Raw genomic sequence first — 72,089 nt, forward strand, 5'->3', positions numbered from 1 at the left:
AGTATTGTGCAAACTAATTCTTATTCCGCAGAAGACAGTAAATCAATTTAATCCTGAAAAAAAAAACAATGTGCAGTTATTGTTTATTACATCCCTCTTATGAATATTCATGTGTATTCTAGATAAACTAATGAATATTCATAATATAATTTCAGTGGGAAAGCACATCGCTGCAAGTAGCTCCGTATAGTTTTCTTCCAGCTCCGTATATTTTTCGATATACTTTCATGGGGAGGACTGCGCATGCTCATGCTCGATATGTTCCCTCAACGTTGAACTGCGCATGCTCCCTGATCCGATATCCACATAAATAAAGAAATAAAATAAAATACGAGCTTTTGCTCAAATTACTTACCGACAATCTGAAAAAAAAAACAGTGAGGAATCGGGTCTAGATCATCATGCAGAAAATTTAACTCCTTGACGGCCTTTCAAACAGGATTATTCAAATGATACCTAACAAGGTGAGTCAGGATTCGATAATTAGCCTGCGCGTTTACAATTTGAGTGCAACTCCAGCGGCGCAGCGTAGCGGACCTCTCATTAACTGCATGCAGTCTAGTCGGGCAGAAGCCGCGCGCAGCCTACCTAGGAACTGGTTAGCATTACTAGCTCGTCAGGCCTACATTGTAGGACTAGGTCCGGCAACGATGGAATTGGTCTATATTGCTTACACATCAGCAAGGACGAGGTCTACAAGTAAAAAAGGGATATTTTTGTACAACAAATATATCAGGCGTTTCTTTCGAAAGCTTAGTGTGAATTATTAATCCTCGTTTGGACTGTCAATAAACTATTTTTCCTCGGGGCTTCACCCCTCGGAGAAAATAGTGGTTGCCAGTCCAACCTCGGATAAATAATTCCCTCTATACTTTCTCAAAGCCTGATATATTTGTATAGTATATATATACATGTATATATATATATATATATGTGTATAATATATATATATATATATATATATATATATATATGTATGTTTATATATATATATTTGTTGGATAAAGATATCATGCGTTTTTTCTTAAAACTTCTTGTTCTAATTAAGTAAGGGCCGCAAAACTGTGGGCAAAAATCAAGAAAAAAAGAATAAAATAAGATTGAATAAAGATGTAATTGAACTACGTACTTTATTCGACGTAATGACGAAACAGGTATTAGGATGTGTTTTGATGAGTGCTGAAAGAAGGCTCATATCTCTGTGTTTAATGGGTCATATCTCTTAAACTTTAAGTCTGTTTTTTTAATGAAATGAATACTAGTTAAGGATTGTAAAATTATATACAAGATAATTTGGTAATTTTCATATTATACTCATTTGAGAGTGCCAATACCTCATTCTTCTTTGTAGGACAATATAGTCACTCTATAAAAGAGACATTGCGATGGTATTTCTTATTACAACAGGATATAAGATCCGAAATTTCAACCACTTTCATTTTCAACTCTCTAAGTGTTTCCTCTGCCATTTTTACCTCTGCCAATTTTATCATTGCAATCTTTAAATCTGTCATTTTTACATACCCTAATTTTGCTTCTGCCATTTTTACCTCTCACATGATTTCTAACTATATCGCCTAGTGGCTTAGCATATAATACAAAAACTACGGGTGCGAGAACTGGCAACTGAGAGACATGACATTCTATCTGGTACTTATCCGAATTCTTATTGCCAAAACCAGCATTGAATGTAGAGTGTAGCTGAAATTATTGCAGTGCTGTACAATATACTTAAATACAAATTGGGCACAACCTTCCCTAGAGTTGACATCAGATATGTCAAAAGTTGACTTTACACCCAAGAGGATAATAACAGCAAATTACTTGGGAATGACTTTGGAAGTCATACTTGATGGCAGTAAATCAATTACAGTTCCATGGTTACACCTACATGCAGATTAAACGTACCGCATATCAAAATATGAGATTAGTCGGTTGGACTCAACAATTATCCCAGTAAGTAGGGATACACAAGGTTACTAACTTATTTCGTAACTAGTTCGATTTCTCTTAAAGAGGTGCAATGATAATGTGCAATGTGCAATGAAACAGACAAGACATCAACGAGTTGGTAATAAATAGTCTAAATGACAGGACGCAGACGAACATCGAGATAACGCTTTGCAAGTTTGGCATCGTTGACGTAACTTATTAGCTGAATTGGAAACCATCTATGACACATGCATCACTCACCAAAATGTTTAACTAAAGAACTGTAAATCTGCTAGTTGGCTGTTGTAAGTAGAAATGGACGGTTCCCTGTAAATTATTAATCATGATTCGATATTTAAAAAAACCTCACCTGCTTTGTGGCATCCGACAAAAGCTTGGTATTTATCTGAGAATGTAAGGAACGTGCACCATTTTTTTGTGGTTGAAAATGCGTATACGCAATCTTCCACCCACGTTATACTCCTCGAGCTGTCGAGTTCAATGTTATCCCATGATTTTATATTTGAAGGTGATTTCTAGGTGAACATAAAATGCCGAGGGAAACGAGCGTATTGGTATGAGCGGATTAGATATATACCGGTACCGTTAACACTTAATCGGTAAAATTGTTCTTATGTGGTTATGAATGAAAATAAGCACTTTTGTAGGAAGCATCGTGCCGGTGGTAACAGGGTAATATATACGCTTTGTGTCTACCAAGAGCTGATAAATTGTAGTCAGAAAATAGAATGGGATGACTGAATTATCAGAGTCGAAACAAGTACGGGGAATTGTTGATAAAATTCTACATTGTACGTTTGCCGTAAGCATGGTAAGATATTCAGGAATTTTATGAACCCGTTAAATACTGAATACAGTATTTCCCATATACTTTTTTAAGGGACCGCCTGGTTCCAGTTTGCAACGGAAAAAAGGTTGAATTGATAATAGTCCCAAACTTATATAGCACAAAATTAATTAAAACAGTACATAGACTACTCTCAGATGTCACAATAAAACAACAACAATACTAAAAAACAGGGATATCTTTTTTTTTCTCATCACTTAACTGCGATTTTTATCGCCATACACTCGTTTGTTTCTTCGTTAACTTTTTTTTTCAATTCATATAAGCACTCTATAAGTCCATAAATGTGATGAAGGGGCTTGATACAACCGATATTCCCGACCTTTCGTTTGAGGACGCGCACGCTTATTTACGACGGTAGTTGATTTTGGAAGAGACTTTTTGGGCCCGTCATCATGGTCGTAAAACTCTGTCCTGCAATGCAAATTGTGTGACATGAGATTATTTTTTTTCGTTTCGCATCTGCGACGGAAACATTCAATATGCGTTTCGTGTGCAAAATTATGGTTGCTACTATTGTAACAGCGATATATCCGATTGAGGACGACTTTCCAAAGCCACATTTGACTCCTCCTAGAGCTCGAGAAGCCGCCCGGGGGGCCCACTTCCATTGATTAGTGATACCAGGAGCGAACACGCGTTAAAGGGGACAGAGTGGGCAGGTACGTTACTTATAGGCCTATGTAAGGGTGTCAAAACGATGTTTAAAATGCTGAAAAAGGGGGATATATATCCAATACTTGTAGGGCTTCACAAGCCAAATACTTGTTAAGAGATGCATTTTCATAATCTGGAAAAGAATTGCTTCCCTTGTTTAGGGTACTTTTCGAAACCTCATGGTCGTGCCTGGTATCCACTCATCAATGGAAGTGGTCCCCCCGGAATTCGAATCTAATCCCCCATTTCTGGGGAAAGTAAAACATAATGCCCATTACATCGTGTGCGAGAGGCATATCGTTTGTGTAGAAGGAGTAAACAAATGAAACAAAAGAAACAAAGAAACAAAAGAAACGAGTTCAAACGTATTGCATATGCTGTGCACATATCAACGCGTGCGAAATTTTCGGCTGGAGAGGTTGATCTGACCCATGGAATCAATTGCCAGTGATCCACCAATAATCCACATTAAATGTAATATCGATTCGATGGACTGTAATGATCTATATCTAAGCATTCATTCAGTAAGTTTTTCCTCACTCAATATGTACTCAATTTGTTTGAAAACCACTTTCTTATCCATGTCATAATCTATTTTAGGTCCTGCATTTCGAATATCTCCAGCCATCAGTCGTAATATACATGCATGTATGGTGGGTGTCGCGGAAAAGGATTCTGCACACGAAAAGCAGATCTGTAGGGCCTGTAACCCCCCCCCCCCTGTAACACAAAGCTTAGCATTGATTGTAGAGCAGTTTTCTACGTTTGATTCTATTGACTATAATGCACAATCAATCTTAAAAATCAAGTGTATGATTAAGCGTTAACTTTTGTGTTAGGGGACCCTAATATTAGCGTCCGTGAGGACTGCGAAAGGTCCCAATTGTCGCACCAACGCATAACGCAAATGATTGTTAGATTGTTTGTCGAAATGGGTTTCGACAAAGTGATAGCGAACCAACTGAAGTTAGACCAAATGGAACATGGACGAAATGAGAGTAGACCAAGTGGTTATTAGACCAATTGGCTAATGGGCAAAAAGGTAATAGACGTAATGATATTGGACAAAGTGGATATTAGACTAATAAAAAAAAAATACAATTAGACTAAATGATAATAAACAAAACGGCTATTAGACCAACTGGCTATTAGACGAGATTGTAATTAGACGAAATGGTTATTGGACTATGTTGATAGTTGACTAACTAATGGTAGACGAAATGATATCAGACCATGCGATAGTGGGGGTAAAGGCAGTAGACGAAATGGCAATAAACCGATAAATATCCATACAAAGAGTAATCCTGATTTCCAAATCACTTAATTCTCTTTCTCGTGTCTCAAAATACTTAGTGAAAGGATATTTTATATCTTATCTGTAGCTCGAGTCCTGAAGAAAATACAGCTGTGACATTATGCGTTGCGACATGTGACATTATGCGTTGACAATTTGCTGCGACATTATGCGTTGCGACATGTGACGTTATGCGTTAGAAAAACTACGACATTATGCGTTGACTGCGACATTATGCGTCGGACGCTCTTGGCATAATGTCACAATCTGCGACATTATGCGTTGGTGCGACATTATCGGTTGTAACAGGGCTTTGCTATGATATTTCGAATGAATTTGAGCATAAGATCCGACATTTGAGCCACTGACCTTTTCGTAACCTGAATTATCCCTCTGCCATAATTCCCTCTGCTAATATGTATGTTTATATTGTTTCCTCTATCTTCGCCATTCATATCCATCCCATTTTTTTCTTCTGCCATTTTACCTCTGCCACTTCTCCTGGCACCGTGAATCCTGATGATATCAACCCGTGAATTGGCATCATGGTATTTCTAAAAGCATCGGTCTGAAAACTAAGTCCTGAAAACGTCACATTCTATTTGGTATACTTATCCGAGTTTTTATGCCAACACCAACACTGAGCGTAAAGTACGATTGAATCCATCGCAGTGCTGAATCAGATACTTAAAACTAATAAAAAAAAATATATTTCCACAAGTTGAGATCAAATGTATCAAAATATAACTTCAGACCCAGCAAGACAAGTATAAAACCCGTTGACTTTGGAATGCCTCTTGAAGATATAATTTATGCCCAGGAAAAAAATACAAATTCCATGGTACCGTGGCTACGCCTACACGGAGATTGGAAACCGCGCACATAAGACTAGATGTTTTGGATAGACTTAATGCACTCTATGTAATTATGAACAGAATGTGACTCTAGTCGAACTAACCCTATGATTCTAGCAAATGCTCAGAGATGACCACTTTTATTCAATGCAGATGGTGCCATAGCTAGTTACTTCGGATAAACATTATTGCAATAAAAATCACTAAAGAACTGTGCAAAACGATTTGCTAGATGCATATAAAAAGCAGAAATATTCCATATAATCTATTGAATAACCTCTTATATACCTTACACCTCACCTGGTTTGTGGCATCCGACCAATGCTTGGTATCTATTTGACCATGATGAATCGAACGTGCAATATCTTTGGTGCTTGAAAATGCCTACACGCAATCTTCCACCAACGTCATACTTCTCGAGCTGTCGTATTCAATGTAATCCCATAAGTTTTAATTTTCAAATGTGATTTTAGGGGTTGAGTGAGGGTGATGAGCATTTTCCCCAAATAAAACCTTAGTGAAAAGTGCACATATCGATTTTGAGATTTTGTTCATTAAATGAAAGTACAAGTCTTACTCTATTTATAACTAAATTTCTAGGCAACAATTTATTTCATTTTCCGAGATATGAGAGGATTTTCACGGCAATGCCATACACATTTTCAATAAAATGTGCAAATCCCGTTGGAAACGTGTACTGTAACAGAGCGATACGACGCTTTGACTGACCGCGATTTCAATGCGCGCAGTCAGCCAAACCGTCGTATCGGCACTGGGAACTGCTTTGACTTTGCACGTGAAAAGCAAAACGACGTTTTGACTGACCGCACGTATTGAAAACGCGGTCAGGGTTGTTGTATTCCCTATGGCGTTTTTGTACAGGGAAATTCTAAACTGCTCAAACCGGAATAAGAAGCATGTAGCTCTTTTGCGATATTTTCTCGGATTCTTAGTTTTGTGTAAAAATAAAGATACCAATGTCAAGCAATTGTCTTGGTCTTTCCACCATGTATTTTTCTAGCAATGAATATGTTGTAAGGCTGAGGAACTAAGTGTGAAAATTATAATAAACTTTGAGAGTTGGGAGGTACCAGTCTTCTCTAAGTTGAACCTTTCTCACGCATATGCACAACGCAACTTAGATCAGCACAATCAGCAGTGTATTACTATCAGTACAAATACTAGAATGTATTTGTACACGAAAGTACCTTATCGAATTATGTCTTCGCCGAAGATCTTTCAAGCGGCAATGGATAAGATTATTCTAGGTTCAAGGTTCTGTAGTCAGTATGATGTAACGATAGCTATATCCACAGAGGATTATAATCTCGATATGCTGACACAAGTGCTAAATCGTTTATATGATCACAACGTGAAGGTAAAAACGGGGCATGGGTGCCTTTGTAGAAAGTGGTGTTCCAAGGGTTGAACTTAAGCTCACAGGGGCTTCAAGCTGTCAAATAGAAAATTGAGCCAATCATCGATGCTCATAAGCCAAATAATATGACCGAGCTTAGATCATTTTTTAGGGAAAGTATTAGTTGCTATTTCTACCTGATCGCGCATCAGTGTTAGCCCCGCTTCACATAAAGAACATGAGTAAAAATGGTGGAAATGGCAACAAGAAACATATTTGAAATGCAAACGAATGCTAACGAATGTACTTCTTCTCAGGCGTGGGCTGATGATCACGTGGTGCATTTGGCTACGGTGTAGGAGCTCATCACTGATCACAAGCCGCTATTTCATTTCGGTGTCCTAAGTCATCATTTGCGACAATGAAAGCATCAATAATGCAGCGATAAACAATGCTTATTTCGCAGTACAACTGCGCGTTTGCCTCACGAAGATTCTAGTGACGGTACACAAGGTAGCATCTAAGTAGCCAATGTTGTAGACAGTACTTTTCCTGTCACCGCAACAGTGATTGCTGCAGAGCTTCAGCAATACTCTGTTTTGAAACAAGTGTAGTATCATACAGTACCAACGAATAATATCACAAGAGAAGGTTTGAATTGCCATGTGATCCAAGTAGTTAAGGATGAGACCTCATACCAACTTGACCTTTGAGTGACCTTTGACCTTTGACCTTTGACCCAACTTCCGGTCACTGTGGACCCCGTGACCCCACCTTCCGGTCAATCATGACCTTTGACCTTTGGGTACGCGGTAAACAGGAAATTGGATAATGACTCCGCGTGGGGACGCCATCTTAATTGGATAATGACTCCGCGTGGGGACGCCATCTTAATTGGATAATGACTCCGCGTGGGGACGCGATTTTAATTGGATAATGACTCCGCGTGGGGACGCCATCTTAATTGGATAATGACTCCGCGTGGGGACGCGATTTTAATTGGATAATGACTCCGCGTGGGGACGCCGTCTTAATTGGATAATGACTCCGCGTGGGGACGCCATCTTAATTGGATATGAGTCCACGTAGGGACTCGATCTACAGGAAATTTAATTAACCTCCGCGTGGGGTGATCTCCCGCGCCCTCGCCTATAAATGATGGGAGTAAACCGAGAACGAGTCGCATTTCTGATGGGAACGTCACTGTTCACACCTGCTAGTAAAAATCTGACGATGGACGCCTACAGCAACTTGTACGAAGCTGAGAAGGATCGACCTTCATCATCAGCTGCTTCCAGAGATCCTGCTACGTCTTACCAAGATGTGTTTCAGACACACGCCGCACCGAGAATGTACGGGACTCAGATTTTCAAACCCCGTTATGGAGGGGAGGAGGAGGAGGCCGCTCAGGACGAAGCAGCATCAACGGAGAGTCGTGAGGAATGTGAGAGTTACCTTATGGTGGATGAGAATTCAGACTTCCCGGAGCCTATTTTCCCGAAAGGAGAACATGGGTATTCTCTAGGAAAAAGGGGCCGCTTTGCCTCGGTGCAAACTCTTGGATGTGGGGTCTTTGTGTCGGTGAGGGAGTACTTTTACCGGAGCAACACCGACGGTATACTCCAGTGGTACCCCACCAAGAAGGGGATCCACCTGAGGGTGGAAGAGTGGAGAGATCTGGTGCATAACATTTCAGACATCGACGCACGCGTGCGGGACGCGGAAGCCAAAACAAGAGAAAAATTCAGGAAGTTGGAGGACAGATTCGTAAAGAAGAAAACCACCGTCCTGTACCCACCATCAGATCGCCCCGTCAAGAAAATCAAACCGACGCCGGTACACACCGAATAGTAGACTTTGATGGAAAATGTTGCAGAGTGATTTTATTCGTTTAGACTTATAATCTGCCACGTCAATCTTAATTACAGATGCCGAAAGAGACGCCGAGGAGGCTGAACTGCTCCATGCAAAACATGTCAGAGCCATCGGACTTTTTGTCTATTTCATCGCATCCGAACTTGTTAACACGACACCATCGTGCACAGGATGTCTGGAGGATCTGCCATCGCGAATCGATCATTTTTGTCTCAACTACGGAGACGGTTTCGAAAATGAGAAGCACAAACAAGAGGAAAATATTCGTCAAGCCATTTGTGAACTAGAACCCTGCTTTGCACGGGACAGTCTTGTAAAGAGGTGGAAAGATGCGGCAACTGTAAGAGACATATGTCCTACCACAACGCCCGCCTACTTTGACGCCGACCTCATCGACATTCTTCTTCGAAACATTTTGGACATCTTTGCGCAAGATCCGCATCTCTGCGTCGAACTCTACGAAAGCGGCAATCTTACATTCTTACCGGAACTTCGGGACCATGTTCGACAAGTTATATCGGGAACCATTTTTGACTGCATGAAACTGTGAACTCATGGCACTAATCACTAATCAGCATCCGTTTATAGCAAGAAGCATGGACGATATGAACCATTAAATTATATTCCAAAATACTATTCTGTTTAAGCAAAATAATGAAAAAAAAAAAAAAAAAAAAAAAAGACAAAATAGCAGATTTTTAAACGATGAAAAACATTAAATTTTAATATTGTTGTTGCTGTTTTTTTTAAATGTCACCCACAATCCACATAAATTCGTTCGTTGTATATAAATGTCATTTACAATCCATTTGAATGTGATCGCTGTATATAAATTGTGATACAAATCAGTATCTTTGATTCGGTATTGTTTGTTTTTATTCCTGATAAATTGTGATACAAAATCAGTATCTTTGATTCGGTATTGTTTGTTTTTATTCCTGCTCGGGCTCAAGTGATTGTGAAGCGAATAGTTGAACAAAAAAAAAAAAAAAAAAAAAAAAAAAAAAGGTGAGATGAGATGAGATAGATGATGCGAAGAAAGAGTCAAAGGTGGATAGAGGAGAGAGAGAGAGAGAGAGAGATAATGAGAGTACGCGTAATAAAGGGGTGTAAAAACAAAGGCGCGAGCTCAATCGTATTACAACCGTGTTTAAAAGGAGATTAGAGAGAGAGAGAGAGATAATGAGAGTACGCGTAATAAAGGGGTGTAAAAACAAAGGCGCGAGCTCAATCGTATTACAACCGTGTTTAAAAGGAGATTAGAGAGAGAGAGAGACAGACAGAATAAGACATTGCATGTAGAGTGATGAAAGAGATGTACAAATAAAAAAGAGTTAAATCACTAGATTCTTTCTTGAATATATGGTGGCTCTGAATAGAGCCGTTTGTGTTTGTTTTGCTATCAGTCACCTAAATGGGGATTGATAGCGTACTGTCTCCCGACAGGGTCATGATACTGCCATTTGGTAAAGTGATCAGGAGAATCCCGTTGTGAAGGGTTAACGTGATCGCCCGGAGCGACAGCTGGTCATTCGCCAAGTCGATATCTTGAGGGTCAGGCAAAAGATCATACAGCGACGGCTGGGTTGACGTGGAACTTGAGTCGGGAACCTCCATGCTTGCTTGCTTGCTCGAGTAGTACAGTTCTCCCCTTCCCTCAAAATGCCAGCCTATTTATACATTTTCGAGCTTTGCGAGAATGTTCCATGGATCGTGAAATGTTCATAAATTTGGCGGGATATGCAAATGATATGAAAATAAGGGGTTCTCTGCCAACTAACCCTCCGTAGGCCATTAATGCTTTTGTTTTTACCTCTCGACAACCCATTATTATGGCTTCCTCTCATTCTCTTTACATAGCTCACCCCTGTCTAAATCCATATCCGTCAAATATATATGTCTTCCGCTCCTGCCTCTTTCAGTGCACCATACATCTACACTCCCTCTTATTCTTTTTCATTTTGTTATTTTATTTATCTTTTGTACACATACACAAAGAAATGCGAAAATGATGCAAAGTCATAGGAGAGGAAATAACTAGAAATCTTTATTGGAAATTCGTTTTACATTTCTTTAAAACCATTTGCAGTGCAATCATTTGATTTTTCTTTTAATTTACTCACGTTTTCATTTTTGTTCAACTCATCATGCCACAACATACGAGGCTTAACTACATTTCTTTATTTTTACAAAATATGTAATACCGAACTTCTCTCTTTTTAAAAAATACAATCCGATTTTAAACTCTACTTTTTATTCGCTTATGATAACACGTAAGGAAATTTCTTTTTTATATATATATACAACATGCGATTCTAAACTAATTTTTTTTAAATAAAAAATGCAATACCGAGCTTCTTTCCTTAAAAACACAATCCGATTTTAAACTCTACTTTTATTCGCTTATGATAACACGTAAGGATTTTTTTTTTTCATACAACATACGAGGCTTAACTACATTTCTTTATTTTTACAAAATATGTAATACCGAACTTCTCTCTTTTTAAAAAATACAATCCGATTTTAAACTCTACTTTTTATTCGCTTATGATAACACGTAAGGAAATTTCTTTTTTATATATATATACAACATGCGATTCTAAACTAATTTTTTTTAAATAAAAAATGCAATACCGAGCTTCTTTCCTTAAAAACACAATCCGATTTTAAACTCTACTTTTATTCGCTTATGATAACACGTAAGGATTTTTTTTTTCATACAACATACGAGGCTTAACTACATTTCTTTATTTTTACAAAATATGTAATACCGAACTTCTCTCTTTTAAAAAAAAAAAAAATACAATCCGACTTTAAACCTTTCTTTTTATTCGCTTATGAGAACACATAAGGATTTTTTTTTTTTTCAACATGCTATGCTAAACTACATTTTTTTTTTTTTTTTTTTTTCATCGACAATATTTTAAACATACGACGTGCATACGCATAAGATGTTTTTAAAATATGACGAGAAGCTTAAGCTATATCACGTTAATAATACAAAGTGAAACTTCTTTCTACAACCCATTTAATAGTGTCTATTGTAAAGGGCACGGGCAAACTGGTCGCGCACAAACTTGGCGTCTAACATCGGGTGCTGTCGATTGGTACGCTTGCTCACAAACTGTTGAACGTGACGGTCGTTGTACCCCTTGTCCTTGACATCGAACATGTTGATGATCGTCTCCATGGGAATTCCCCGGGCTCGGTGCAAGATGTAAAAGATGGCGTACCCGCCACACACGGTCGAAAAATAGCTCTGGAGCTGTCGAGGGTTGTGTCTCGGCCTTCCCCGGAGCGTATGGCGGCGAAGAAACTGGCCAATGTCGGGGGGTAGAGGGTGTTTTCCGTAACTGTCGAATACTTCGCTCCTGCCTGTCCGGTCAAAGAAAATAGAAATCCAGTGCGATCCCTCCTGGTGGCTTCTATCTAGGTTAACGACGAATGCCGATGGGTAGTTGATTTTATCCATCGGCAATTTATCCGAAGGATACACTCCGGCAAATATCAGGGATGCTCTTTTGTCGTTACCGAGGATGTTGGCGATCTCCTTGGTGTTCATCTTTACACGCTGAAGTCGTAGAGGATGTTTCTAGCTCTGTCGATTTCGACCACGTTCTCAAAAGTTCCAATGACGATGATGTTGATGGTCCTGGGGAGCGGTTCCTTGAAATGAATATCCAGACGGAGATTCCCGTTCTTTCGGAGGTTGAAACTTCCTTCCGAATTTCCGGTGGGCGTCAGATCGAAAGCAAACATGGTGAACCCTCTACCGTAGTCATCTCTCGAAATGTAGAGTTCGGGCTGCATTTCGAGCTTATTAAGCTCCGAAAAGAGGGTGTAATATTCTCGCAGGTATTCTTTTCCCGTGCCACCTTCGAAGTCTGGCTGGAAAGGTTTGCTAGGGACGAGCTTCCCATCCACATCAAGGGCCAGGTAATTGGTCTTGAAATGCTGAAAGTTGAACGGGTTCTTTTCGTAATTCCCGTTGAACGCCCTGTTGTCGACCATGGCCACGACCACCTTCTTCGGCAGCTGGCCTAAGAACACGTGATCTTGCTGGAGGGACATCTGACCGGTCGAGACCGAGATCACTTTCGTGACCACGCGGTCGATGGGATACTTGGCCGTGGTCTTCTCCAACGCTCTCTCTAGAGTCAAGGCCGTTGAAGGCGATACTTTGATCTTCCTTACGTAGAGGGTGCAACTTTCGATCTTGACACGGTAGCCAGAAGCCGGAGTGTTGGTCATGAGGCTGAACGCATCCTTGTGACGTATGAGTTTCACGCGAAGATCTACCCCATTGATGAGATAGCGGGGTTGAAAGAAGAGGTCGGCGTGAATGGGTGAGATCATCTCGATCAAGGCCGAATTTTTCGCGTACCTGTACCTAGCACTCAATCCTTCGTTTTCATCGGCATCACCATCTTCTGGGGATGGCTCTGCAACATCCATCTTGCCCGGAGTGTCCCTTTGAAAGAGGCTCATGGTGTAGAGAGACTTCAGCGCAGCAGGACCATAGTTGAGCATGACATCGGCGTAGGCCCGGTAGGGGTAGGTCGGCATAGAAGGTGTGACGATTTTCTCATTCAGGCTGACATCCACCTGACTAAAGAGGGACTGCATGAAGAGATTTACGGGTCCAACCTTATCCGTCGGCTCCAAGTTGGCGCCATTGGCTTTCACCACTCTAGCTTTCACTTGAAGGTAGGTTTTTGCCAGGTCGACGTATTCCGTTCCGCTGCCCGACACAAAAAATTCGATTGGACCGCTGTCAATGTTAGCGATGGGGTGATAATCAACGGCATACCCGTCTTCGACCGCCAGCTGGGTCGGCGGCACCGTGAACAGGTCCAGCGCGCTGGTTGTGCAAGGACAGCTTTTTTCGTGTACGAGTGCCATGTTGTTCTAATCGAAGATGTCGTCAAACTTTTTCTTGGAGCGTGATGCACGACGTTTGCTGGCTACTTTACGACTGTGACTCGGTGCAGACTGGGGGGCTCCTTTTATGGGCTCTCTTCTTCTTTTCTTGGATCCGCCCGCCTTTCCGCTTTCTCGACGCTTCCTTTTACGGGACGGCTGCTTCTTGTCAGTTATATTGTCCAGGGCGGATGTGATACCCGATTCCAATCCTGCCTTCATGGCTTGTTTGACAAGTTTGGGAGCATTTTTCTTGATGACGGGAATGGCGGTCTTCAGCGCATTCCTGGCGAGAGCGGTCGCACCAACTTTGGCGATTTTTGGAACCGCTTTTATCCCGGTGGTGATAGCTGCTCTCCCTACCGGTATGGCCAACCGGAACAAACTGGATAGAATGCCACCAAAACCGTGACCCCTCTGATAAGGCGAGCCTTTAAAGACGGGAAGCCCACGCCCTCTCTGGTGACGTCCATAATAGTCTGCGTATGCTGCCGGAGAAACGAGCTCCATCATCTGTGGCGTTGATTCGGATCGTAAGCGGTAGAATGATACCTCCTCCTAGACACACCTTCATTTATATTCTGCGTCTGCGCCGATGGGTTCTGCCCATCTTTTCCAGGCGTTTTATGACCTGTCTCACTCGGTGCAGGGTCACCTTCGATTTTTTCTTTCTCCTCGCTAGACGGTGTCGTTGTTGTTTTTTCCGTTGTACCTTCCTGCGTCTTGCCATCGGGTCTACAGGTAACTGGGAGCCTTTCTTCTAAGATGAATCGTTAGGATGACGGTTCCACGCGTGAATGGCACCGACTCGCCCGTTCCATCTCTTATATCGATCTCGATCGTGTCAAATACTTTTGTTTGAACTCGTTTGTAATGGGGGGTGTGGTAATGGACCGAGAGTTGCATGCCTTTTCGATTTTCCACGTTGACAGCCCGGAGCAGGGGTGCCAGGCTGTTCCCCACGGTTTCGTGCTCCACGATGTCCGTATAGATGAAAAGGTTGTCGATGGGGTTCAGATTGTAGGTTCGTGGGGGGATCACTCGACCCAGTATCACCTCGATATCGGATTCGAATCCCAACATGCGGGCGATTTTCCCCTTCAGAATCAGCTGACATCCATCGCTCAAGTCGAAAAGGATTTTTTCCGCATGCTCCATGATGGTAATCTGACAGTCTTCGGCAGTGGCTCCTTCCGGTACATTCGGTCTGATTTCTTCCACGAGTGCTTCGATGTTTGAATAGTAACCTTCTCTGAGTTGCTTTTGGAAATACCGACTTTTTCGAATGTATTGTACCGTTGATTTGGACGGATGATTCTCCTCTGTAATTAGATTATACCATGAAGTCGGGAAAGAGGCGTCAACGAGGGCGCACTCGTATTCTCCGGCAAGATGCACGGGTTGGGGGAGTTTTACTTTGAAGTTTGTCAGCGTGTTGTCCGGAAATTCTTCTATGCTGCTGTTCGACGGTAGGGTGATGAAAAAAGAATCTTGCGTCGTTATCGTTCCGGCCATCTTGATGAAATGACGTTCCTCGCTGCTTGACAGCTCTTTATGGGGATGTTGGTCGTTGCTGTAGCCGTTTTACATCCGTGGTCCAGCCCGAAAATTTCTCGGGCCAATTCAGGTACTTGACGTAATATTCTTTGACCCCGTTACGCTTCCGAGTCTTTAATATTTTTTCGATGGGGAAATAGTCTTCATCCTTCAGGCGAACTTTTTGGAGTTCTTCGTGGTAGAAAGTCCCTTGCAACGTTTCACCCGCCAGGTCTGAAATGCGATACACGGGAGGATGACGAGGCACACGCTGTATCACACGGAAGACTTCCTCGGTCCAGCCTGGCAAATACCCTTTCTTGAAAGGTCGGGCAAGCATGGAGATGCGAACGTGGTCTCCAACGTTTAGCCGGAACCTGGTCTTTGGCAGAGGGCGATTACCATACATCTCATTCCACACCTGCAATTCTATCTCGTCCGTCACTTCTCGCGGGGCCACACCGATGCTCCTGTGTGTCCTCGCGTTATAAGAACTCAAAAACTCTGGCAACACATCCATGTATTTCCTGGTATTCCTGTCCGTGAAGTAGCGAAACAGGCGGGTTTTGAGACTCCGGTTAAAACGTTCCACCACCGATGCGTGGGTCTCGTTATTGGTGTTGTAAAAGCTGATGTGATTCTCTTTGAGCAAGGCTTGAAAATTCTTGTTGGTGAACTCCGTCCCCTGATCAGCCTGCACCTTGTAAGGGAAACGTCCTCCTTTCAAAATATGCTTAAAGGCCTTCACCAGGGAAACCCCCGTTTTATTCTTTAACGGCACTGCCCAGCCATACTTGCTAAACACGTCGATCACGGTCAGAATGAATTTGTGACCCCTGTTAACTCTGGAAAATCGAGAAACATCCACGAGGTCGATCTGCCAGAGGAAATCGATTCCATGAGAGTAGACCCTATTGCGGGGATATCTCCTCCGAAGTGGCTTGTGTTTGGTGTAGGTCGGAAGACTCTGAAGGAATTCCTTGACCTTTCTTCTGCTGACCTTCAGTCCCTCCTTTTTCGCAGCTTGATACAGGTTTTCGGCTCCACCAAAACTTCCAGGATGATCGGCGTTGCGATAAATGTTTTCCAGCTCCTTTTCCGTCGACATCATCCGCACCCCTGATATAGATGCTACCTCTACAGCATGCCAAGACGCACCTTAACTTTCGAAACTGAAGATGAAATGTGGGAAGTTTTAGCCAGTCCATTCTTTTTAACGGCTCCACCCCGTTCACTAATCTGGATAATGACTGACCCAGTCCCAGGATGCCTTGACTCTTTTATGCTTTCTTTTGGATGATCTGACGGGTGTTGAGGTGGCTAGCGTGCTCTCATCCACGCTTTCAGGATGCATCGTCTCCCAACTGACCCCGTCGGCGACCAAATCCCTGGGAGGGTTTAGCCGAGAGAGGGCGAGAGCAAATTCACCCCACCCTCGAGGACGAATCTTCCCGGGTCTCGATCTGGAAAGGATGTCCTTGATGAGGTCCAAGGCGTGAGTGCCAGACACCGTCGTTCCGTTATTCATCATTTCCCCTCTCCGACTAAAAGCCAGCGTGGATCCTCCTTCGTTCTGAATGAGTTGTACGAGGCGTTTTCCTTTTCCTTTGAGGGACTTGGTCAGTCCGTCTATCACTGCCTCCCCCCACGAGATCTGAGGGTCGGGATCGGGCGTCTCCGCTTCTTGCACGGTGACGGCCACCGGCTGGTTCAGTTTTTGGTGCAGGGTTATGTATCCGAGAAGAGCCTGCTGATAAAGTTTGACCTTTTGATCGAGGGGGATGTCATTGCGTCTCAAAATAGTTTGCATCTGCGTATCCAAGTTGTCCAAACCTTGGTAAGCGGGTTGCTGGGTGGAATGTGGAGAGTGAGAAAATTGCTGGGCCATTTCCTGAGGCACGAGAACCATTTTCTTGGCGTTATCCATGACTCTATCGGCGATGCCTCACGACCCGACTGATCTTCTTCGTGTTGGTCACGGCTTTCTTATTCCGTGCAGCTGCACGCCGTCGCCTTCTTCTGTCCACGGCCTTTTTTATTCCTCCGACGACCAAATTGCCGAGAAGGCCTAAAATCGGCCCAGCCAGCAGAGAGAGAAAACCCCCTCTTTGGTGGACAATTTTTTTCTTCTTGGCGAATGACACGCTGCGATCTCCCAGTTCTCTGATTCGTGCTCTGTGTCTTTTTAGTTGTTTGGTTTCCCGGTTGGAGAGGTTAAGGCAGCCTCGTAAAACGTTGTGGCATATTTCGGAGAGACACTTGCAAAGGTCGTCCGAAGCTCCTTCGAGTATAGCATTCTTCTGTTTCGGGGTTCCACGAGCCAGCACTTCCAAGAAGGGGGTGTTTCTCTCTAATCTGTTTGCCATTGGGGTGTTGTCTCATCACCCTCGAATTTAAAACTAAAGCCTTGAATCCTGTTCACACCTCTTATATTTATTTCCTCAAGTACGCAACGTGCACATCCCCAGGAAAGATGCCAGTTCTCACTCGCACCTGCTCCGGCGTTTCGGGTTTCAAATCTATGAACAGGTAACCGAAAGGGGTAGATGTGGCATCTTGATAACTTTCCTGTATGAATTTGGGCCGGTCGGGGGCCAGCTGGCGGGCCAAGTATTGAATTTGAGACCGATCCCTCGTATTTTTGGTGAGTACGAGAATGTCAGCATTCAAACTTATACTGCGGCTCTGAGATCCTCGGTGAAAAATATTTTGGGTCAAGAGAACCACGGATGTATTCAGGTGGTGGGAATGAATGGCAAAGAGCTTGGTAACTCGGGCATCTTTGGAGGCGTCGGACATAAGATCGTCGAGCACCAGCAGATTTGGATGGGCGGTGTTGAACTGCGTAGGAAGGTCGTCGGGCAATCCTTCGTGAAATTCTACATTGGGAATTTCCGTTTGAATCTGTGAAAAAGTCTCCCGTTGGTATTGCCCGTAACACCAGAGTATTTTGACGAATTGTCGGTCAAACAACGTCTCTCCGTTTTTCAACAATTTCCTTATCAAGGTCGTTTTGCCGGACATGGATGGTCCTGCCAGTATCATCCTAAACGGTGTCTTAATTCGCAGGTCCATGGTTAATACTAACCCTCGTGGTAAAAACAATGTCATATATACCTGTTGAGGATCGGGTTTTAATTCGTTCACGATGTAACGCGGGCACTTCCCAATGTTCATTTAGTAGCCATACGGTAGCGTGTTATAATCGGCCATCTTGACGCGTTTATCGAACACCACGCGGTGAGCCTTCTGTTCCGTTCTTGTGACCAACTGCCCATTCCGTGTACGAGCGATGCGTCTGGGATCGGTGATGACATTGGCCGCTTTTCCATCGCACACCATGGATTTGAGACTTTCAAAATTGACCACTCGCTTGTTTCTCAAATTTAAGGTAATGCCACGGACCTTGCATACGGTAGAATAGTTTCCGCTCTCCCCCTCATACACTCTGTAGGCGTAATTTTTACTGCCGCCCGAGCAAAATTCTTCGATGAAACTTCCTTCTCCATAGCACTCCAGCTCATCCGTCATATCCCCCAAGAAATTTCCTGTTTCAACCTTTGGGGCGCCCTCTCTGTCGACGAAGATGACCGAGTCGGTGTCGTAGTACAGCACGCGGTCTTGCAAAATGTCCAGGTAGCTGTACAACTTAAGCCTGGCCTGTGCCGTGGTGTAGGCCGCAACCACCACGTTCGTGTTTCCGAGGCTGGTTTCAAAATCCTCTTCCGGGACACTGACCACCTTGGCAACTTGATCCGTGGGGAAATCGACTCGTAAGACTTCTCGAGTTTCGTCAGTGAGCCGTTGATAGAAAGCCCCAGGGTCGGTGAAGTATTCGGCTTTGGCAAGATTTCCTCGCTGTCCCATCTTTCCCCACATACAATTGAGGGCCGACTTAGCTACTGCTCGGAGACCTAAACAATTAAATGGAACAAAAAATGATCGTAGGTCATTGGATCTATTTATGATTGCATAGCTACAAGATTCCTTTCGTGAATTTTAACGATGTTTCTATTAGTATTATCTATATCATAATCGCGGTTTCAGTGTAATAATTTTCTTTATCATGATTTTAGATATAATAGTATTTTAAATTATAAGTGTAATGTGAACATCTTTCTTATAATGGGTAAAGAAGTGCAAGTTTCCAACTTTCAATTTCATTATTATTAATTCCATGCATTTATTTTTCATCCTATCGATATATTTATATTTGTTATTATTATTTTTTTTTTTTTCAATTTATACTTTTAATTCTTGTTTACGTTTAGATAATGCAACACTCACCCGGGTTATGTTTGATGTTCTCTGGATCCAGTTTCACTCCTTCCTTCTCCAAGTATTCTCTCAAATAGCGTTCCCGGCGATCGCGAATATTCTCTGGCACGGGAAGGCCTTCTTCATCCCCCGGAAAGCGGCATTCTGCCGGCCATCCGCTTGCTTCTTGTTTCACCTTCAAGAATGTGTTGATGTATCCAGAGAACAAACCCCCCGTCTTGGACTCTGGATCGTATTGCGTCGTTTCCGAAAAATGCCACACTTCGAAAATCTTGCCCATGGTGTAGCCTTTGCTCAAGGCAAGTTTGACTTCGTCGGTCACCCACGTCCCTTCCATCATCCTCTCTTTCTCGGTGTGGGTGCACGGTGTCTGTTGTTTTTCGATCGCGCATGTTCTGCATAAAGCGAACATCAATTTTGAGGACGTACCTGGCGGGCGGTAAGGTATGACGGGATGATACAGTTTCCTCGGAGGGAACAGTTGGCATTTGATCAAACCTTCATACTCTTCGATGTTGGAAAAATTTTCGGTGATGATCTGCGGGTGTCCAACGGGATATTTGCCGACCTTGTTCACCCATGGATAGAGACTGCAGACGTCAACATAGCCAATTTTTTCCAATTTGCTGGATTTGTAGTACAGGCGGGAAGCCCCCGTCCTCCCTCCATAGAAGGCATCGCGTGGATCGAGAGGGGTTCTGATGGTCTCTTTGAAGACCTTGAAGAATTGAAAAAAGTCTGCATTCTCTTTGAGTTGGCGTTGGAAATCGTGCTCCCAGATAACTTCCACGGTGTACCCCTTGTTTCGGATGGCTCTTTCCCGCTCAATCGTTTTATGGTACACGCTTTCTACCGTGTCGGCCGTTCCAGGAACCAGGATATCCCTCCTCTTGAAGCAGGTTGTGCATCCGTGCCAAAGACACCCGTAAAAGTCGTACACCTTTGTCCCATCGAACCCGTCAGCCAGATAATTGCCTATGCGCGCTTCTCCTCCGTTCAGCGCGTGCTGGATGTCAACACCTCTGGTGTAAGAGAGCCATTTGAGCCAACACATGGCTTTGAGGGAATGGTTGTGTTTGGGGGTGTAGCCTTGGGGTGGAATCAACGCGATGGTTTCCTCGGGCAGAAAATTGGTCCGGTAGACGCGGCTGCAGACAGAGGCGATCGTGACGTCATCTTTGAAAGGGTCGATCCCCGACGCTTCAATGAAGGAATCACGAAAGGACATGCATCCTCTCATCAAAATATCCACGTCACTGTGACAGTAGGCTAGCATTTCCTCTTCCAGGTTATAATGGACGTTGGCCTGTTTGATGTACCATTCCTCAAATTTCTTCCTAGCGCCATCTTCTTTCATGCCTTCAGGGTCGAAATATTTCTTAGGAGGTATCGGACCTTGGTAACCCTGGTTGACCTTGGTGTTGAAAAGATGGGGGAAATAGCCTTTCCTCATTTCCGTCAAGCCGAAGGTTTTGGGGAATTTGGCTAATGGCATAGCCAGGCATTGTGGGCGATGGCCCGTCTACCAGCGTGAAGCGGGTCAGAAAACAACCACTGGCAAAATACATCTCGACAACCATCTCCTTGGAACACCCACTGTCGTTGCACGCACACGTTACACTCTCTGTCCACGTCTTGCCAGCAGATGGCGCACACACGGTAGGCAACGCATAAATTTGCAACGTGTTTGTAGATTTTCCCCAATTTGTTTTCACCCACCTCTTCATCTTGCCGGCATTCGAAGTCGTAAAAGATGTAGGAAGGGATGGAATTTCTGCATAGTTTTATCCACGACTTGCAGGCTTTAATCTTGGCTTTTACGGTCTGTGTCGGATCGGCATCAGCCTCCAATTCGTTCAACAACTCCTCGAGAATCTTAAGCTTTATTGCCAGTGAAACGTAGGTCCGCTGTAAGCTTCCATTACCACTATCCTTACTACCACCCTCATCAGGCAGATTGACCGAGTGTTTGGTAAATGCTTCGATGAACCTATCCATACCTTCCATGCTTTCTTTGAGATCTTCCCGTGCCAGAGGTTGCATGTAACACGAGTGAATGTCATCGCACGAAACTTCCAGTTTACAACGCGGGCAGTATCGCATCCCACAGACATGCTTTTTCCTCGTTCCTCCCTTTATTTGGTCGATCATCACCCCGCAATCCTTGCATCTGAACAGCCGGCTGCATACCGACACCTCCCTTCTGTTATGTTTTCCCTGACCGCCTTTTTCATCCCCTTCATTTTTTTCTTCTTCATCATCTTCTCCTTCTTCTTCTTCTTCATTACAATCGTTGATTTTTCCTTCCCGTTTATGATTCTCAAAGCAGTCCGTGCTCTTAAAGTACCGGCGGCAGTCGGGGCAATGCACCCACTCTGTGAGCTCGCACGGACCCCTGCGACAGCAGACACATCTAGCCGAACACACGTGCTGCTTCTTTACGCTATATCCTTTCAAACAGTGTTGACAATATCCATTCTGTTCCAAAAAAGCTGGCATCGAGGTGATGACATCATAATGGTCTTCGTAATGGTAAAGGTACAGCTGCTTTGATTTAGGAGGTCCAGCGTAGAGAATTTCATTGAATGTGTCCTTGGAATAGACCACGATCTGGTAATCGGGCAAGATTTCCTGGAACGCCTTCAACTCGTCGATTCCGCAGGCTGCATCGACTGGCACGCCCGACATATCGTGCAGACGGTACGCCTCTGCTTTTTGAGGCGTGTCGGATCGACTGACGGATCTAAAATCAGAAGCCGCCTCGTCGTTGTCATTACGGCGAGCGTGAGCGATGGCCACGGCGAGAGCCCGTGCGCAGCACGTGCTGTCCCGATTCTTGATGCGCACAAAGCAACGTTTTCTCTTCAGCCATTTTTGAAAAACAAGTTTAGGTATACCGTGATTGCCTCTCCCCGCTGGCATGGCAATGTGAATGAACGAAATTTCAAATCCATCTTCTTCGGTGAGAAACCCTGCGTTGGATTGTAAAACGCCCTCTATAGCTAACATGACCCGTTCGATGGAGAACTGATCGTTTCGCATGATGGGAATCCAAATCGGTGCTCTTAACCCGCCACCATCGATGACCATTCCGATTCTATCGTGCGATTGAACGCCGTCTCTCATCAAAGAAAAAATACTCTCGAGTAGCGCTTGCACGACCTCGTTAGCCCCATGATGGTGTAATAGAGCATCCAAGGGGCGTACCACGATGGTATAATCAACGGCTTCAGTTTTAAATCGCCCTACCTTGCGTGCCTTGTGTCCATCCACCCGATAGAATCTACGCATGGTCTCTTTATCCAGTACAACACCCTCTTCCAGCGCGGCCAAGTTGGGATCAAACATGTCCTCAACGTCATCCGCAGTACCGCCGCCTTCCCGATCATCTAGGATTATAAAAAGTAGATAAATAAAAAAATAAAAAAAAATAAAATGTAAATATATATTTGTATATACAATAATAATACGATGGGGGAGAAAAATCTTTCCAGAGCTCCTGAATTGGGTCAAACAGGTCGCCAACTCAATGACCATCTACGATAATAAAAATTTAATAAAAAATGGAAATAACAAATATTCGTTTCATGCCACTGGGTCCTTTATGAAATACTATCGCAATAGCCCTCGCGCAAGATCTATAGCTTCAATTCCAATGTGAGAAACAATTAAAAACAAGAGCGTCGGTGACAGCGGGTTACTACAAACACGAGTATACACAGTGTTTAGTAATTCTATCCTGATAAGTAAATTTATCGTTTACACTAATACGAGAGCATAAGCCTAGAGTTTGTAAAAGATTCTTACCTTTTAATTTTCCGATCGGTGATTAAAACACAATTATCGGTGAGATTCGGATTTTTCCTCGAACCTACAAGTTTTATTTCCCATCAAATACCAAATCAGCGGCGTCGTCTTCCCTTCTCAGTTCTTCGCTCACTGACACCCACGTTTCCCCCAACCGCGTCCAATAGGGGGTTCCGATATATGGCTCCCTCCACCATGCGAATACTATCCACACCGTGACCAACATCGTTGATAAAATGGAAACAAACAAAAGCGAATAATAGGGTCTTTGCTTCGTGATACGACGTATTACTGGTTCAAAAACTTTTTGCGTGTGATTATATAGTAATCGATCGTCATGATTATTTCACGCGGACCCCGCCCGTGTTTAATTAAATTCGTGTTGGGGTCAAAATGACTACTATACCTCGAATTTCTAATTTCTCCCCTTCACTAATAAGGATAGCAAACGCTTACCTCGATTTTCATCCCCATCATGACCCTCCATCGCGTCCATATCAGACCTCGCGTCCCGTTCTTCATCCTCGATGTTCTCTTCCCGCATCCTCTCCACCACCTCTGCTCTGGCCTGCCTCTGCCGCTCCGTTGCTCTCCTCCTTCGCTCCAGAAGCAGACGAAGCATGGCTTCGTCCTCGGTGCTCCACTGCGTTTGACTCATGATTCACCTTTGGACCGGCAAATACCTTTCTTCCTTTCCTCTTCATACGCTTCCCACACTTTCTCCCAGTTCCTCCAAAATTCAAAACCTATGTACGGCTCTCACCAAAGCGCAAACAACATCCACACGGTTATCAACATGGCATGTAGATAAATTGGTGTTCCTGCGGCAGAGCTGTTCTGGTTAGTCCGAGGTCCAGAATGCGCCGGGTGTCCAAGTTGGCGGGTTTTATAGCACGCGCTGCTTTTTACTCTTTCTTTAAGATTCACCCCCATCATTTATAGGCGAGGGCGCGGGAGATCACCCCACGCGGAGGTTAATTAAATTTCCTGTAGATCGAGTCCCTACGTGGACTCATATCCAATTAAGATGGCGTCCCCACGCGGAGTCATTATCCAATTAAGACGGCGTCCCCACGCGGAGTCATTATCCAATTAAAATCGCGTCCCCACGCGGAGTCATTATCCAATTAAGATGGCGTCCCCACGCGGAGTCATTATCCAATTAAGACGGCGTCCCCACGCGGAGTCATTATCCAATTAAAATCGCGTCCCCACGCGGAGTCATTATCCAATTAAGATGGCGTCCCCACGCGGAGTCATTATCCAATTAAGATGGCGTCCCCACGCGGAGTCATTATCCAATTAAAATCGCTTCCCGCGCTCCATTATCCAATTTCCTGTTTACCGCGTACCCAAAGGTCAAAGGTCATGATTGACCGGAAGGTGGGGTCACGGGGTCCACAGTGACCGGAAGTTGGGTCAAAGGTCAAAGGTCAAAGGTCACTCAAAGGTCAAGTTGGTATGAGGTCTCATCCTTAACTACTGATCCAGGTTGTGCCAAATGGGTGTTTAGAGTGATAAAACCAAAGTGAAGTTCATTCTCAGCACTCAGGTGCTGCAGCAATGAGCGTTTGCCAGATGATTTATGTTTTGGCCAGGTATTGAACAAATTTATAGGGAGATGTACAGTTTGTCTAAATGTCAGAAACAAACCACAGAGAGAACATGGGAAACATGGTGTTGGCATGACACGAGAAGCATGGCGTTGGCCAGCTCTTATGCAATTTCGGAGAAAATTTGCCTAAATGTATGTTTGTGTGTTATCCTCTCTACCAGAGTCCATATCTCTCTTTCAACCATGAACATTTTGATTGTTTGAACATATTAATGATTATTGTAGGTTTTTCAGTTACCCGCCAACACGATTAACATCATTCAAATAAAACGCCTCACCTGGTTTATGGCATTCGACAAATGCTTGGTATTGGGATGAATATGAACGAAACGTGACACAGCTTAGATGTTCAGCTTAGACTACGTATATGTAATCTTCCACCAAATTCATTTTGAACGAACTGCCATGGTCAATGATATCCCATTAGTTAATACAAGACATGTAATCCAGCATTATGCGCAGGATCAAGATTATTTGTAAGAAGTTGCCAGGTTTTGCATTATATTTCCATTTTCAAATGCTGTTGTCATACGTTCGCCTTGTAGCATGCAGCTTTAGTCGATGATCACAATTCATCATTACTCAAACAAGGTGAAATAATGGCAACTGAAAGTCTCAAACCATTCTGTGTAAAAATTGATACAACCTACCATTACCACGAAACATAACGTTCAGTCGAAAATTATCATCAAATCTATGTTCCGTGCTTAAACCATACCAACGAATACTTTCAAGAAATAATTAATGTGAGACGAATGTTCTGCCCGAAACCCCGTGGTTCATAATTTGCTATATACCGGCAGATTGTTCTGCAAATATGAAACTGCAGTGTTTTTTGCTGACGCCCAGATATCAGACTAACATTGCAGGTTCTTTGCCGTAAGTTTCCTGACCAAGGAATCGTCATGCTGATCAAGGCATAGATGAGAACTGGAAAATCATGGTTTATCAGAAGAAAAAAAAATAGATTAAACTATAAATAAAACAGCCTTTTCCCCTTTTTCAACAGACCTGGGGCCCGTTGCAGAAAGAGTTGCATTCAATCGCAACTCTAAAAATCATGTGCGACTTGATTTTCAACCAATCAACAGCGCGCATTTCGGACTTGCGATAGATTTTTTGACTTCCGTTTAAACGCAACTCTTTCTGCAACGGACCCCGGTTCTGTTAAATCGCAGAAAAAATCCTGTTTTATGAATTTAGAGAATGATTCTGTTATTGCTTTCTGCAGAATCTTCTGGTTTTTCTGTAAGAGCAAGTTTTTTTAACAGTGTAGAACTAGTCATAATTATACGAGTCACAGGCTACACCCCCACCTCCCTTGCCGGTCCTCCAGCCATGAAAAAGATTTCTGTAAAGTAGCATTGCAACTCAATGCATCCTACATGTCCTAGTATGCTATCTTCCCGTCCATAAGAAAGCCGGCGAGTTAAGCTCTTGTAAATGCTTTTATTTCCTTGGTTATTGATGAGATATTAATAGCTGCGTAGACAGGTAGAGTGTTAATTAAATCTTCAAGTGTATATGGAAATATGATCTTTTAGCCGGCTGAACGCGTTTGAGAGTTGGGTGTTAGACAAACAAATGTAGCTCTGGCATTGGTTGTTGTCCTCTGCCGCCGTAATACAATCATGACAATAGGCAGGTTCTAGAATATTTGTAATTGATAATGTACTTTCTTTCCGTGACCGATTCTCTAGGAAATAAATGATTAGTAAACACATCCACCCACCATTCGATTATATTGACTTCCTTCCTTTTTCGTAAGCACATTTTTAATTGAAAACTTGGCAGATTACAAGCATGTTGCTAATTCATCACAGGCTAATTGGTTTCAGGAGCAGCAATTTTGGAATACGGTAATTATAAACCCTGTTGAATCTTGCTCAAAGTCGATTTGTACGTATGAAATAAAAAAAAACATTTTCGAAATTGAAACTTTAATAAATATTATGGTTATTACAGTACTTAAAGCCTGACTTAAATTTTGAATCTTTTAAGAGTAAGCGTTCCGTAGAGTCACGTAGACAGTTATTCACATTACTTTGAAAAATTTTAAGTCATCGTAAAACCTTGTATAAATCCAAAGATATTCCTTTTTTCAAGAGTTTGATCAATATCACCTGGTTTGTGGCACCTAAAGAATGCTTGGTATGTGTTTGACATTGGATCATACGTGCACAATGGGGCACAATCGATGCCTGTGTTGCGTACGTTAAAAGCAAAATTATACACAATCGTCATGTAGTGATCGGGCTGATATTTATATGTATCTTATACCTCTGTGGCTTCATTTTCTTCTACATATGGATGAACCGTCTCCAAACCTAGATCCGTCAATATCATTCCATGTTAAATTGTTATCAGTTGGGGGAAGAGCTTCGGATTGAACTAAGTGTCATTTAACTCAAGTTGAGCAACTTATCAACTCAGAAGGTGTAGGATAAAACTAAACCCTCATCATTGACTTTAAAGTAGCTCGTGACAGCAAAAGGATTCGAGAGAGTCTCTATGGATGAATAAGATTGAATTTTTGATGGATTGGCTATTGATGACGTCAGGAGGGGCGAATAGAATCGAAACGATCTAAGTCATGAAAACATGACTGCAGGTCAGTATAATCTTAAAGATTGTATTAATTATCATTATTTTTAAGGCAGTAAGAGGCAATGAACAATAATGTATAATTTCCTAATGTTGGGAAAATATAATGGTATGTGTAAGCGACACGTGGGCAATGCGCAATTTACTCGAAAAAGGCTTGAAGACCCAACCACGATAATTCCCAAGTACCGAGAACTAAGCATCAAAATAATAATAATAATATAATAATACATAGCAAAATATAATATTAGGACAAAGAATTGCAACATCATTGCTGTTAGTTTTGGGGAGAAGGTGTTAACCCTTATATTCTAACAATAATAGAACAACCACGATTAGTTCCGCGTGTTAACTTTCAGGACCACCCCACCCCCGCTCCCCCCCCTAATCAATCCCCACCACTCGTCAGTGCAACATATATGTATATAATTACAGCTGGTTATTAATCAATTTTTGAACCTACAAAACTTTGACATGACACCACTGTCCGTGAAAGCTATAAAATGAATGATCCAAGATATTCGCATATTTAGAGGGGTAGCCACCTGTTTGCTCCTGTTTTTTTTCTTCAAATTACTCCTCATCTGGTTTGTGACATCCGAAGAATACTTGGTATTTTTTGTTAGGGTACGGGAAGAGCAGCCTCGGGGGTGTGAAAAGCGACAGTTACTAGTCAAACTGCGAGAGGTGATGTACTAAATTGGCAAGCAATTGGGAAGGCATGGGGAAGCACGAGTGTGTGTGTATGTGTGGGGGGTGCGCTATGCAATTTTGACAGACGTGTTTCAAGCATATCTCATTATTTACGTCTCGGATCGACCTGTAATGTCTCCATCAGCCCTTGCTCGGTTTAAGTTCGAACATTACAATGTCTATGCCAAAGTTCATTACATGTGGCACTAAGTTTTAAATTTCGGGCTGCGATGTGCCAATCAAAGAGTTGAAGTAATGAACCAGCAGGCTGGGATGATTTTTTTTAATTTAGACTCGCCAGCATAAGGTAACTGACTTCGAACATGCAAGCATAATAGAGGATGTTCGTTTATAGGTTTTTGAAAATCATAAAACCTATGAGTGTAGGACTGGGATTGTCGATAACCTCGTCAACCGAAAGGAAACCTTTATTCTGAATTTGGTCACATTGGTTTTTTCTGACTTTGTAATGCGTTAGACCGACGGACTCGCATGACGGACCTTTTGATACAGTATGTATAAGTAAATGACTTTCTTGTCATTTTTATACAATTAGGATATCAAGTGCTCTACTCTCGGGGATGGCAGCAGCAGTGATGATTACAGTGGCCTGTACAGGGCAGCGGGAGAGTGCTGACGGTGCGATTTTTTTTATCAGTATCTAAAAGAATGTCTAATTATTTTTTTATTATGCCACTAATTTATTGTTATTACTATCTTTTTTGGAGGGGAGGGGGTAAAACAATTACGACCGGATTCAGAAATGCGTGCGTGTTCTTTTTTAAGATTTTTAAAGCTGTTGTAGGATTTGCATTTCTGAAGATTATCTATATTCACATCTTAAATCAATATACAAATAAAGTAAAAAATTGTCATAAATCAATTTTTTTTTAAGAAAACAAAACAAAAACAATACCTAACCCAGGACAAAAAAGTCATTGAAAAGTATATATTTTTCGTACCCCCCTCAAAAAAAAACTCCTACAGTTCAAGTGGAAGTTAACATATACATGCCTTACTAAAACACAGTTGGTATATTTTGAAGGATAAGCTTAAACATTTTGGACATTTAAGACCCTTTACCGAAAAAGGGAATTTTTTTTTTTTCGAAGTATCTACAATATCGTAAAGAATAATGTAGAGGCTGGTATCATATTGGTCAAAATCCTTTGTCTAGAGATTATACTATGTCCATATTTGCAATATCGAATAAGTAATGTTTGGTTAGGTACGCATCGTATTCATGATTACAAACATTGCTTAGAAATGGACCAAATCTTTGGTCAAAATGTCAAAGATTTTAAGCTCGCGCTTCGCTCTAGCGTCAAATGTTTAGGTAGATGGCCACCTTATTCTGTTATTCATGATTATCCAAAGTACTCATAATGTCAAAATTTTAGGTCAGAATGCCTACTATTTTCAGCTTGCGCTTTTCGCTGGCATCAATTGTTCGGATAGTGTTGTACAACGCCTACTTAGCTTGTTGTACGCGAGCAAATGGGAGGCTGAATGTCAAACATTCGTACCGTTGCACAAAAGACGTACCATCCAAAACGTACCGTTGCACGGGTTTAGGAGGTGACGTCACAATACGATTTAATTCATTGCGCTCGGTAAAAATAAACAATACGCGTATAAGCCAGCTAAATGCGCAAGGCTGCCCAAGGTCATGTGCGCTTGTGGGATTTTGCTTTCTTCTTTCGGTATTTTTGCTCCCTTTTCATAGATTACTATAGGGATAAACTCTTTGTTTTTCATAATTTCGCAAAATTCCGAGGCGTTGTACAACATAAATAGCGAATATTCTTATTCGTGCAATGGTGCGAGATTTCGCATTCGGTGAAAGAAAGAAACGCTCTATTCAACTCTGCTCACACCTCATTGAATAGAGCATCTTTCTTTCACCTCATGCGAAATCTCGCACCATCGCACTCATACCTATTCGCTATTTGTATATCATCATCATAATATGTCATAAGTGTTATAATCATTAGATTATTCTAAACATGCTTGAACTGTTTTCCTTCTGGCCCTGCTTTTATTGCATAAGTGTTATAATCATTAGATTATTCTAAACATGCTTGATGTGTTTTCCTTCTGGCCCTGCTTTTATTGCAATTTTTAACTATGGACTTATATTGATTTATATTCAGGGCCGTAGTCTTTCTTGAGGGGCGTCATTTTTCAAGCCTTTGTGCTTATGACTGTCCCTCCCATGTAATGATTATACCGTGAAATGATCATTTTTTGCATGGAAATAAAGAATCAATCAATCAATCAGGATACCCATCTTGTTCATGGCTACATAAAATGCTTAGAATGTCAAATTTTTGGTCGCAATATCACAAATTTTCAACTCGCGCTTCGCCCTCGCATGAGATGTTTACTCAAATACCCACTCTGTTCATAATTACCAAAACTGCTTAGCATGTCTAAGTTTTTTGTTTAGCTCCTGCTTTTCTCTAGCATCAATCGTTTAATTGAAATAATCAGGATAAACTGCAAAAAATAGATCGTATTTAGCTAGCATTATTTTATTTGGCCTTATGAAAAAAAATACTTCCCTAGCTTGTGTGTAAAAATAAAGCTAAGATTATGATAACCCGTTAGTCTTTAGTAAGAACTACAACCTCAAAACAACAACAATAATATCAGCTTTTAACGGCGGATCGGAAAAAAATATATATTTGCGAAAGCTGGATCCGCCCCTGATTTCAACAAATGAATTTTACATCTACCATAGCTTGCGCATGATGCGCAAGATGGCAATTTCTGATAGCAGCAATGATAGCCACCTATTCTATTTTGTCTTATCAATGTCCTGACAGGTTTAAAATAAGACCTTACATAATAAGGGGGATATTTCTTTGTTAATTGTATCATGACAGGGCCCTTGACAATTATTATGACAATAACATTCTTGATGCAGCTGCATTAAAAAAAGTAACAATGAAAGATGGAAATAAAAGTATTAGGTAGCACAAATTTTGTTAATATTACATAACGAATATCGGTATTTTCGACCTAATATCGTGAATAAAACAACACATCCAACCATAATTGTATTAAATTATACAGCGCATCACCTGGTTTTAGGCATCCGACGAATGTTTGACATAGGGTTTGCGTTGTAGAAAACCGGCAGCTTTGGTTGTCGACGATTTCGTAAGCGCAATGGTACACTTTTGCCATAGTGGTCGAGCTGAGGTATGAAATATATTTTCTTCGAACCAACGGAAATTTTATTATGGGCTTAAGTAATATTTTGCTTTATAGAAGTTGAACAAATACTATTTAGTAATTATATGCGTGGGGGAATTTTTCTCCATCTTGCAGCATTTAATAACCCCCAATCCTCTCTAGGGATTGATGAAATTATTTTCAATCTTTTTTCCTTATTCATTGCCCTTTTGAAGAACAAAGCGCAACTTTACCATGAACGAGTTTTAAAATGGCTGCATTATCTTTGAGTAATTGAACCACTATCATTGTATTTAACATAACATGGATACATTCATATTTTTATGTCATTTTTATAACAAACATGGTAGCGACAATAGTGTCTTATTATTGCTCACACATACTCCTCCAACTTCTTTTTGGCATTTTGACGTAAAAAGGTTGATTTATAAAAAAAATAATCGGACATCGTGCAGCGTCGAAAGAAAAAGTCTTAATAGGAATGTGATTATTATTTCCCCCAAGTAAAACAGGCTTGCCATTAGTTTTTCCCATATTTCAGCCACCTTTTTTTAGTTGTTCGTTTTATATTCGTTATTTAAAACGTCTCACCTGGTTTGTGGCATTCGACGAAGATTTCATATTGGCTGAGATGCAACATGTGTTGATTCTGGTTTATCAAAATACCGAATAAAAGAAAGATACATCTTAGTCATACTGAGCGTGTTGTGATGTAAATGGAGATCCTACTAGGTTCGCTCCAATTATCACACATGCTATTAAAATATTTTGTATCAAAGTCTAGGGGTACAGATTTTTGTAAAAGTACAGTGCACACCAACTGCCACTCGAGTGGACTACACGGCCGAATCTATTGCGGATAGCTTCAAAGGAGTTTCGTAAGTAATTTTGATTCTGTTTCCTGCGTTAACTGCATTTCGTCATTAAACATTTAACGTCTCACCTGGTTTGTGACATCCGACGAATATGTTGGGATGTTGTAGATGATGACTGTGTAGATTTGGAGATTAGGAAGGAGTAAGCACAATTGAGCACGAATGCCATGTCGTACGAGCTGGTATATTTGAAAGAGATCCCACCATTTTGCTCACCGTATCCAATTTGATGAAGAAGTTAATAGATTGCCTACTTGGAGCGTGTATGCAGACATCATTGAAAAGAGAACAGTCCATCAGTTCATTCCAACTGCCGTCTGACCGCTTGACGTTGATTGACTATTTCATTGATATTCGAATTATCTTGCATCATTGAAAACAGAACAGTTCACCAGTTCATTTGAACTGCCATCTGGCCGCTTGACGTTAGTTGACTATTTCATTGATCATTGAATTAACTTGCCATATAAAGTGAAGAGGAAATAATCACTTTAAATAAAAGTGATTATTTTTTTCTCAATGATTAGGGAAAATAAGCGTAGATAAAATCTGATTACTTCCGTATTGTTTAATTTTGCCGATTTCTTTCTTTCTTAAAGGACATTTTTTAGGGGGAATGTTGATATTTATTTCCTCCCCTTCATTACTTCGAGGCGAGAGTAAGATGATAATTTATTTCCATTGAGGAGGTTAATAAATAAATAAGTAAATTCATTGATTAATTGATAAAGTAAATTAATGGGTGGGGCGTTAACACATGTAAGCGATTTCTGGTTAAGATGTCAAAATATTTGAAATAATTTTTTTTAAGTAGAAAAAGGTCAATAATCTCCCTTGCTCGCTTCGCTCCCTCGTATTTGTCCTACACCTCAGGGCTTTACACCAATGATCTAAGGATCTATTGGGATTTTGCCTGATGGTAAAATGTTATTAAGCTTGTTTTGCTGATTAGGATTATCTTATATAGCAACTGGAAATTATACTTTCTGATAGTTGTTAAACACGTGTAAGGGATTTTTATATATTTTAGTTTACGTCATCGCGCAACCATCTTAGAGGCTGAAGCCATTCGACATCTTGCATGCACTGGGGCCTGTTGCAGAAAGAGTTGAAATCAATCGCAACTCTAAAAATCATGCGCAACTTGATTTTCAACCAATCAACAGCGCGCATTTCGGACTTGCGATTGATATTTTGACTTGCGTTTAAACGCAACTCTTTCTGCAACGGACCCCAGGTGATCCGCAGCTGACGCGTTTCTGACTTGTTTGTTTCTTCGCATTCCTATGGCCTCTGATGAATGGCGCCATGATATGTTGACGTCATACGCATACAAAAGGCATATTCGTATATGAGAGGAGAGTCGGACATTTGATGTCACGCCTTTTCCACCAGTTGCACACACATTTTCTTTCTGGGTGCAAACTCAAACAAATATGTTTTTGTTTATTTAGCAATGGACAATTATGGACAGAGGTGCCGCTTTCAACGCTGTTCAATTAATTACAGTTATTTTTGGCTTGGTATAATGCTAATTCCATTATTATTATCATTTCTTTTTTTTCAGCTACCTATATAACATAACCCGACTGCGGTCTTCGTGGATACCAAATGATATCTCTTGAGCTAAAGATTATATTGCTCGAGATTGAGCCAAGAGTGTTCCTCTTACTTACTCACGATCACAACATCATCTTTAAACGTCTCACCTGGTTTGTGGCATCCGACGAATATTTTGGTATGTTTTTGTAGTAGATATTGTGTAGATTCGGAGATGCGCAATCCCGTAAGCACACCTGAACACTATAGTCATGTAGATCGCGGTGGTATATATAAAGGTATTCCATCATTGAGTTTACTGAATCCAAGCTGATGATAAAGTAATTGGGTTTGACTTGTGGCTTACATGATAAACATATAGATCAGTTGATTCCAACTGCCGTCTGACAGTTTGACCTCCAGTTCGTAAAGAAGAAAAGATAAACGGCAAGAACGTCAAAGGTGCAACACACGAAAGAGTTTGATTAAAGTGAAGAACATGCACACACAAAAGACGCCTGCAAAAATACGCCAAAATGTGTTGAGAAAATACAGGTAGGGAATTGCGTTTAAGTCTCTGTGCGCGCTATGAGTATATGGCATCATAAATATATGATTTGTCATCATTGTATTTTACTACCTTTTTTGAGGGGGTGGAATATAGGAGGGAGGAGATTAACCCTTTGCACACTGATGTTACAATTTCGTACGTTCGTGTAATTAAATTTTAAAAATCGTAATAATTAGTTTTCTCCCCTAACTTGATATTAGAGAAGCTAATAATTGGCAAAAGTTCTTGGACAACATCTATATAACAATCATCAGTATCAATTTCTTTTTTAATGAAAATCTTGATTCAAAGAAAATAACATGAAAACAATTGTAATTTTCATCCCCCAAAATTAATTCAGCGTGCAAAGAGTTCATAAACTAAGAAACTTTCATTACAATATTTTTTTCATTAGTACAATTTTATATTTCTGTATCAATTGATTTTCCCTTAGTCATAGTTGACAACAAGAGGCTTTGCCGACTTGATGATTATAAAATTTCAGTTAATATCAACTGCCGGCTTGGAAGTGATGAAACGGGAAATAAATGTTATGATTTCAAATAATTTAAGAACTTAATTTCTATTTTGATTATTGTTCAAATGTGATGATTTGGAGATTATCAAATTTACTCAGCTACTCCGACGCTTTCTTGAAAATCACGACACAATGAACTACAGTTTTCTTCTAATTTTTTTTTATTGTTTCTCTCTTAATTCCATCAATTCCAGAAGAACAACATATTTCCAGATTATATTTAATTCAGTTCAATTCTTTATTCATTCAAAGTCAAATAGGTTAAAAAAACACATGTGCAATGCAAACAAATTATAAATGCATAAAATTATACCGAGTAAAACATATTATACATAAACAAAACATTGACTTGATTAAATATCATAATTGAATGAAGGAGAACTTGAGAAGAAAAGCACAGAGGCCTTGTGAGAATAAGTTCTCACAGAAATCACATTTAAAATGGGCCCGATACTTTTGCAAGAAAACAATAAAAAAAAAAAAACTTTCGAATTTTTTACCACTAGGAAACTATACTCAATATTTAACTATAACCAATATTGATAAAAAACATATTTCAAGAAAATATCAACAGTGATAAATGATATTGCAATAAGTTACAGGCGCTTGATAAATGCATACCAAGAACTAATATTTGAATATAGATAAAACTATCGTGTCTTAGCATCTGATTAATGTATGAATAAAGAGTTTGATTATAGCTTGATATCTTCAACACATCTTTTGAAAGCTTTTATTCTCCCCAACCAACTGCAATGAATATATGTAATGAAAGTCATCACGACTGTTCATCTAAAAAGAACTACTACATTACGGTATAAAAATAGTTTTTGCTATCGCTTGAAATACTCAGATACCATTTTTTAATGTGCGCATATTTACAATGTCTGTATATCAACAGGAGATCCAAACACACATACAAAGCAAGATCAATACTCGCATTTATTTTGTTTTTATTTCACTTATATCGAAAAGAACAAGTTAAAGTTCAAGTTTGGTTTATTTCATTTCGACTCAACTCAATGCATTACTGATAAAATATTGTTTTAGATTGTCCAAGTCTTTGTTCCTCATATTTGAATTTAGGTTTAATATTTGATTACTTAAGTAATATGAAGCCCTTGTTAACATTTAATTAAGATTTTGATTTTAACCGGAATAGCTTAATTTGGATATTTGATGTATAAAATAATTATTCATAAGCATGGCAACAAAATGCAAGTTACTTCTAAAATGTATTAATACAAAAAATTCAATATGAAATTTATCCGAATAGTAGGAATGAAACACATCACCAAAAACAGAGAGGATTTTAAGTAATCTATGTTTTTTTTCTCATATCATTTATGTTTCTTTGTGTAAATATTCCGTTTTGTAATCATGTTTTTTGTCATTCTTATTTATCTTTTCGTACAACGTATTGTCATCGCCGATGCCGATTCGAGCAAGATAGCTTAACGTGGGGTATCATAGTCCTCGTTGTTATGAGTGTTGCGGTCTGGTTTGAGGTAGGGTTCCGTGTACAATGACTTGTCACCTGCAATGTAACCTGCGTATCCCGACGGGACGTCGGGGAGTGGTCCCCGGTCTTTATCATGCAGGTATTCGTTCGAGGATGAACGGACCCGACTGCCACGAAAAAAGAGAAAAATTATATGAAAAGAAAAACCCAATAATGTTAGTACGTTATAGTATTGAGACTGATAAAACCAACCTGGACAGTTTGTTTGTGTGTTGTGAGGTAGTTTTTATTTTATTTTTTCACACATCAGTAAATCATACAAACGAACGAATATTGCAAAGACTTGCATCAAAATTGTTTTCGGGTATTGGTCAGAGTAAATGGAAAGAGCATTGTCTGATTTTATGATATTGCTAACAAATATTTATAATTTAAATATTAATCCCAGGAAAAAAAAAAATCATTATTTTCAGTGGTTGTTTCATAAACCTATAACTGCATGACATTTCAATTGGGTTGAGTAAATCCGCACTGAACATGAACACTCGACGAACCATTCAAGAAAACTCATTTCAAGAGTTCTGTAATTAGATTATTACCAAATCAGACCAATCGAAAGTTATATATATCAATATATATATATATATATATATATACAAACCCCTCAAAAAGTTTGGAAATCTGAGTTTGGCCATTAATTTCTCCCAACTCCCAATTCTACACAATGCATATTTGACATCATTCACAAGATCATTTAATTCTCTTTAAAATAATACCATGCTTGTTATGACCATACCAAAACGCAAAGACCAGGATTCAAAAGTGTTGGGTGAGGTCTGAATTGAAAAGCTGCAAAACGAGCATAACTAGTGATGAAGGGTTAATACAGAACATGATTCTTTTGTCTGTGTCAATACAGAAGAAAATCCGTTCAAATCAAGCCCCTGCTTCTTCATTCTGGGAGATGGTTTGAGTCGTGGTTTGAAATACCTATGCATGTTTGTTTGTTTGTTGTGTGTTTGCTTGTGCAGATGTGTATTTGATTCCATGTTAATGTTGATGTTAAGGTGCATGAAAACAATTAAAAAAAAAAAGCTGAAAAACGACAAACTCACTAACTTTCAATATTGTGTCATTTTGCAACTTCTTTAATTTTGACCTTGCCCCACAGTTCAAGGCACTGCACCTTCATGTGAACCATAATCAAATCATGTAGGGTACCATTTTAAACATAGTTAAATGATCTACTCATTAATATTAGTAACATATTAATATTTACTAAAACAGAGGAGAAACACACTCATCACCACGGAAAAATAAACAGTGACTTTCAATATTGTGTCATTTTGTAACTTTTGAATTTTGACATTGCCCAACATTTCGAGGCACTGCACCTTCATGTGAACCATAATCATAACATGAAGGGTACCATTTTAAAGAACATTAAATGATCTTTTTATTGATATTAGTTACACATTGATATTTACTAAAACCGAGGAGGGATTATCGATCAAAGTCAGATTTCCAAACTTTTTTTGAGGAGTTTATATATATATTATACATGTATACATACATAAATGACTTTCGATTGTGCTGATATATATATATATATATATATATATATATACATATAGAATTATACATCACACCAGAAACCGAACACACGCCACTGCACACCTCCGAGTCAACCCGAAAGACCCGAAAGACCCGAAAGACCCAGAACCCATGAAGAATCCTAAGGCCGAAAGCTCGGATTAATTTGTGGTCTCCAGCAACGTCAAATCGTCTTGTCATTTTTTCGCCTATATATATATATATATATGCGTGTGTGTGTGTGTGTTTGTATATATATATATATGTACAAACAAACAAGTAGAAATTAGTGTAACTCCATGCACTACAGATTTGTTTCGTAGGAACAGCAAGAACGCTGCTCCCACTCTTCAGTTAAACTAATTTCTACTTGTTTAATGCTCCTATGTAGTCGAACACTCTTAACATGGTGTTTTGCACTATTCATATGCGGATTAAATATGTGTGTATATATATAATGACTATACGAAACTACAGTTACTGAAAAGTGCTCAACTACATGTACATATATGAGCTTCATGTAGTATAGTAATAGGGTGGAGCGAGTTGCTTAGATTTTAGTTGTACAGACTGTTTCCCCCTGAGGGTTCATCAGCAACTAAATCAAATTTAATGTCGAACTAAAGTACAGTTAAAGAGAACAATAACTCTAGTGCAGTCAAGCAAACAAACAAAATACACAATGTAAGGGGGATAAATGACTACAGTGAACAGATAATGGCTATTCTTTAAACTGAGTAAGGAGAATTGGGGTAATGTTGGGGTGGAGTGGGTTTGACACATAAGGGGGGGGGGGGTGTTCTATGGTTAACCATAACCTGAAAGTAAATATTTCCTCTTGTGTTTACTAGTTGAAATGAGTTCTGTTCTTGAGTTTATCATTGCTGCTTTCTTGGCCGTGATTATGTGGTACTTCTCCCACAGACACAGGATGCATCTCTTTGTTTTTGGTGAGTAGGGCTGCGCAAGTCTTACGATTCTCCATTTGACTGAGTAGGGCGTTCCTTCATCCTTCAGTCTCCATATGTACTCGCTGAGCTTAGTTTGGTGCCGTATCCCCCGATTGGTGATGCTTGCTTTGTGGTTTGCGTACCTTGTCTTGAATGGAGTTGATGTGAGCCCGATGTACACTTTCCTGTCCCTAGATGCCACTACCTCGGCTTCATAGATGACATTGGTGGCCATGCATTTTCCAGGGATCGGACAGTATGATGAACCCTCAGGGGGAAACAGTCTGTACAACTAAAATCTAAGCAACTCGCTCCACCCTATTACTATACTATATATATATATATATATATATATATATATATATATATATATATATATATATATATATATATATATATATATATATATATATATATATATAATGATAAAGGTTAATTAGCATAATACTGACCGTTTCACGAAGATCGAGAAGCCTGCCATTGACATCAACACCAAAACGAAAATGATCGTCGCAGTTACAAGCAGGGCCGTAGTTAAGAAACCTCTGCTCTCCTCGGCTTTTCTATCTGCAGTATTTCCTATACAAAATACCAAAAGGTTTGAAAAAGGGTTTTAATCTAACTTTTTTTTTCCATATCATATTTGGTGCTTCATGTTATATATAACCATGTCAAATAACCACTGTTTTAACTTTTTCGGTTAGTAAAGAAAAATAGAGAAACCTCTCTATTATGTAAATGTACTGAGATGTTTCGAAACAAGGTGTATGATGATAATGATAGATACATATTGATTAGTTTTTACATATTAAGCAATTTAACAAGAAAAATGTTCATTTGATGTAATTTGATATAAACAAATTGCATATACAATGAAATTAACAAGAAGACGATTAATATACACAACCTACTTTTCAGCATAGATGTCTATTCATGGTATTTTCATGGCATATTATGGTACATTATAATTTTGAAAGCCGAATGCATTGATCAAATACATACCTGGAACGGGACTAACATGGCCAAGGGATGGTCTTGGAATAGGGCAATCAATGGCCCTTCCCCGCCATTTACCATCCCGGTGACATTCCCAAATGAACCAATCAGAGTCGCCGTTGCAAGTGACGTTGACCTCGTCGCCGACCTTGTAGCGAGGTTTTAAATTCTCGACAGATGAAACAGCAGGTATGATTGGTGGGTTGCATTCTATACAGAAGTACATGTAGGGAAGCCATAGTCATGATAGTGGAAGTTACAATGAAAAACGTCAATTAGGAAAGACGTTGTTGTTCACTTTATCAATCTATATAAAATGTTGGTAGTTTGTTAATCCTTATTACTTCTTGAATTCGTTCTGGTTTGGGATTTCGAAAACTCGTTATCGAGTTATACGAATATGACTAGACTTATTGATCCAACGGATCATCCGAGGGATGTGGCTAGCGAAACTTAGGCAGGGTTGGGTCATCATTGAATATATATATATATATATATATATATATATATATACAGTGCGTATCAAAAAAAGTTTACACTTTAAAAGGCCCAGGGAAATAAAAAAATATACAACATATGGGTATTTTTTTCACATGTATTCTTGGGTTTGGGTCTCTTATTTCCAATGAATGTAAAAGTTTTGACAGAATGTTACACTTGAGTGAGCACTGTCCATTTTTGTAAAGCTCGCATATTTCTGTTTGCGTAGAAATGCTCGTTTTCAAGCTGTGTCAATGGGAAAGGGCGAAATCAAACTTACCCTGCTAAACATTTATCTTGCAATAAAACGGATACATTCAAGCATTTTGTAACAATTTTGCCACCCAAATTGAAATTTTAACACTTAGTAAGCACAACCTTTACCTTGTTGTGCCAGCTAGATCTAAGGACATAACTGAATCTGAACAAAAGTTTATATCAGATATCTCCAGCATATTTTCACTAAGTTATTATCATTTAAAGTGGTTTAAAATTCATTTTTCATTTAATACTTGTTTCTCCACACTTTTTCCAAGCTTGACAATGATTAACAAAATGAAAATCAAACCTTAGCCATTTAATGTTAATCACGGCTCAGTGTAAAGCAAATATCGTCACGATGGCCTCGGTGTGTGGGGGAGTGGGGTGGGGCGCAATGCACTCTTCGAAGTGTTTTGGGCAAAGAAACAAGTTAAAAAGGTATAAGATATCTTCAAATCAATTTTACTAGCTAAATTTCATGTGTTCTTCATTATCAAGGCCTACTTTTATTAGCATAACTATTTCAAAGTTCTGCACAAATCATTTTTCGCTAACTTTTCAAAAGTAAGTGGTGCTCACTCAAGCGGAAATATTTTTCGACAGTTATATCGTCATTTGCTCAAATGGTTCTGTACCAATGTTAAAATGTGGAAAAATCGTCAGGATATTACAAATGTATAATTTTTCATGATTTTTTCTAAGTGTAAACTTTTTTGATACGCACTGTATATTGTTTGTTTCGTTTTGCTCATTAGAAATCATGGATATATCTTGCGAAAATGGGGTTGTAAATTAAAATCATAATTGTTTTATTTGTTATTGACTTATTAGTTAATACATTGCTTGCCTCTCCTGATACAGTTTTCTAATTGCCTAACGGTGGAGCGTTGTGACAGCATCTTGTAACAAAAACTCGCTGATGTGGGGGTTTACATACCTACATCTGGTTCCTTGCACACTATGTTTTGTCCGATCCATAACCCTTCTCGACATACCAAGAGGAAGGAACTATGATCTTCATTGCATGTCACGTTAACCCTATCGCTAGGTTTGTATGAGAGACGAAGATTCTGGTTGGTTGAATGACGGGGAATGACCGGAGCACTACAGAAGGTTTGATGAGAGGCACCTGTATGTTTTCAAAACGCCAATACGATTTAATGGAAATTTTTTTTTTAGATAATATTCAAACAATTTAAACTTGGTGTAATACACAATGAAAACGTTGTTTAAAATTTTAAGCACGTTTTTAAACTTGTCACTCACAGCTACTATTTAATGTCATCTAAATTGTTAAAACAAATTAAACAAAATAATTTTTAAAAAATGGATAGAAAGTTTATTAGGGTAAGATTGGTACCATTGGTGATTTTTGAAATTTTCAAAAAATTGTAGAATGTAGTAAATTTACAAAGGAGTTTTCGGTGGCAATAAATAGGCGCGCAAAACACACTTTAAAAGAAAACTAATGTTCAACGTTTCGTTTGTAATGGAAACGTCTCTGGAGTTTATAATTACGTTGTATGCCATTTGCAGGCTAGGCTTTCTTATGCCCCGGGTGAAATTAATCATAAATATTTATCATTAACACATTTATCATAACTATGTTCATGAATTAATACATAAAATAAGCATGTATACATTTCGGGGAAAAAACTAAAGTAGGAAAGACATACCCGGATCAGGCGCAGGGCAAGCGATATTTGGTCCAGTCCATATTCCATCATTGTTACATCGAAGGGTGAACTGAGAACTACCTCCGTCACAGGATACAATCACCTCGTCATTAGCATTATAGGCCAATTGTTGTCCCTCAATACCTAAATATATCGGGATAGCAGGAGCATTGCATTGTCTTGGAACTATTTTGGAAATGGGGGATTTAAATGGACATGAAATGAAATATAAATTAGAATAGATTTCCCAAACTTCATTTCTTTTTGTCCTCATCTCTTTATCGAGGATCTGCACATGAAAGGAAATGATACAATACGCCCGAACATGTTTTGGGGCAGTAAAATTTAATATATTATGTGTTTAAAAACGTGAGGATTTTCATAACACCTATTGTTATCCAAAAGAGGTATAGAACAAAAGAATGCGAATGTGTCAACGTACTTGCAAAAAAAACATATAAAAAGATATCTATATTATTTGTATCTGAACTCAATGTCATTACCAATACAATGACTCTAAATTAACTCTAATAGATGACTATTGCAGTAAAAATATTGATGAATTTATCATTAATTACCTTGTGGAGGTTCTGGACAAGATACCGCCTGCCCTTTCCATAGACCGTTCGTGTCACACTGTAGGATAAACTGAGTGGAGCTTCCATCACATGTCACAGTGATTATATCACTATAGTCATAGCTCATTTGAAAGTTCTGAATTGTTGCATATCTTGGGACGTATGGTGCGTTGCATTTTACGGGAGCTGTGAATTAAAAAAAATCATTAATGAAATGATAGGATAACAGTTCTCAGAGATATTCTTAGCTTTAGCGTAATAATTCAATCTAAGACTGAGAAAAATATATATTTACTTTAGTCATGTTTATAAGAACAAATACCAAATGGCAAAAGAAAGACCAATGAAAATACGATGCGATTAAACATGATCCCATGTTTATTACACATATCCTTCACGGACATGATTTAGTGATTGGCTCAATCACAAAGAAGCTACAGAAAATCAACATCAAAATTGAATATGACTGGAACAATCACACAGCCACACACAAACCATTATGGTGATGTCCCGGCAAACGGGGATAATCTGAAGACGGTATGTGTCTGCGTGTACCCCACTCAGCCACACATAGACATAAACTGTGCTCAGATTATTCCCCGCTTACTGGGACATCCCATGGGATCTGTGTGTGGCTGTGTGATTGTTCCAGTCATTTGAAATTTTGATTTGTCGAAGGAGTGTTGCACTGTTCGGGGGCTGTACAAAGTAATATTTGAATGTTTAAGAAAATAATATGTAAATTAAAATGTTAAGGGGTGGAAGTTACAATGTTACAAATGAAAGGGAATATTACATTATAGAAACACTACCTACGCTGATAAAAAACAAACAACGCACACAAAAACAACGATGTTTTCGAATACTAATACAATTTTAGAGATATATTGACTAACTTCTTTATACATGTTGGTAAACATTATTAATTAAGATACATTCCATATGCTGATTTGGGGGGATTAGAAAGCGAATATTGAACTGTTTTTCTCGACAATGCAGGGAATTCGATTCGATAATCTTAACAAGTGATCAAATAGTAAAGTTGGTCTATATTCTTACGTCTGTAAGGTTCCGGACAGGACACCACCGGGCCACTCCAAAGGCCATGCGTATGACACATTAGCGTAAACTGTGTAGTGCTGTTGTCACACGTCACGGTTATTATTTCATTGAAGTCATAGCTCATTCTGAGGTCCTGGATTGTAGCATACCTTGGGACGTATGGGGCGCTGCACTTTTCTGGTGCTGTTAAGAAAACAAATCGAAAATGTAAGTGCAGTATCAATGGATTATCACTTTATATTGACATGAAGTAAGTTCATGGATCCGTTGTCCTAGCTTTACCAAAATCAACATATAAACCGTAACAATGACGGCACAATAGCGAGTGAAATAGTATGGAATGGAATCGTATTATTACCTTCAACTGGTGCCGGACAAGAAAGAACGTTCCCCGTCCAAAATCCATCAGAGCTACACCGAAGGCTATAGCTGTCTGTATTGCTGTCACATGTGATCCTAACACTGGCGCCAATATTGTAGTCCAGGCGAAGGTTATCAATAGACCCATACCTCGGGATGTACGGACTGTTACATCGTACTGGCTCTGTGATGTTAAATACACATTGTAAGTAGATATGTAATTGATAAGGGTGACATGACAATAACTGGGGGACATTTATTTCACCGGCAACTCGAGCCTAGTTCCTAAGATAATTTCAAAAGGAAATACATGATAAAATATATGTTGTAAAATTCACATTAAATCATTGATAGACAAGATGCAAATCCTAGGGAATATTGCCAGGTATTTACTGTAGTTTAACGAATGTACCTCCGTCACTTCATATTGTTATTTTACTTTGCTTTTTATTAATGTCTTGCAAATTTTTACTGATTGACCTTTACATCAATCTTGGTTTAGGTGTTAGACGGAAGGATATGTAATTAATCACCTGCAATTGGCGGAGGACATTGTCGCATTTGGCCAATCCATAATCCTGTGGTATTACATTGAAGTGTAAAGGGTTGAACACTTCTATTGTCACATTGTACATTCACACGTTCCCCATGGTTATAGCTCAACTGAAGGGATTGAATCGCGGAGTACCTTGGAATTATTGGCGCGCTACATTTAGCTGGAAGACCTAAAGGGAAATACAAAAAGACATTATATATTAATGGGATGCATCACTCAAGAAAAACATGACTGCTGCCATTTCCTTGCAACACACTAAAGTGTTTAGTCAAATATAATCATCATGTTTTAGTCGAATCGCAAAGATTTTTCAATTCATTTATGCTAATTGAAGGAATCTTATTCACCGACTTCGTTAAATTCCGAAAAAAATAGACGATTTCTTTGCTACGATAGCTTTAGAAAGTACTTCGATTTCATCATACCAAGTGGATATAATGGTGCAGGACAGGAAATTACAGGGCCACTCCAGAGTCCCTTGTTGTGGCACTGAAGGGTAAAGGTATCCGAGCTTGTATTGCAAGTCACAGTTATCCTGTCACCAAAGTTATAGTTCAATCGGCGGTCTGTGAGGTGTGCATGGACTGGAATGTATGGGGCGCTGCAATTGATTGCTCCTGTAAAGATAATGAGAAAATTATGAAAAGGAATTTTGTTCAATTTCCCAATTTCTAACCATTGGTTTCCTAAATGTCTCACTTGGTTGGAAGCATCTGAGAAGATAAAATGCTTGGTATCTTGCTGAATCTAAAGTTGATGAACATTTGATAGTTTTCAAGCTCGTACGATAATCTCATCACTTTGGACATACGGGCCGTGATGGTAAACTGAGTTATCATTCAGAGCCATTAAAACATTGTCAGTTTCAGCATATTTAGATGATTTTGCATTGTTGACTAGCAAACGTTCGACTCAGATCCCCCCACCCCCCCAAAAAAAAAACCTGCAAAAAGTGTTTTGTATTCTCACATCAATGATAACGACACATCTAGGGGATTGCCTGTAGATGACATTTTCATATAAAATATGGATATGATCATGCCCATCCCATAAGCCATATCAAATGTACCACATACTTACGGCACAACACAGCAGATATGTTTTGAAATCAACGTAATGACACAGCAGCTACCTTGATGCCATTACTCTGATGTAGGATACTGGTGAGGCCCACCTACCACAGATGCTTTATCGCGAATGACTTATTTTTCTGGGACTAGCATTTTTTTCAAATTAGAAGCTCACCTGGTTTGTGGTATCCGACCAATGCTTGGAGTTTGTTTGAATATGGGTAAAACGTGTATTATTGTTGTTCCAACACTGTTAAGCGCAATCAATACTAAGGACATTGGTATGTGAAGGCAATGACGCTTGTCATATAAGTTAATAGATAACAAGCTGATGACAGATTTTCGGAAGATACTGGTCTTTCTGAATGCACTTGCACGGGAAAAGTTGTCCATGCCATGCCCAATCAAAACAAAGCTTGGAAAAAACGAACACACACGGAACACACATACACACATCACACCCATACATGCACTCCATCATTTAAATACCAGTTAAAACATATACATGGTGACCACAAATCATCGGGGAACACCTAATGTATATCTGACAATCAGCATTTTGCACGATATTGATATGTATGTCAACTTACATTTAAAAGTCAACACATTTATTCCCATCAGTTTATAGGAATAAAATATTTCAACATATTGATAAATCCTTATCCCCATCATTGATTGATCTCAAAGCAAGCTATAACCAGTTAATGCCATGTCTTGAGATAATGTAAACAGTCACGTAAATGAAATCATCAATTATTTACATATTCATTACACCCGGCGATAAGCAAAACCACCATGGTTGCAAATGCACGTTAATATTAATTGGCAAACTATCGTCGCGACCCTAACTACCGTTGCCGACCCTATCGGCTGTCGGCTCGTTAGGGTCGGCAACGTGTCCTGAAAACTGAAAGGCCAATATAACTTCTGATATCCGCAACGCCTGAAATCGGATCAGGTTCACCAACAAGTCACACAATTATCATCACTTGAAAAGAGTAAATCCATGATCTAGATCAATTAGCTTCGGTAATTACATTATTTATAATCATAATTCCACTCCTTATCATTCTAGAGGGGTTACCTTTTTACCTTTGCACAGTTTTCAACTTTGTTAAACCAAAAAGTTTTGGGACTGCAGTTCCAACGGGCAACAAATGTATTCAAGCAGATGTTAATCTCTCAAGAAGCACTACAGAAAGTACGGCACTAATTTTGCTTTTGATGTCATCCATTCGAAGCCACCAGTTTCATGTGAAAATCCGATGAGTGATTTTAGGAAATAATCATTTGTGTTAATGTTTCATAATTGAAATGAAATATTAATGGGAAAAAAATGAAATTTGAGCAAATAGTACAACATCAATACCCAAGCAATAGTTGCGCCAAAAAGAAATTGCCAGATTCTATCAAATAACCTTTGATCAGTGAAACAGTAATAGTTTTACCTTTTTATAAAATCAGGATTTGACACTTTTCCAATCGTTCCCCCCAAATGAAAATTAAAATGCGTTCATTAGAATAGTGTTCTTCATTATTGTATATGTCAAATCAGTAGCCGCTCACGACCAGTCTAGTAAATTTGAGTCATATTTTAAGAAACGTTGCATCATTTGTTTTCGCATGTCCCCGAAAGAGTGAAAAAATTAAAAATACAAATAAATGAATGAATACATACAATAAACTAAAGCATACGTACTGCTCATAACCAGACCAAGATGCAGCGAGAAAGAATTATCATCACAAATGCATACTTCCCCTTGTAAATGACTTATAGGTACGGGGTCATACGGGAATCTCCCCATTCACAAGGATGGCCGGGCAAGGTGCATGCCTGGCAATTTTCTGCATGTGGCATCGAATGTGTTTCAAAGGGAATACGTTTGCTCAGCTGTTACTTCATCTCATTTTAAATATCCGGGATTAAAATAACATTTAAATTGTATAAGGCTATGTTTTTTTTCAAACGTCTCACCTTGTTTGTGGCATCTGGAAATTCTGGAATTTATTTGGCAATTGAGTAAAGACACAGCCTATTGTGGTGAAATGAATAATATGCATTTCTTGTGTCAATTTACATCTGGGCAATATGGCAGATATGTGCAACGGTAATTACCACTTGTGCTCCCTTTAGACCTAAAGACACAAGCTCACCGGGATGTATACAGAGTGAACAAATACAAATTCCTGAGTCCCAACGTCCGAATAAAAGTTGATATCTCCGACTGCAGAATAATGATCAGGTCAGCCACGGAGCCGCAAACTGGCATTTCATCATCATTTCTCGTAAATTTAATGGCGTCGGTTAATATTAATTGTACCTTTGAATGTCTTAGCTATAAGATCACAATCTTTACCTCTGTTAATGATATGTTACAAATATGAAAGCCTCAGAATTTAATAATTGGTCAAACGATGACCATTCAGCCAAAGGCATCTTGGAAATGTCTGAACATTTTCTTTTTCTTCCTGCGTGTTTTTGTACCCATATATAGTACATGCCAAAGTTGAAGACCTGGGGCCCGTTGCAGAAAGAGTTGCAATCAAACGCAACTCTAAAAATCACGTGCAACTTGATTTTCAACCAATCAACAGCGCGCATTTTGGACTTGCGATTGATTTTTTGACTTGCGTTTAAACGCAACTCTTTCTGCAACGGGCTCCTGACCTCTGAAGACATTTGAAGTTAACAAGACCTCTGAATGTTGACCGATGTCGTTGACCCATCATACTGAGCAGCTACATGTAAGTCAATATGTCGGTAAATAAACCTGCTATAGTACTGGATAGGAATGACTTAATTCTTTCAATAATTTGTATAATTAGCACAATATGAATCTAGAAGCAGCTAACATTCCAAAATCTCACCTGGTTTGTGGCATACTACGAATGCTTGGAATTTGGTTGTGTATGGAGTAAACGTGCAGTTTGTTGTGTGCAATTCTGTTATGCACTTTAACTCGAGGGTCATAGTTACTGAACTGGTATTTTATCATCGTCACATTTCATGAGTTGCCATTAAGTTTCAGACAAATGTTCGGAATATGCTGATATTGACTATTGCAATTGCTGCAGGTTAAAATGCATTGGTTCAATTTAGAAGACCCTTCATCAACGTAGATCGAAAATGATCGTAGAAAAGGCAGATTTTTCGTAAAAGATGAATTTAAATCATGTCTGCAATATCATGAATATACACGTTTCAGATGTCAAACCGTTCATTATGGCATCTATGTAGGAAGAGGGGGGGGGGTGGTCTAACTAATACATAAGCTATTATATCAACAATTCTTTTGTCTAACCATACGCATATTAATTGTAGGACTGACTGGCATTCATAATGAAATTCATCCATAAACCTTTCTAAGATTGAAAATGTGGTTATGAGGAGGGAAGTTGTTCAGTGTGTTAACAAAAATCGTCATACATTTGAAGGCGGGAGACGGAAGCAGAACAGAAGGGTAACACAGCGAAGCAAGATGCCGTACCGCATCGTGTTGTAATTAAAAATGTTGGTCATGTTGATGTCTACAAAGCCTGAATAATGATCAGGTCCGGAGACGAGCTGCAGACCCGATTGTTTGTAACACATCCAGTAAAAAACGTAACATCGGTCTATCTATTTTTTATTTACGAACTTGAAATGAAAAAAAAAAAATGTTTCCTGAAGAGTCTTGACATGTGTTGCTGATCGAAAAAACAGCGGTTAAGCAAATAAATTTAACACCCTTTTGAGTAAATTGATTTTTTTTGGTTTTGTAATATGATTACGTCATACTCATTTGAGCTGTTGTTTGATATCAACGTTTGGCTTGGTTCATGCTATACCTACCATATGCCTTGGTTTTCAGTATCCAGGTTTATACAAGAAGAATTTTTGTTTCATTTCTCCATCACACGGTTTAGATATGTCACTTTTTAAAATCAATGTATGAAACTGAATGATATCTGGAGGAGAAACTCTTTGTTTAAGCAAATAACGGCGAGCCAAAAAAAACATTAATCTTACGATTTATGTTGTCCCAAGATTGTCGTATGTGCAATTCAATGCACTTATTCTTAAGTCGTTCATATTGTTTTCCCTTTTTTCTACAGTTGCACAAATTGTGTTCCACGCCTCATGAGAGTATTACAAACACCTTACGACCGCCAAGAGCAGTTCGTATTGTATTTTGTGACAGAGCCATTACTCAATAGTGATTATGTAAGGGTCTCAGTATCTTTCATTTTAAAAACCTCACCTTGTTTGTGACATCTGACAAATGCTTGGTATTTTGATGAATATGTAGTGAACGAGCAGCTTTTGTGTTTTAAATCACGTAAGCGTATCTTGTCACTTTCGTCATAGGGATCGTGGTGCTGAATTCAACGACATTCACCAAAACTGCGACATCTGAGTAGAGCAACCGCAAAAATCTATCCCGCTACTGATCCCAATATGCCCAGTAGACCTTCTGATATTCCGTGCATCCACAGTTTAGGCTAATTTCTTGACTAGATGATGTAGGAAGGATATTTTGCCTATCAAATAAGGCAATTTAGAAGGTTCACCATCTTGATGTTTGGAAATATGTTAGGGGCAGTTTTTATGTTTCCTTTCTCGAATATATATCACAGGGCATTGGTTATGGGGCTTTAGTAGCAGTGTAACGTTGTGCAACATCCACCGTCACCAATTAAGCGCTTCTGATTTATTTTACCTTGTGTTTGGATGACAAATTAACAAAATAAGTAGAATACAAAATGCTTATCACTCGTTTAATTAACGCTCTGTCACGCCCTTCTACCTTTTCATCAGAACCCTCCTTTGCAAGTTTGTAATGACCTGCTAGTATGCATCAAATAATTTAAGATGCATTTTTTTTTATATCAAACGAGAAATTGATCCAGTGACATTGAGATATAGGACAAACCCTTTCACACCCCACCCTCGGCACATATCCTTCCGTTCCGTCGTTATCTCTCCAATGGCCCCATCATCTTTTAGAACCAGTTTTCGCCCATGTTTTAATAACACAATTTATTATTTGCATAGAAGACGTCTCACCTAGTTTGTGGCATCTTATAAATGCTTGGTATTTGAATATATGTACTGTCATAAGCGAGCAGCTTTAAGGATTCTAATTCCGTAAGCGCAACTTGTCACGTTGGTCATAGTGATCGCGGTGCTGAATTTAAGGATATCCCACCAAAGAAGCTTACCCGTTTCAAGCGATATTGGCCATGTAGATTAGGCCCTACTGGAAAGTATTTCATGTAAGAGCATGTTAGTTATCTTTTGTGGGGGAAAAAACAATGTAGTTATCAACCATTGAAAATCAAGGAAAGATGAAATATCTGACAACTTGTTGGGCACCACATTTCGATGACTTGCTTCGCTCTTCAAACCATTATTCCACAATTTTCATAATATTTCCCAACAAGAAGTTTACCGACTGTTCATTTGACTACAAGGTGAACGACGAGTATTTTGCCAATCAAAGGCTTACGTAGCGTTATTTGCTGATTGATCCTGCCTACACAGTAACAAAAACATAGCACGTTGTTTAAGCCTGTCACTCTTACAACAGGTTGTTTAAACTTTTTTGTAATTGTTTAAACTTATCAAACAACTTGTCTAAAAAGTATAAGCAGCTGTTCAAAAATGTTAAACAACTGTTTAAAAATGTTTAACAGTAGTTGTTAGAGTGACAGGCTTAAACTTCACGCTGAAAATTTTAAACAGTGAAGTTTATTTGATAAGTAGTAAGTATGGAACAACAGTTATCGTGTTTTCAATCTTGAAAGAGCATCAAAGCATTTTTGCAAAAAAACACGGTGTACTGAATTCAACTATGTTGCACAAGATCTACGTGAATTAGATATTACACATACATTGTGTTCGATTGGCAAGTAAACGGATACAGTAGTGTCACCAGCCACAAGACTCCAGAGACTCCCTCGCTCTGAAAGTTTGACTGCTAAGAATCGGCATTTCGTCAGGCAAGCACTTTAAACGGAATATTAGCCATGTTAAACCGAATACACTCTGTTTCCGCTCTTTAGTAACCCTTAAAAAAGTCTCACCTGGTTTGTGGCATCCGATGATACATAGATGTAGGAACTACCAGACCTGACAGAGCATTTTTTTCTGGCATTGCAACGATAAGCGCAACTCAATACTAATGTCATACTGTACGAGCGGCTATAATCAAGATATTGCTACCACTTGATCTCCCCGAAACCAAACGTCATGAACGTTATTGCAGCAGTAAGTGGGAAGACCAGAATGAGAATAGGGAAAGCAGCCAATGTCTACTTCCTTGGCGCATAATTGAACATTTATCTTGGAATGCAGAATTTGATCAGGTCCTTCGACGAGCCGCAAATTAGCATCATATCAAAAGTAACCCAACCTTCAAGTATGAATGTCAAATCAGTTCTTTATTTGTCCACCACATTCTTCCATCTAAAATATTTTATTGAAACATTTATGCTTCACAATTTAATTTTGGATATAAACTGCTCTGCTTAACAAGGATTGATCAGGTTGGATACAGTTACAAAAAATAATAATCGAATGAATATCAAACAAATTACGCTATAAAGTGATTATAATTTTGATCAACATGTATTTATGTAGTCATTATCTTTAATCCATTTATTATAATTTTTATAAATTCTTTAATTATTATTATCATGGGGGTATCAAATCGCATGAAGAATTGCAAGACTATCAAGACTTATACAAGTAACGGAGAGAAATAGAAGACAAATGTGTATTTTCTATCCCCATTGTTTAATTTTCGCATAAACGCCTCACCTGGTTTGTGGCATCTGACATAGATATTTCGTTTGGCGCTAATGTAGGAGAGCCCATTCGGTGGTCAATAATTCTTAAGCGCAACCATCCACCTTTGTCATACTGCGCGTGCTGTCAAATTTAAAGATATCCCATCATTTGTTTTTAGTTAGAATCTTTCGTATACTGAACAAATATCTAGAAAAAAAAATCCACGCGTACAAAGGAATGATCCAAAATGCCACAGGACGACATAAGGCTCGGATCTCATAGGGTGCTACTTCATGAACATTTCTGTTCTACCCCGTCATGTCGCAGACACAACACGACGCCAGAGTAAACGTGCATGCTCAACTTCCTTACATATTTTCATATTCAAAATCTAGGTGATCTTGCAAAGTATTACATGAGGTAAATAGTTGAGTTTTTGAACGGTGAAACATATCTATAACGTATTACGACCATCTATTATTTAGATAATATCAACAATATAATACAATATGAAATTACTTCATTTTAATGTATTTACCCTAAAACAACTCACATTCTTTATATTTTTTACGTTGGCTTTGATTTTGCTAGAACGAGGAGGATCGTAGTCTTGTTTTTGTTTTTTTAACATTACCTGGTTATGATGGCTGTGCAATAGACCAGTTCGTAGTTACCCGATGGACAAGTTTGTTAATATGATTTTTTTCCTATCAGGATAGGCTAATTTCAAAGCAATATTTTTGTGTAAGCATGCCTGAAAAATATAGCAGGGCGCAGAAAATGCATAGACCATGTAACTGTAGCAGCACATCAGTGGACACTTAATGAAAGTATTTCTACCCTGAATGAAGTGAGATGTTGCTAGTACACTGTTAAAAAAAAACCCTGATTTTACAGAAAAAAAGAAAGAAGATTTTGCAAACCAAAAACAGAATCATTCTGTAAATTCATAAAACAGGAATTTTTCTGCAATTTAACAGAACAGGTCTGTTTAAAAAGGGGAAAAGGATGTTTTATTAAAGGAAATTTGTAAGGTTCCATTCACCAAATACCAATTTCCTGTAAGATTACGCAATCTGGTAAAATTATAGGTGTTCTCGAGACTCTGCTGCAGGAACTTCTTTTATTCTAAGGATTAATTTTCTAAGTGTATGTACTTGGCCAACTGATAGGATCAAATTTGTCGCATTATTTCTGTCCTGTGGATTTATGAAAAAGTGGAAGAAAAAAAAACAATTGAAGAAATAATAGAGCATATTTATTGAATACTAAACAACAGTGTCATTCGAGTTGAAATAACCTTAATCATGCCCAGAGTGGAATTTCGAACTTGTCCATTTGCCATTTTGAACTCTACCCAGCCTGTGTACTGATCAGGTTCCCAGACGAGCCGAAAAAATGAAACACTTGAATAACTGTCATCATACTGAAGAGTCCCCTTCCCAAGATGTTTTCAAAACCCTCTTTTTAATTCAAATTTGCCCCCACCCTAAAAAAAAATAATAAATAGAACGCAATGCAGGTGTATAATATTGCACAAATGGTAATTATTAAATCAGCATAAGCATAAGTATACCGGTATGTTGGGATATTGGAAAAAAATCATGTTATTGAAACGACAATAAATGATGTTCAGTCGATATATGATGTTTGTTCCCCTTATTTTCTGTCTCTATCCATTTCCATATTCCAATTTGTCCCCCCTCTCCCGTTGATTCTCGATCCTAAATTTCTTCCCCTCTTAAATTTCCTAGTTTTTTTCACTTTCAACTGTTTTTCCTCCATATTTTTTTCACCCTTCCTCTTCCTCCATCCCAATATTATTTTCTTATTTTCTCTCTGTTTCCCCTTCCTTTTCTGTCCCTATCCTTCTTAGTTTTCTTCTTCCTCTTTTCATCTTCTCTTTTGGCCCCGCTTCTTTAAAACAAGGAGATAAAGAAAATTAAGAGACAATATGTTATCCTGGGGAAATGGTTGCCCGTCCAAAAATAGAACAAACTATTTTTTTTAATAGTTTCTAATAAATCTTTGATCTATCTATGCCTAATAGTGCCAAGCTGTTCCGGTCATATTCATTTCATCTTTCCATTTCCTTCTCTTTTTTTTTTTTTTTTTTTTTGGGGGGGGGGGGGGCTCCCGACACTTCTTTCAGATGCGAGTAATAATAAATATTCCAAGTTGACGTGAATTCTACGAATGGCTTGGGCCTACGAAACGAAAATGTGTGGAATCTTATTTTCCCACCTAAAACGTCATGAATTGACTCTCTTTCAATTGCAAAAAAGAGGTTTTCATGGTTATTGCAGCAAATTCGAAAGATCAGTAACGATTTATGACACGTGCGTGATTTTTGATTAAGCTACCGTGGCTTTATGAATGCACCCGAACCAGCGTGGCCAGTGAAAGAAATCCAATTATGCCAGAGGAGCAGCGAAATTATGCTAAATCGCAAAAAAATTATGCCAAACCGTTTTGGACCCTAGGATTTTCCACAAGAGGGGGGGGGGCAAAACCGTCCGCCAAAAAAATTGACAAGCAAAAAAAAAAAAAAAAAAAAAGGTCTTCAATCAGAAAATAAAGGATTTCGTACCAGAAAAAAATGGACAAGCCCCAAATTCTGCTGAAAGGGTCGAAATTATGCCAGAAAAAAGTCTAATTATGCCAGAATTATGCCAGGCATAATAAAATTATGCTGAAAGGCTCGAAATTATGCCAGAAAGCATAATTATGCCAGTTCTACTATACCATAGTTCAGAACAGTAACCCGAACTCTCCGATCCACCAATAAATATGAAGGCACGCCTTTGTTTTGGTCGTAGAGGGAGCTATTTAGAATAGATTCTTCGGTATTTCGACAGAAATTAAGACTTGCAGGAAAGACGAACAAAAGAACAGTGGCATCAATGGGCCTTTGATGGCGGCCGTTCCTTTGAAGGCGAGGGAACGTTGGGCGGGAAAGCCGAAGCGAAAACCCGGATGCGGTAAGAACGATAAAGAACGGTGCATGGACTTTTGACAAGCTCCCTTAATAATTTCATCATTTCTTGATGAAGGCTTATAGATAAAAATTGAATAAATAATTGTCTGTCTACAGTTGTTTCTTTTACCATATATTTTGCTTTTTGTCATGTGTTAGCTTGACGTACATGTATCCTAAATACTTAACAGGCCCGTTGACGAGTTTAATGCCCGCTTTATTTGCTAACTATATTATCATGATTATATTTGGATGACATCAGCTAACTTGACGAAATTCGACATAAAGAACCTTTATAACAATCGAAATATGCCAAAGCATGAATCTCCATGGTCAAAGCAACTTCTGCGGAAAATATATGAAAGAAGGATTGTGGTATTAAAAAGGAAAACACACAAAATCGCTCATCCCCCCGAAAAAAAAAAAATAATAATTAAAGAATACACTGCAGCTTAAGAAATAAATCTTTTACAGCAATGCACATATGGACATCTTTTAAAGTAACTTGAAGATATGTAATATCAATCTTTTTTAATGGCATATTTTGCTTTACTCACAATCGGAAATATTTCAAGAAATCCAAAAGTCTGGTGAGAGATTTAAATTACAAGTTTTGAAGACGAGCAAAATTTTATTCTACTTCCATTTGCTAGCTTGACCTGGACCAAGCCTGAATACTAATCAAGTCCGTAGGTGAGCCCAATTCCTGCCTCCCTTTTGGTGTGGTGTTAACTCAAATCTGCCCGCATTGACTTGACATTGAAATAGCATGAATAGTGAAGTTTGATAGTAAACGATATATATTGTGTGAGCACTACGGTCAGATGAATTAACAATATTACGAAAAGTGATATCTTAATGGTGGAGAATTGATGCTGAACAACAACGGAAGTTAAATTATGCGTTTTACTGGAATTGAGGCTATTTTTGATTTGCAATTTCCAAATCCAAGTTTTGCCGGTTACAGGAACATCTCAACAACAAAAAACTGTTCAAACAGTTGCAAGAAAACAAAACAGTTAATTAAATGAGATTAAATACAAAAGGTACGTAGATCTCAATGCACCAATTAGCAAGGGTTGGTTAATTCCTTTGCATTTTTTTTTACTACGATTTTTTTATTTGTTTTTTAACCGATGGTTAATGGTTATGCCAGTGTCACTATAAGGACATCAGAAATAATTGCATTTATGATTTACTAATGCAACTGAATGGTAAATTTGAATAAAATCAGATTTTTAGTAACGATAAGTCCATTAGCGATGACTAGAACTAATTGAATTAGAACTAATTGAATTCATCCCACCCTCATGGAGTTTGGCAATGAGAGACCTTAGTGAACATCAGTTGGATAAAATACAAACAAAAGCAGGATCGTTTTAATATGCATTCAATTAATTTATTGTAGATAATATGTCTGTAGCTTGAAAAAATAATACAATAACGTAATGATAAGAAATACACATTTGTGTTTTGTCCATCAATATACCCTTATGTTCTATATTAACAGATAGTCTGAGTATACATACGTGTATAATACACAGTGGTTTAAAATGAATTAACATTTTACAGTAAAATCATGACAAATTTATACGCGCCTACTTCAGTTATTTGATTTTACCCCCATTATAATCGGAACAAGTAAGACAAATATGAAAACACGAGTGGGAGAGTGCTAATAACTTTCGTGAAAATCGATGATATTTTCACATTTGTCATTGTTTTTTTTTTGCATAAACTTTATAAACAATATTATGAATATAATTATACAAAAGACAGTTTTGCTGAAATTTCATGTATTCGTATCATTAATAACTATCTTTGATTGTCTTATGATCTACCTCTACTAATACCACATTTATTATTATTATTATTAACATTATTTGTATTATCATTATCTTTATTTATCACTGTGTTATTATTATTATCATTATTATTATAAACGTTATTATTGTTGGTATAATACAAATTGTTGTAATTGCTATTATTTATCTTTAACCCCATTTAGGTAAATTGGGCTATCCATAAAAATCTCAAAACATTAATCTTTCAACTATTTTCTTTCCGAGACTAACCATCAGACTTCGGTAGAGCAAATAGTGTCTATCTCGTTATGAATTAAAATAGTTATAGATAATTAATCGACCAGCTCATCCTTTCTTTAATATTACCAAAATACCATTTAACTTGAATAAACTGAGTAGAGAGAAGTCAGAAACTTATCGGACACCGTGAATATGGTGAACAAAATGCACTATCAGACGTGTATTTGTTAATAGTACTCTTTTTTAATCAATGTCTTAAACTTCGCTTATTTGTGGATACCATAATCACTAGTTTAAACATTTATTTCATTCGATGAGAAACACGGTTTGGAAAAACTGGGGAATCACTCTTTTACTGTTTGTTCGAATGACAAGGTTACACGGGGCATTACTCCCCATAATGTCCACCAACATTCATAGTTATAAAGTACTTAATTGTAGGTTCAGTAAATACATTTTCTTTGCATTAGTATTACTATTAGTTGCATTTTAGTTCCGATTTCCGAAGCAATAATAAAACAAGAACATTAAGGAGAGTGAAAACAAAATATTTACATAGTCCCAACCGAAAAAAATGAAAGTCCTTCATTGCATCTACCAGAGCGTGTTTTCCTCACAAAAGCATGCACCCCTCCTCTATCTCTATAAATTGATTGAAATCATTATGTTGCGTCAGGAATAGCGTTTGCAATTGGATGCGTAGACAGTGTGGATACACCTATAACTAAACCAAGCAATTTTCGCTTGAGGACGAAACGCGAATTTACCAAGTAGGGCGAATTCAGGAGTCCAAAAAAGAAGGCAGCAATTAACCTTATTTCTGTCATGTACAATTATTATTTCAAATCTAATGTAACCGCATAAATCATGAATCACAACGGATGGAAAAAAAAGATTTGCCAATTGTAATTTTAAATAAATTGATAAAGGTATCGGATTCGGTTATTCGTACTTCTTCTCACATTAAACCCCCTCAAGCTGAAAATTTAAGAAAAAGCTGAACGTTGGCCAAGTCTATACCGATTTTTTAAAATACATTATTCATTATTTTGTTTAATCTTCTCTCATTAATAAGACATAATTTTGCAGTATCCACACACATCCTTATTTGTGCCTGAATGTATTGTTTTATTTGATAAAAGCACAAGACGCCATGATATTGTTGAACTTGCTTAAGCCTCTAAATCCTCGAAATGTAAACAAATTACGAATTGTCAGAAACATAACATCAACTAATGCCCACTCCAAATTACCTATGAATCGGTCTTTTTCCCCTTTCGTCCCCATATCACTGTGGCCATCAACCAGTGGAATACGTGTTTATTTTATTCCAAAGGATGAATAGCTATTGTGTGTTTTTTTTTCTTCAGAGATTAGCATTCATTTTTACATTACAATCGGTTAAATTGATCACATATTTATAACATATGTTTTTGCGTTTATTCTTGAATATACACATAAATTATTTGAATCTTATTTCATATACAATACAGAGACATACAGTTAAATACGAAAAGAACCATTGGTGGTAATCGTACGGTGACATTGCCTTCTGCTAAATTATGTATTTCAAAGCATAGAGGAGGTCTACAACTAGGCTAACCGTACACTGCAAAAACACCGGTATTGATTTAACACTAGCTCGGAATCTATGTATGTCCACACCAGAGAAGTGTTAAACTACACCAGTTTGGTTTTGGTCTAACACCATATAGGTGTTTATACAACACCGATTAGTATTAAAACAGCATGAGTTTGATTCCAAACTGGTGTTGTTTCAAAAATTCTCTGGTGTGGACATATATAGATTCCGGGCTGGTGTTAAATCAACACCTGAGTTTTTGCAGTGTAATGTTAAAAAAATCATCTGTGGCGTATCTTCCTACAACATGCACAATAGATATTTATAACCGTGTTACAGATTAAATACATTGTAAGTTTTGTTTTGAATAATTAATTTGGGAAACTAAGTTTAAACGTTTTTCACTCTACAATCATAAAAGTTCCGTACATCCACACACACTTACTCATATACACTATGGTGCATCAACTTTATATGTTTTATGATATATATTAGTTATACATGTAGGAGAAATTTCCTGGACGTAATAATTAGGAAACGAACAATAAAGCAATTTATTAATGGGGGGATTATGGTTTAATAAATAACTTTCACTATGAAATTGCCATAAGTCTTACCTTTTCCACAAAGGAACGCATACTTCACTTTTCGGAAAAATATATAGACCTAGGTTGCACAATGACATGGATACACAAAAACATCCCTTCTCACAAATCCAAAGCTTCCGGATATTAAACAGTAATTAAAAGCTAAGCAAAATATAAATATTATCAACACAATGTAGTGAGAAGATCTGGAGATGCTTCAATTGTATACACAAATCGAAATCACTTCAGTTTCTCTCTACAAAGAGGTGGTTTCAGTTCACGCAATTAATTCAGACTGGTTTTTCGTAGACCTCGTAGCTGGGGCTTGGATCTCCGTTTTGCTTGAGGTAAGGTTCAACGTAGAGGGATTGTTCACCAGCAACATAGTTTGCATATCCTTCAGGAACTTCAGGTAGCGGTCCTCTTTCTCCTTTCCCATTGATCTCTTCTTTTGATGATGATACCAAGCCATAACCACGACTGAATAATACAAATGAAGAAACATGAAACGAGTAACAAAATGAAGAAAACAAATACAAAAAAAGGAAAAAAAAATATGTCCATCTGACGGTAAATTGCCATCTTGTCCAATTATCTTACGGTCGACCTTATACCATGTAGTATAATGCCATTCTGTCCATCAACATTTTTCTATCAACCTTTTGGTCCATGAACCATTTGGTCCAATAATCACTTTGTCTAATCACCAGTTTGTCTATTGAAATTTCACAATATTTTGCAATATTGCAGTTAGTCTAATATTCATTTTTCCCATTCATTTTGACTTAGTCAAATTAGACCTAATGGTACATGGACTAAATGGTCATTGGACCGAGTTGTTATTAGACGAAATGGTGAGTGGACGAAACGGCAGTTAGACCCTTTGGAGGGTGGACGAACTGATGGTAGACCAAATGATATTAGACGAGTTGGTTATTGTACGAATTGGCATTAGATCAATTAGAAATAAGCAAACCCATCTTACCTGTCCGTAACATAATTACTCAGACGGATGGTATATTAAAATCGAATATAATAATTTCGGTTTTACCAATGAAAGCCGATGCTATCTCTATAAAGGTAATCAAACATGGCAGTGTCAAAGAGGACATTTCTTAGTAGGTCCACGGTCTGTATAGTTTCATCTTCCACCCCCCGTTCCCTCCCTCTCTATGGCAATGTTTATCTATATTATGTTCTCGTTATTAGCGTTGCTCTATACAAAATGTTCCGCGTATTGGCATGTGATGATGATAAACAAATACAAAAATTAATGAATTAATTAATCAATGAAAAATAAGGGATAACTTGAACGCATTGCATTCTTATATTTTTTAATTATTTGGAATTGTCGGTAAATGCAATTCAATTTAAAATTATTTATAATTGACATTCAATACATTCCAGTTTTCCTTTAGACGTCATCGTTATAATCAATGTATCTGCGATTAAGGTAAGATTTCATAAAACCCTCCAAATATATTACTGAAGGTAGAATTTATTATCAAAATTTACAAGTCACAATATCAGTGCCCACCAAGCTGTATTTCGTGTCACTTTCATTGGGACAAATATTTTTATTGTCAATTCTAAATTGTCGCCAGGAGCATTGGGATGTGTTCTATATAATTTCTAAATAGCTAAACTGTACCTATAGGTGTGCTTTCAAATATAATTAACCAGACTAAATGTGCTTATACTGATGGGGGTAAAATGTTGGTGTCGACAACGTACATGTAATTTTTGAAAGACTCACTTTCTCACAAAAATGAAGAACATCGCCAAGCTCATTAGAACAACGATAAACAAAATGACGGCTGTTACAAGGAGGCCAGTGATAAAGAATTCTCGTTTGCTAGTTCCGTTGACTTGGTTTATTATGGGTGCTGGAGCTCCAGGGTTTTCATCTGTATGATAACAAAGGTCATATTGGTATCAGACAAAAAGAAAATAGATTCTGAATTGAAAAAATATGTAATAGTGACGATGGAAATTATTAATATTTTATACCGGATTACTTAATGTATAATATGTATGATATATATTTTATCCGTATTCACATTGGAAATATATATGAAACTAATGATACGAACGTCGGCGAAAAATTATTATACATATTGTATACTCACACACTTGTCAAATCTTGGTTCCGAATAGTTACAGCACGGATTTGTAAAAATATATATATATTTTTAGAAATGCGTGTAGATCTATCATGTTATAAAGTATACAAATTGTTGAAAAAAATAATGCAAAATAAATAATGTGTATTATGGTCAAAAGAGAAATCAATTTACCATTAGGTGCTGGGCGGATTGGTGAGCACATTATGGGCTCCCCACGCCACATGCCATCATTACTGCATTCCCACACAAACCAATCAGGGTCGTCGTTACATGTGATATTGACTTGATCGCCAACCTTGTACCGAGATTTGACAGCTCGAATGGATGAGGCACTCGGTAGTATAGGTGGATTGCATTCTGTAAATAAAGAAGTGGGAGATACAACTTATCAATGGTCATGGTTCCATTGGAGGAAAGTTTGACCGATGTGTTACTGAAAATTATTACCCCATAGTAAATTACGCAGACAACTTCAAACTGTTGAATGCGGGGACAGGCTAGGGTGACATACAGCTAATGAAACCCTTCTGTTATGCAGTATAAGATCTCAATGAAAAACTATCAATTTACGATTTAAAACCTATATAAAGATTTGGCAGAGGTTCAATCATATCAAACTTACACAAGTGTACTGATCGATATATCACTTAATTCAGACCTACTCTTAATAAAATATTGTTAATTGGTTTTCCACGTTTGCATGTAAAGAACTTTGTGAAAATTTGTTGTCAAGCGGTGCACCCCCCCCCCCCCCCTCACACACACCTCGCTAAAATGTCATATTTCAAGGTTCAAATCAAAGATTTGTTTTATACACTTATCTATGTCCAAGCTCGAAACTCTTGATTATTTTTGTGTTTGAACGGGTTATTGAGTGGGTGTCGATGTGGGTAGGCATATTATATATCTTTTTAGTCAAGACGTTATGCATTTACTTAATCGCGCCGCCGTCTTAGAGGCTGAAGCCATTGCTTTACAGGAGTTGGTGCAGCTGGCGTAACTCTAACAGCGGCTGTTTTCGCGTATTTCTATATCCTCTGAAGGAGGTCTTTTTAATATAAATTATATTTATCTTACCGACGACAGGGGCACTGCAAACAATGTTTTGCCCAATCCAGGTCCCATTCCTACATGTCAAATTGAACCAATCGGTATCCTCATTACACGTAACGTTGATGTTGTCACCATTTTTGTACGACAGAGCAAGGTTGTGGACAGATGAGAAAGGGGGCAGCGCCGGAGCATTGCAACCAGTAGGAGCGGACACAGGAGCTGCAGAGGAAAAGTTTGAGGATACAAATACCAGTGAGTAAAATATTCTTAAGCATTTTATCATACTTTTATTGGGTTTTTTTACGTTGCATACTAACAAATATGTCGGCAATAATTAAGACAGAGACGAATCTGGTGTAATGTTAGAACAATCACATTAAGACACCGCGCAGACACATGAAACAAGGGTTAATTTATTTATTTTCTGATTGTGCCAATAGCTAGCAAAAGAAACAAATCAACTGTAATGGTAGAATAACATACTAACATAAATGAAAAAGAAAAGGAGAAAAAAAAAATGATGAAGAGGGAGAAGAACAACAAAATAGGATCCACATATACATTTTTGCCATAGCGCACACTTACAAATCCCTAATAAAAATAAAAAGGAATAGTTTCAAATACTTTATATATTCTTTAAACTCAGTATAAAAATGCAATCTTCTTTGCACCCGTTAGCTAACTCTATTTTGACCCGTTGGCTACATATTTATCATAAAACACCACTGAAAATCGTAAAAATGCATTTATTTCAATAGAAAAAAATATTACTTAAATGATGATGATGATGATAAGAATGGTATTAATGGTACGAGCATTATTGACCATTATTGACAAAACAATTTGAAATGTTTGATAATAATAAAATAATAACGATAATAATAATGATAATTATATAAATAATACTTATGATGATAGTGATGATTATGATTTAGATGATAATAAAAATAATGATGATGATTATAATAATAATGCAAATGATACTGGTAGTAGTGATCGTAAATCTGTTAACAATAATGATATCAATGATCACAAATAAGAGAATTGTCATTAATACCTGATAATCATAAATTGAACCAAACTCGGGTGGTCACGTGTATGACATTAAGTGCAATTTTAGAAATACAAAGATATGATTAAATTGAAGAAGTTGAACACAAAACATTATATAAACCGTCACACCTTCACTAGAGATATGGACATGATGGAGGTATGACGTGTAGGGGGCGGTTGTCATTAGTTGATGACAAAGAAAAAAAAAATGTTCAACATTGATCAATTATTCATTAAACCACATTACTTTGGAAATAATATTAACTCATTATCAAGCAATACCTTTTATCACGTCATGCTCATGTTCGAAACTTTATTTTTTTATTTGGCTAATAGTCATATAATGATTATCCCACGTTTTTTCAGTATATATATGCAATGGTAGATCCATCGTCTATTTGGATATCAAGCTGGCCAAAACTACCCAGTATGAGAAGCATGAGGGACACTGTCCATTACTGATATGACAGGTTAAAGTTAATGTGGTTTTAAATGTCTTCATTGTACATGATATAGGCATATATATATATAATATATATATATATAATTATGTACATGTATATGTTTATAAGTATTTTTTTAAACGACTGGTAACATTGGTTATTTTATGTATGTGGTTCTCGTTCTTTTACATGAGGGATCACCGTATGAATAATGGAATTGGCATTCTAATTAAACATTATAAAGAACACTCACCGGCTGGTTCGGGACAAACCACGACAGGTCCGCTCCACAATCCCTTGTTGTGACATTGCAAATTGAATGCCTCATTAGTGGTATTGCATGTGACGGTCACTCTTGAGCCAAAATCATAATTACGTTCAGCAACGTTGACCCAGGAGTGGTGAGGCAAATAAGGGGCGCTACATTGTATGGATCCTGAAAGAACAATTTAAAGAAGCATTTACATATTAACATATTTTGGGGAATATGCCGTGTTTATAATCAACATGAATACATGCAAGATATTTGGTCAGAACTTGGCACATTCCACATCCTTCCTTTTTGCAGCCACCACGTATTTTTGACTGTATTACCTATTAGGGCATTTGGAAATGTGACCCTTTTTTCTCAAATATCAAAACTACAATTTAGTCATTTTTAACGTATTCCCAGTCTTTAATTATTGCTTTTGGACATTGATAAGGTAAATATTGAATTTTTGTATGAATCAATTTATTGTAAGATATGTTCTCTATTACAGATCGTGAAACTATTAGCGTTTAACAGTTGATTAATATTTCAACTAAACATTATTAAACAAACTTTAAAAGGGACACTGATTATTGCACTGTCATTTCATTTAAACGAATCAAATAATTTTAGAAAAATAAAGGTGAAGAGCAAAGTCGTATTTATATACATACAAAAATATATATTGAACAAGTACATTGATTACCATAAACATATATCGACATTGCATTTACACAATCAATTGACCTGTTGCATGAAAGAAAAGCTCCGATTTGCTTTTTTCTTGTTTTATTAACATATTTTTTTTTTCATGGGGGGAAAAACCACAGGCAAAGTTTTATGCACAGGCGCCTTATTTGACAAAGTGACATCGACAAATGCATGCATTAAAAATATGCTAGGTAGTTGTTTTTTAATGTTTTTTTTCGCAGGCAAAATCATATTACTAAGAACCAATGACCAGCTGGAAACAAATATGGAAATGAGTTTCCTTTCCCGGACAATAAACGCCACATACATGTATACATATATATATATTTTGGGGGGCTATTCGTTGCTCCTACTGAAAATGTCATTAAAGAGTGACACCAAATATACACGTTTTCAAAATACTGAGACTGATTTTATTAATCAAAATACCACAACAATATCCATAGTAATGAGACAACATAGTAACGTAAATTTCGATGATAAAAACAATACTTGCAATGAGCAATGAATGTAAAACTCCATCATATTAATGATGAATGCATGGAGCTATTAATAGCTCTATGATGAATGTAAAACATAATTGTTTTTCATGTTATGTACAGTATTAAAGGAAAGCAGCAGTGGAGCGTTCTCTCTATGAGAGAACGTCTCAGTGAGATTGGATTAATCTGATTAAGATTTAGAAATGACTGTAAAGGAAGCGGACGTCGAAAGTATGAATTAATATTCTTGTACATTGAAAGTTGAATCACAGTAGGAATGTTGAATTTCGTCAAACATATTGAATTGCTATCTAACATGTAACCTGTCTCGCGTTAATAATGCAGATGATTACAAGTGTACTCATACAATAATTCTAGAACCATGTTTATGAGTTATCGTTGAAATTTATGACAGTTAAAGTTATACACAGTCCCTTCCAACTTCACCATTGACATGTCTGGTATTATTGCACTTTATGTTCTTTTCATTTCCCGCTCACCAAGTGCATCCCCGAAATATGTAGTGAGAATATAGTCTGTCGTAACGGGCGATGTTTAACTAGATGGAACTAGCTTTCGTAAGCTATTTTTAACGAAATGTAATTTGCGGATTAAAGCAGATGAAATAAATGGAAACTGAGAAAATTACTGAGTCTTTGTTGCTTCCTAAGCAGTAGCCACGTGAGTAGAGCCAAGTTCTAATTGCAGTATCAAGGTAAAGAAAAACACAGCAAAGAATACTTTTGCTGGCCTCTTCAAATGCATTATTTTCATAATATCATCGTAAAATCTCCCCCATCTTGGTAACAAATGGTTGGTGTTTTCTTAGAAGTCCAGTCACAACGAAGATGTTTAGATGGTGTTCAGTGCATGCCATGCTCTCTTACTTCTTGCAACTGTAGGCGTGGTGTAGGTGGAGTTGTGAGGGGGATGTCTAATTTTCCAGGCTAAGAGTGCGAGGGAATTGTCTATGAAAAGAAGCGAAAAAAAAAGAAAACTAGTCTTGAGCAGTGATCTATGTTGCAAAGGAATATTAATTAGCTGTGGATATTAAAAGCAAAAAACTATTACACTTACCGTGACAACAAATGCCGACCTTTTGTCAAACTGGAGTTACATCCTAAATAAGCAATAGTAGATGTGCGTATATGATTCTATGATATCAAATTAATGACAAACAATACAGTGTTTCAATTTTATAGTATTTTAATTTATTTGTTGATATTTTTGCTTTGAGGCGTATTTAAGATTTGAAATTGTTCTTGCAATGCAATTACTAGATGTTTTAATTTTGTTTTATAACTTAAGAACCCTTGAAGTAATAAATACTAGAATAAACTGATTATTTAAATCCATCTCACTATCAAATTGCGTCATTACAGAGTAAGCAATATTTATTTTCGTCTCAGCAAAAGGCAGGTGGTAAGGCTTATCTATATTTCAATATTTCTAAATACTGCTATAGGGATAAGCCGCTTTAAAGGGGGGGGGGGGGTGAACTGTGTGTGTGGTCTCTCGTATACTGTGTGTTATAAATACATAGTCTTAAAATATACTTTTTATCAGATACCTACTAATACTACAGAGAATACATTGACCTATTACTGTATATGTATAGAGAAACTAAAATCTTTTGAGAGGAAAAGTAAATGTTTTGCTACGTGTTAACACAAGTATTGCGGTATAAATGTATTGTGTAGTTAATTGAAATTGTTATCATTTAAGTGGGTCTATATTACCAGACTACACTAGCATTATGGGTCAGGAAACTGGCCAGGTATGAGTAGTTGAAGACCCTATATGGCGCTATTGGTTCGCTTCTGCATTAATATTTCAGTTGTCCAGTTAATATGTGCTGCTTAATTTGCCTCCTGAGTGTATATGACTCAATTCAGTTAATTCAAAACAAAAATACATCATCGCATTGTAAAATATATAATTTCTCTACATTCATAAATTGTTCCAAGGTACTATCCTTATATTGCAATCAGACAGCCTTTCAGAAGAAACTTAAATTCAAATCAAACCGTCACTAAAATTTAATATCATGTGCACATTTTCTACAGCATATCATATTTACAGATCTACGTCATATGGAATGCAACAAAGGAAACTCAAGTTATAATGCCACATAAACATTGAAAAAAATAATCACCATCATCACCCAATTCGAGATGTATATACATTGGATTGAAGAAGTATAACATTAAAATATAATAAAAATGAAATCATTGGGTTCCTACCTTGGATGAACTTCCCATGTCTGTGTGTCACTTGACGTCTTTGAAGTTGCAAAGACGGTGACGAAGCTCGATCTGGGCAACAAGGTATAACGATGTTGTACTTTCGCAAGACGTGTTCAGCGACTTTTTCACGGTGAGCCGAATGTTCGACAAGCAGAGCTGAATATTCTTTCGAAACTATGTTCTCTTTTCCATGTTTACATGAATATGTCGACCCCACCCAAATCCGCCCCCTCTCTCTTTACTTTTCATTATCACTCTTACGTGCATACTCACTCTTACGTACACACATTATCGAGGCTCCTGCCTTACAATATTGCCCTCACCTGGTTTGTGGTATCCCACGATTGCTTGGTGTTTCAATGACACTGTATCGAACGTGCAGATTTGGTTAACTCGAAAATTATCCACGAACTTCGATCAGTATACGACAATAAATTATTCAAATGTGTAGTACATACGATGGAAAGGACTTAGCTTTGAACATTCATAACTATTTCAGAAATAGTAAATGCGGCGGTATCAGTCAAATCCACATTTTACTCTACCTAAATTTGTCGGAATTTACAATTCTTGAAGAAAAAAAAACCATTATGTCATGTATGTTGCATCAGTATTCGCAGAGTAGAAATAAGCTGAATGACTGAGTTTAAAGACTTCGCAAACCGACGATCACGTCAATATGACAAAAAGGGAAAGGATTCACAATTTCAAATGTTAAATACATTTCATGGCGTATTCACATCTCATTATTACGTCTTGCCCATAACAGCACTAGCTACCGCCGAGCCTCTTTATTTTTCATGATTAAACTGAAAGTTGGATGAAATAATTTCATCAGTATATACAACGTATGATAGGACTCCATGACTTTAAACTGGCTATGAAATGGACTGAACGTAAAGTATATTTTGTAATGTTGGATTTTCATTCATGGTTGGCACGTTGTATATCATGTTTATTGTTTAAACGTCCTCAAGATTGCCGGAATAAAGAGGGTGGGGGTGGAATGCGTATGTTGCAAGTAGATGGATGATTAATTTAAGTGGGTCTGATTCATATCTTGACATACACGGTTTACTGTAACCTTGCGTTTTTAAATCAGAGCTTCTATCTACAAGTATTGTGATGTTATTACTGACCTTAGTGCGATTAAATGTCAACGGTTGATAAAATGAAATCGGTTACAAAAACACATATGCAAGCTATAACAGTATTGACATTGCATTTGAAATAAATCATAGAATATCAATATAATCTCTTCCGAACGCCTCACCTGATTTGTGGCATCCGACAAATGCTTGGTATTTTTCTGACAATGTACGAAACGTGCAGCTTTGTGAAGTTTCTCCGTAAGCGCAGGAGTGCACATTGCCATTTTTTTATCGGAGTAATTGTCATTGAACTAATGATACATGCTATATTTCACTGTTCTTATAACAGGGCAAATGCTCATGAAAAAATGATATATACATGTATATAGAGTTTTATACTACTTGTTTCTAGGCGCTTTGTATTGTACTTATTACCCTGGCAATTCGATCTATCACTGTTCCACACATAAAATGCATCATCTCCACTCCCTGGAGAGCATCCTGAACCTACATCCGTTTTTATCGGTGCTAATATGCCAATTTAATCACATTGAATTTTCCATCACATCGAGTACACATTTAACATCTTGGTGGAGAGTGACAAACGTTGATATTTGACTTGATGAATGCCATTAGCGCCAGGTGAGATGCGAGCCCTCGACCTTTGGTTCAGAACCTCGGAGTCAAGTGATTCAGCCACTACACAATGACATCTCTACAAAATGGTTATGTCTCTGTGTGGACTTAGATCAGACATCCAAGAAACTAACGGTAGAGCCTCGTGAATAACCATGAATTCCCTTTCAAAAGCCGAATACATGCATCTTGGTATCATGGATGTATCACGAGTGGACCAGAGTCACCACCTGAGGGCGATTATTTCGTCCAACTTTGGAAAAAAATATATAAATTCATTCCTTCGTGTGCGTCTCTTTTTCTTTCCATAACATAGACATTCTGTTTATACGTATTTGAATCAATCTGAAAAAAGAGTCTTAAGAAGGTTTTTGCCTAAAGTGCAAGTAGAAACCACTACCATTGCCATTGTAAATGCTTTAATTGTCCCATTGCGCCAATTAATTGCCGAGTTGCTCAATTTGCTGTAAATTACTTTACATCTTTATTATTCGTGTTTATAAACATTAATGTAGAAGAGTCGTTAAAAAAAAAAATTATTTCGACGCAAGGAAGCAGATGCTTATACGTTCCAATTAATGCATGAACATATTGCCTGTGCATACCCTATAGGCCGAGGAAGCGATTTTATTTCCCGCAATTTACACACAACGAGGCTCTGTGTTTGAAAGCTAGTTCCCATTATTAATATTTCTAAATCTATGAATTTACAATTTTAGTAGAAAAGGGGCTTACTCTGCATTTGCTCATATCGTATGTACGAAAATGTCTATTCCATATTTTTTCTATTTTTTGATTTATTTATTTATGTAGGGAAGGGGTAGGGTCTTGAATGCCCATGATCGTTGGACAGTTACCCAAACGCCTCACCTGGTTTGTGGCAGTCGATAAATGCTTGGTATTTGTATGAGGCTGTATGGAACGTACAGCTTTGGTTAGTACAAATTCGTTCAGCTCACCAATTATGACATACTAGTCGTGCCGCCTAGTTTAACCCATGCTCCCAGTTAAATGATCCCAAGAAATTCGAAGCAATCCACATAATACAAAACCTATGGCGATCAGAACTTGAGTTACCTACAAAGTAGACCTCAACTGCCTCCCTGCCATGTGCCTTCATTTAAAGCTAGATATTCGAAAACAACGTTGACATTTTCAACATTTCTCCAGTGTATGTCTCTAAGAGAAATAGCCCATCAATGTGCTCCAATCAGACGGGGGCACACTGTAAAGAAAATATAGGTAATAGAGAAAACATACTGTTTTGTTCATACACTGTTTGGTCGTCGTATACACACAGAGAAGAAAGAAAGAAAAAAATAAGCCTACAGAAGTATAAAGTATAAGTTGCTATATAGGCCTAAAGCGTAGTTTATATTTGCGCAAATATCCACATTTCTAGGATTTCATTGCGCCTTTACACAACCCCGATGAAGCTCGGCTACACATCCGTGCCAAAAGCTGTTTTTGTTAAAAAAGGATCTCTTCCTCGAGGTAGCCATTTACGTGACCTGGCGTGAATGCAGCATGGATCGTATTCCGCAGTGGCAGGGATTCGAACTCACGACCCCAGATTTCAAAGTCAAGAGTCAGTGTGATCAGACTACAATGCTAAAAATAGGTCATAAAAATTCAAAGGTCACGCTGATCATGATAACATTATCGATGCTCAAATTCACGCCTGCCGAGGTAATGAAAAGTACCAATCAATCGTATTCCCGAGCCCGATTTTCAGATCAGGCAAGAGTACAGTGCACATCATTTCAAAATCATAGGGTGGATAGAGATGCAACGAACTCTCGTGAGGCAAAAAAGAAAGTACTCAAAAGGTCAAAGGGTCAAGCGAAAACAAATTTCCATAATTGCGTGGAGTACTTTAGGTGTTGGTATGGTCCCATATACTATAAATTGTGTACTTAGAGTACCTTTTCATGTGCCCAAAGACCGTCCGTGCGGTAGAGGACGAGTTCCATCAAGCTTGTGGATATCGATGGTAAG

At 38.2% G+C, this 72,089-nt stretch overlaps 4 protein-coding genes across 4 annotated transcripts; all 4 read right to left on the reverse strand.

Moving 5' to 3' along the window:
* Positions 1-12,401: 12,401 nt before the first annotated feature.
* LOC129263355 (uncharacterized protein F54H12.2-like) lies at positions 12,402-13,739 on the reverse strand. Its single transcript, XM_054901267.2, has one exon. It carries the CDS (start codon positions 13,737-13,739, stop codon positions 12,402-12,404), a length of 1,338 nt encoding a protein of 445 aa, XP_054757242.2.
* A 1,953-nt stretch (positions 13,740-15,692) lies between these two features.
* On the reverse strand, positions 15,693-21,025 carry LOC129263814 (uncharacterized). Its single transcript, XM_064115083.1, has 2 exons — positions 19,581-21,025; positions 15,693-19,207 (listed from the first exon to the last, which is right to left on the reverse strand). Exons 1-2 carry the CDS (start codon positions 21,022-21,024, stop codon positions 18,471-18,473), a joined length of 2,181 nt encoding a protein of 726 aa, XP_063971153.1. The 5' UTR covers position 21,025; the 3' UTR covers positions 15,693-18,470.
* Positions 21,026-21,056: 31 nt separating this feature from the next.
* LOC135157946 (uncharacterized) lies at positions 21,057-24,300 on the reverse strand. Its single transcript, XM_064115152.1, has 2 exons — positions 23,835-24,300; positions 21,057-22,960 (listed from the first exon to the last, which is right to left on the reverse strand). The coding sequence occupies exons 1-2, from the start codon at positions 24,034-24,036 to the stop codon at positions 21,057-21,059; spliced, it is 2,106 nt and encodes a 701-aa protein (XP_063971222.1). The 5' UTR covers positions 24,037-24,300.
* A 35,392-nt stretch (positions 24,301-59,692) lies between these two features.
* Positions 59,693-63,095, reverse strand: LOC135157947 (uncharacterized). The gene is made up of 4 exons (XM_064115153.1): positions 63,062-63,095; positions 62,298-62,483; positions 61,757-61,907; positions 59,693-60,480 (listed from the first exon to the last, which is right to left on the reverse strand). The coding sequence occupies exons 1-4, from the start codon at positions 63,093-63,095 to the stop codon at positions 60,291-60,293; spliced, it is 561 nt and encodes a 186-aa protein (XP_063971223.1). The 3' UTR covers positions 59,693-60,290.
* Between the last annotated feature and the right edge of the window lie 8,994 nt (positions 63,096-72,089).

Source organism: Lytechinus pictus, unplaced genomic scaffold (assembly GCF_037042905.1).
Source record: "Lytechinus pictus isolate F3 Inbred unplaced genomic scaffold, Lp3.0 scaffold_20, whole genome shotgun sequence".
In the NCBI taxonomy this organism is placed as follows: Eukaryota; Metazoa; Echinodermata; class Echinoidea; order Temnopleuroida; family Toxopneustidae; genus Lytechinus; species Lytechinus pictus.

What these genes read in the sequence shown, in the direction of transcription:
- LOC129263814 (XM_064115083.1), bottom strand. Translation starts at nt 21,024, where the DNA reads ATGAGGAAAGGCTATTTCCCCCATCTTTTCAACACCAAGGTCAACCAG. An exon ending in GAACATCAAACATAACCCGG is followed by an intron (nt 19,208 to 19,580) that starts GTGAGTGTTGCA and finishes TTAATTGTTTAG; the next exon opens with GTCTCCGAGCAGTAGCTAAG.
- LOC129263355 (XM_054901267.2), bottom strand. Translation starts at nt 13,739, where the DNA reads ATGGCACTCGTACACGAAAAAAGCTGTCCTTGCACAACCAGCGCGCTG.
- LOC135157947 (XM_064115153.1), bottom strand. Translation starts at nt 63,095, where the DNA reads ATGGCTTCAGCCTCTAAGACGGCGGCGCGATTAA. An exon ending in AATCCGCCCAGCACCTAATG is followed by an intron (nt 61,908 to 62,297) that starts GTAAATTGATTT and finishes GTTATCATACAG; the next exon opens with ATGAAAACCCTGGAGCTCCA. An exon ending in TTCTTCATTTTTGTGAGAAA is followed by an intron (nt 60,481 to 61,756) that starts GTGAGTCTTTCA and finishes TGTATTATTCAG; the next exon opens with TCGTGGTTATGGCTTGGTAT.
- LOC135157946 (XM_064115152.1), bottom strand. Translation starts at nt 24,036, where the DNA reads ATGAGTCAAACGCAGTGGAGCACCGAGGACGAAGCCATGCTTCGTCTG. An exon ending in TGATGGGGATGAAAATCGAG is followed by an intron (nt 22,961 to 23,834) that starts GTAAGCGTTTGC and finishes TTATAATCCTAG; the next exon opens with ATGATCGGGAAGGCGGCGGT.